General features: G+C 41.9%; 3 protein-coding genes and 1 pseudogene across 3 annotated transcripts; all 4 read right to left on the bottom strand.

Annotated features, from left to right (window-relative positions):
- Window positions 1-855: 855 nt before the first annotated feature.
- Window positions 856-3,749, bottom strand: LOC491803 (melanoma-associated antigen B1). The gene is made up of 2 exons (XM_038586482.1): window positions 3,597-3,749; window positions 856-2,454 (listed from the first exon to the last, which is right to left on the bottom strand). The coding sequence occupies exon 2, from the start codon at window positions 2,403-2,405 to the stop codon at window positions 1,380-1,382; it is 1,026 nt and encodes a 341-aa protein (XP_038442410.1). The 5' UTR covers window positions 2,406-2,454; window positions 3,597-3,749; the 3' UTR covers window positions 856-1,379.
- Window positions 3,750-12,989: 9,240 nt separating this feature from the next.
- LOC111094931 lies at window positions 12,990-15,066 on the bottom strand (annotated as a pseudogene).
- A 4,575-nt stretch (window positions 15,067-19,641) lies between these two features.
- MAGEB3 (MAGE family member B3) lies at window positions 19,642-23,890 on the bottom strand. Its single transcript, XM_038586481.1, is given in 2 exon segments — window positions 19,642-21,694; window positions 23,778-23,890. A coding segment is annotated over 1 exon segment (1,071 nt). The 5' UTR covers window positions 21,487-21,694; window positions 23,778-23,890; the 3' UTR covers window positions 19,642-20,415.
- Window positions 23,891-40,997: 17,107 nt separating this feature from the next.
- MAGEB4 (MAGE family member B4) lies at window positions 40,998-45,013 on the bottom strand. Its single transcript, XM_038586480.1, has 2 exons — window positions 44,804-45,013; window positions 40,998-42,688 (listed from the first exon to the last, which is right to left on the bottom strand). The coding sequence occupies exon 2, from the start codon at window positions 42,632-42,634 to the stop codon at window positions 41,600-41,602; it is 1,035 nt and encodes a 344-aa protein (XP_038442408.1). The 5' UTR covers window positions 42,635-42,688; window positions 44,804-45,013; the 3' UTR covers window positions 40,998-41,599.
- Window positions 45,014-72,089: the final 27,076 nt, after the last annotated feature.

Genomic DNA, 72,089 nt, shown 5'->3' with positions numbered 1-72,089 from the left:
ATTTTCACCTTCCTTATTCCTTTTTAAAGACTTTATTTATTTATTCATGAGAAACAGAGAAGTAGAGACATAGGCAGAGGGAGAAGCAGGCTCCCTGTGGGGAGCCCAATGCAGGACTCCATCCCAGGAGTCACGACCTGAGCCAAAGGCAGACTCTCAAGCACTGAGCCACCCGGGTCCTCCACCTTCCTTCTTTAGACGTGCTTTTAGTACTTTGGCCACAGGGTCCTTCTCTCATTGCCTGAGAGACATCATGGAACAGTGAGAAGAGAAAGTAAGAGACATGAGGTTGACCTCAGGCTGGGAGGAGCGGAACAGCATGGAACCAGACCAGGCTCCATTCCTGGTTCTATCAGTTCACCCGCTAAGTGAACTTGAGAATATTTCAAGCTTTTCATCTGCCAAGTGGATTGGAGAAGTCCTGTTCTGTAGGACTGTTGCAACATATGCAATATTTGTGAAGTACCTGGCATCGTGACTGGCAAATGTTGGGTCTTTAATAAATGTTAGTTATTATTATGCTTAGTCTTATAGCAGAAAAAACTTTCATGTCTGGGATATTTTTTTGTCCAGATGTCAGAGACTGCAGTGCTGTCTTCTTGAATGGCAGCTATGCACTGAGAAGACCCCAAAGTGTCCTGCCTCAGAGAATTTATGCTTCACTGTTCTCATTTGCCCCTGTTCCTCATAGCTTTTTTTTTAACTTGTCTTTTACGTGTTAGAGTTCATCATACCCATCTTCCTTATATAATAATGGCTCTTACACTCTAAAAATCTACGTGTAGGGTCTTTATCCTTAGCATCATCATTATTTACAGCCTCCCAAAGAACAGATGCTCAATTAATAATAAGAATAAATAGGGCACTAGGCAAGGAATGTACTTTATTACTATTTAATTTTATCTGCATTCATGAATAAGGACATTCAGATATATATCCTTGAATTTTACAAAAAGAAAGACAAAATGAATAAGACAATCCAAGATTTAACTACATTTTACTTTGTTTCTATTTTAAAACCACAGCTGTATTTTTGCTGGTTCTTTCATATTTCCAAGAATAATCCCCACTCCAACACCATATTATCTTGTTCTGGAACCCAAAGGAGATGCAAAAATTTTCAAGCTATATTACACAATACCAAAACTCTTACTCTTAAACCTGTTTAACTGCAATGTGTGATCTATGTCATTTATAAACATATTCTGAATCTAAATAAACATTCTAATGAAAGGAACATTTGTAAGCTACCAAGGACAATAGGAAAAATAAAAAGAAGATACATATTATGATCTTGCCAACCCCACCTTAGGCTCTCACTACTTAAAAGGTTGGCAGCCCTCATCAAACACAGAGGGAAGAATCTGCCTCAGCCCTCTCTAGGGAGGAGTGGAGCGGCTGGATGTGGCCCTGGAACGTGCACTGGCCTTGGTAGCAGAGGCAGCCTTAGCCGTGGCTCTGGCCTGGGCTCGCTCTTCCTCATCTCGCAGAGCCTCTTCATAATGGAATGGGAAGGCACTGGGGACAGTATCATGGACCTTTGCCAAAAACTCTAGGACTCTCATCTTGCTGGTCTCGGCATGGGCTCTCGGGCCCCACAGGAACTCGTAGCATGGAGGATCACTACCGGACACCTGGCGGTATTCCAGGTACTTTTCCTGCACCAAATCTTGGGTGATGAGCTTCCTGGGCTCCCCAAAAACTACGTGCTTCCTTCCTTCATAGACGCCCAAGATATTCATGAATTCCCAGATATCCTCTTCAGAGGCTCGGTTGCCACTCAGGAAGATCACACTCAGAAGAGGCATAAGAAGACCATTCTTAGGAGGACCCCAGCCATTGCTCACATCGCCATCACTGGTGATGTCTAGGCTGCTCACGAGGGTATAGGAGTGACCACTGGGCTTGATTTCCTTTAATTCTAGGCCAAAGACCAGCTCCAGGTGCTCAGAGGCTTTCCCGAAGATCTCAGGGAAATCTTCCTTGTACCTTTTGTTGATGATCTTCAGCATCTCTGCCCTTATAATGGGTGCCTTCATTGCATACCTTTCTAGCATGAACTGCATCAATATTCCCACCTTCCTGGTTAGAAGATCATTGCGAGCGCTTTCAGGGGAAGTTGAGGCCTGGGAGGAATGTTTACCTCCGTCAACCCGGCTCTTGGCACCTGCATTAGATCTGCGGCGTGAACCACGTGCAGCAGAAGAGCTAGTGGCTTGGGATCCCTGAGGCTTCTGGGAAGCGCCAGCAGCAGAGGAGCTCGAGGGAGCATCCCCAGAAACAGAAGAGGGGGACTTATTGACCTCTTCTGTAGTGGCCTGAGTATCCCCAAGGCCCTGGCTCTCAACACGGGCCTGGCAGCGTTTCTTACGGGCACGGAGCTTACTCTTTTGGCCCCGAGGCATGACTAGGTCAGGGACAGCAGGCACAAGTGTGGGCAGATGATGCCGGCACCTGGAGCAGGGAATATGAGAGTGTGAGCACCACAGCAGGGAGAGACCACCTTGGCTTTTAAAGAAGGCACCTTTGTAGGTTCTGTGAGGGTATGGCTCTAGGACCCCACAGGGTTCTTGCTCTTGGTCATTCTGTCTCTTGAGAACCCAAGGGAGGAAATCATAGTAGTCCTAGGACTCCCAGCACTAACAACAGGGGTGGTGTCATAAGCTACTCTTTCATTCGGGTATCGAGTGGTCTCCATTTCCTTACTCAGGGTCTTCACCTTGACTCCAAACCCTTCCTGGGGCTCTACTCTCTGCTGCTCTGAGGCCATAACCCTTAGACAAAGGTCCTCATATTTCTGGGACCTGAGTTGACAGCCTCCGTGAGCTGACTGGGGCCTATGCCTGCTAATAGCAGGGGCGAGACTCTTCACCCCCACTGTTCTGGAGTCAGTGGCTCCCTCAGACCCCATTCAGGACTTGACCTTGACTCCAGGTAGGATTTGGGATTCCTTCCATCTCCCTGAGCCTACAAGCCTCAGAGCAAAAGGCCTCACCTCCCTGAGTAGCTAGAAAAGAATTCAGGGTGCTGCCCATCTGAGTACCTCATCTAGGGGCTCCCAGATCTGAGAGCCGGGGTGCTGCTGTGTGCAGCTCCCTATTTTGTGGAGAGGGGTGCTTATTAGCAATGATGGTCCTACCTTTACTCCTTTTAGAGCCCAAACTCGTCCCTCCGCCTATGGTGCTGCCTCCTTTACATAAAGGCCTTTCTTAAAAAAAGAAGAAAAGAAAGAAAAGAAAAGAAAAGAAAAGAAAAGAAAAGAAAAGAAAAGAAAAGAAAAGAAGTCCTTTCTCTACCAAAACCACCCCCTAGGCAAAAATGAGGGGTTATCTCAGCCCGAATTACTCCAGGGCATTCCAGGACTGCCAGCAGGCGTGGGGCAGCTGCCTTTGGACAAAGGCCCTCTCCTCCCTGGGGCCGTGCAGTCCGTAAGGCCCCGAGGCCAAGCGGTAATGAGGCTGCCGGGACCGCTTGGCCTTATAGGCCGCTGGGACCTCCCTGAGCCAAACCGAAGGGTCAGGTTCAGGGACCCAACTTTATTATGGGAGGCCGAGGGGGGAGGAGGAATCTCTTCGGTTCCCCCTCAGAGTTCTTACCTTGAATTCAGATCAGTCCCGGGAATCCGGCTCCCGCCAAGCGCACAAATATGGCGCCCGGCGGTGGAAGCCCCACCCAGAACGGAAGTCGGGTGAACCGCATCCGGTGTTGGCCGCGGTCCAGGGTCTCCAAGGATTGAAAGCAGAGGCGGGGCTCTGTGCGACTTCACTGCTTAGGGCTCCTCACGCAGGTCCTCACCGCGTCTCTCTGGGCCTGGGCTTCTCTCTCTGCTGGCCCGGGCCTGCCAGCGCCCAGAGCCCCCAGCCTCCCCAGTCCTCTTGCTATTCCCCTGGCTACTCCTTCCTGGGCCACAGAAGCCTGGCAAGAGGGGCGGGACTCTGTGAGCCTCCCACTTTCAGGAGAGATTCCTTGACGGGCCATACCTGGACTGTAGTTATGGCCAAGACTTCTTCCCCTGTAGAGCTGGGACCCATCCTGTTAGAGAAGGCCATTCCTTCTCTGAGACTCACCAGGCAGAATGAGGGGACTCCAGTTAGAGCTCTTCTGGGTCCCCCAGGGCTAAGAATGATACAGGATTCTATTTAGTCCCCTTTGCTTTGGGGGTTCCCTCATAACACTCATGGTCTTCACATGAATTCTTATTAGGGCCCAGGTCCCTCCCTCTGCAAAACTGAGGCAGCTTCCATCAAACAGAGGCCCTCACCTTCCCGAGACTTTCCAAGCTAAAACCAGCCTGACATCACTGCCCAGGGCTTCCCAGGGAGGACAGCATAGGGGATGTTGTAGGGCCTCCTTTTATGCTGTGAGTGCTACTCTTAGTCCACATTTGAGGCCTCACCTTGACAGATGACCAATCCTGTAACTTCACTCTGCTTTCCTGTAGCTGCTTATCTTACATGAAGGTCCTCCTTTCCTGAGAATTCCAAGTTGAAAATGAGGCTGATCCTTGTCTGATCACAGTCTTTGGGTGCCTCCAAGAACAGATAGCAGAGATGTGATGCTATAGGACCTCAATGTTCTGGCTGGGTCCTTTCATCATTTCTCATTCATGGTCCTCACCATATCTTTCAGAGCCTGGGACTCCTACTAAGCTTAGGTCACCATCCTTAGGTCTTTGGATGACCCTAATATGTTGGGGGTAGTTGTCTCTTCAGGACTTATTCATGGGGGTCCTCATCTTGGCTTGTCTCTTGATTAAAGGCTTCCTGGGAAATGACATGTACTTGCAAGTGCTTGACCAATTTCTTTACTGCATGTCTTGCAGAAAATGAGTCCGTGTCCCAAGAGTGATGTAAGATTAGGAAAAAGCAGCATACATCTGGGAGCCCAGGACAGGTGTTGTGGTGTCTGAGGAAAAAAATAAAAGCTGATATATTCCTTCTCTTCACCAGCCATACTTGAGGTAGCTCTAAAAGATTTACCTTTAACAGAGAAGGATAGAGCCAGATGATTTTGTGAGTCTCTGATCTTTTGAGAATATCTGATTTTGCACATGGAGATGATCATATTGTCACTGTCTCTTTCTCTCCTTTATTCATATATCTTATTTGTTTTGGTATTCTTATTGCACTGGTTATGTATTCCAATCCAGTGTTTTGGTCACAGAGTTTTCCTTTTCACCATTTGAGATACATTTTGGAGTAGTAGAAGAAAGTGAATTAAGTGAAGCATGCTCAGCCTCAAGCTGAGAGGAGTGGAAAAGTATGAGCTTTGGACAGATTCAGACCAAAGGTCTAATCCCAGCCCCATCACTTACTAGCTCTGTGAACTGGCTGCATTAGCAAGTTCTATGGGCTTCAGGCTCTGCATCTGTGAAATGGGTTTGTTAAACTTGTCTCACAGGGCTGATGGGACATGGTTCATGTACATAAAGCACCTGGAAAGATGCCTGGAATGCACTGAGACTTTACACAATATCTGTTATTACCATGATTATGATTATTTTGACCTCAGAGGATACTACCCACCCTGATGGAATATGTTTTGATCTAGGAGATATCAGAGAATATATGTCACTCTAGAACATGGAACACCAAATCAGTCCAAAGTGCTGCTAACAGAGACTCTCTAAGTAAATTTCTCCCCAATAAATCATACTTCAAGTGTGGGGGTAGTCTTTTCCAGATGAATACAACTCAAATCTTCTAGAATTGGATTCAAAGATCAATTCTTTCTTCTCAGCTGCCCCTTTACCCAAAGCACCCTATCTTCATTAACTTCACCATCACCTAAAATCTATACCTCTCTTAGAGTTGGTAGAATTAGAGCCAAATAAAAAAACAAAACAAAACAAAACAATAACGCTGAATTTGAATGCTCTTTTAATAAAATAGGTCCTGACTCCCCAACTTAGAGCAAAGAGTGCCTGCCCAGTGGTTTCTGAGTTTCCATCCTCAAAAGAATACTGCCCTTATGACTCAGGAACTCCCTGGAGATGATGTGTAATAAAACACCTAGTGTGTGCTCTGTGTTCCCCTGCACTGGGGACAGAAGCACAGGATATGTTCCATCCGTGCCTTGGGTGGAGGTCCTCTCCGATTTACTCATGTCTCAAAGTAACTGTTAAAGGTCGTTTTCCATTCCATACTTCCCAACTTAGAGCAAAGAGTGCCTGCCCAGTGGTTTCTGAGTTTCCATCCTCAAAAGAATACTGCCCTTATGACTCAGGAACTCCCTGGAGATGATGTGTAATAAAACACCTAGTGTGTGCTCTGTGTTCCCCTGCACTGGGGACAGAAGCACAGGATATGTTCCATCCGTGCCTTGGGTGGAGGTCCTCTCTGATTTACTCATGTCTCAAAGTAACTGTTAAAGGTCGTTTTCCATTCCAGACTTTAATCTCTCAACTGGAGACCTGGCTTCTGTTCGCCACTTCCACAGCCACCTTTAGCCCACCATACAGCTAACTTGAAATTACTTCCCATCGCAGAGCTTTCAGCTGCCAAAAGGCCCAAGTTGCCTTGCCCTGGGGAATTTTACACTAGAACTCATCTGGAGACCCCTTCCCTCCTTTTCATCCCTTATTTTTACTCATCCTTTCGTTCTTAGGGAGTATCTTACCACCTACTTTATATGACAGCTGCTCTCAGACTCCACAGTTTTATAGGCAGGGGTTGGGTCTGTTTTTCTTATGACCGCCAGTACTAGGCAGGAGCCCTCCAAAGAGTAGGTGCTAAATTAATATTTGGGCAATTAAAAAGCAAGAGTGCAAGTCAAATTTATTGCGATTTAATTTCATTTTGACTAAGCTAAGCCAATCCGGGTACATATACTTCAATTTTATAAAGGAAGATTAAAAGGAATAAAACAAACCAAGAGCTGACTATATTTCACATTTTTTCTGTATCTTATGATCACACAGACATTACTGTGGAGGAATTCCCTGTTTTCACAAAAACTGCATATTCCACTGTTCTGTTACCTAGTTCTGAATGACAAGAAATGGTTCAAGTGTTTCATTTGTTTTATGAAATACTAAAATTCTTATTTTTAAACTTGATAAACTCCAATAAGTGTATGACTCATGTCATCTATAAACTTGGATTCTGAAGCTAAATAAACCTCTAACTGAAAGGAAAGCCATTGGGGGGAGGCAAGATGGCGGAAGAGTAGGGGGTCCTCGTTTCATCTGGTTCCCCCAGCTTACCTAGATGATTTCCAAACCATCCTGAACACCTACGAATTCAACTTGAGATGTAAAGAGAGACCAGCTGGAAGGCTAGAGAGGGAAGTGATGGCTTCTGACAAGGTAGGAGGGCGGAGAAGAGGGCCGGAAGGGATATACTGGAAGATAAACGGGGGAGGGAGCCGTGGAAAGCCGCTGCAGCACAATCGGGAGCTTTAGAAATCTGCGCTTGAGTCTTCCCTGACTAAAAAGTGCTCAGTGGGGAAACAGGGCAGAGTCGCAGGAGGGGCAGTGGAGTCTCAATATTCCTGGGGACACAGTAAGAATAGGGGCGCCCAAGAGAGAGCTCACCGCAAACGTGGGTGGGCCCCCAGGAGAGCTGGACCGCAGCAACCCTCGCGGGGCTTCCGGGAGAGGCGGGCCGGGCCGTAGGCCAGCGACTGAGCTCAGAGCGCCCCAGCGCAGCAGCGGACACAGGCAGGCTATGCTCGTTCCCTCTGGGAGACGCGGACCCCCAAGGTGCAAGTTCGGAGGCTCAGTGCTCACCCCAGGGCGCTGCAGCGGACAAAGCTGGCTGTTCTCGTGACCTCTGGGAGAGGTGGAACCGGGCCGGGCACAAGATGGCGAACGCTCTCCTGCCGCCTGGCGCTCGTCAGCTTGTACAGGTCAGTGCCCCACGCCTGCCCCCGGAGGGTCTAGGCCAGTGTGCACGGAGAGACTGCGGTTCGGTGCCTGCGGGGAGCTCTTGGCTCCGGGGCTGGAGATGTGGCCGCTGCCACTTTTCCCCCCTCCTCTCACCTGGGAGAGGCATGGCCTCTAGGGCACAAAGGCCTCACAGGGACAAACAGCTTCACACTGAGCTGGGCCACCTGGCAAGGGGCGGGGCATCTCCGCTCAGACACCTGAGAATCAGCACAGCAGGCCCTTCGTCCCCAGAAGAACTGCTGGAAGAACTAGGGAAGAGCAACCCTACTGACCAAGCAGTGCTGGAGAGCGCCAGGACTGAGGGAAAATGGTATATAAAACTGGAGGGTTTTTTCCCTTAAGATTAATTTATCTTTCAGGTTAAAAATTCCCAATATTTTTTCTCTTTTCCTGCCTTAACTACAATATTTTATCGACTCTTTGATTTTAGGGTTTTTCCTTTTTGACTTTCATATTTCTACAATTACATGTCTTAGATATAGTCTTTACTTTTGGATTCCTTTCAACGTATTCAATTTAATTTTTGTAGATATATAAGTTATGGGGTTTTTTTTGTCTTGTTTTGATTTATAATTGTGGAATTTAGTACCTTCTAACATATGGACCAAAATACACTCAGAACCAAGTGGAGCACTATGTTGGTCCATTCTGTGAGATTATATTCTTTCTTCCTTCCCATTCTACCCGCCCCCCCCTTTATCTGGTTTCTGTTTTTGTGGTTGCTGTTGTGTCTTTATATAAGTTTTGCTGGTTTATATAAATTTGGAATTTAGCACCTTCTAATATACAGAACAAAGTACACTCAGAACCAAGAGGATCACCCTCTAGGTCCACTCTAGGTTTCACTCTGTGAAACTATATTCTCTCTCTTCCATCATTTCCCCCCACCTTTTTTTTTTAATATATTATTTTAAAATTTGTTTTCCACTTTCATGGTCTTTTTGTTGTTGTTGTTGTTTTCTTTTTCTTTTATTTTCTGGTCCCTGACCTCCTCGAGAATTGTCTAGGGTGTATTTTACTTAGGTAGTGGCTGATATTTTTGACTCTGCTCACTCATATAGACATTCTGCAATGGACAAAATGACTAGAAGGAAGAATTTACCACAAAAGAAAGAATCCGAAGTAATACTCTCTGCCACAGACTCAATGAATATGGATTTAAGTAGCATGTCAGAGATACAATTCAGAGGTACAATTAAAAAATTACTGGTGGCTCTTGAAAAAAGCATAAAAGACTCGAGAGATACTCTTACTGCAGAATTGAGATCTAATCAGGCCAAAATTAAAAGTACTTAACTGAGATGTAGTCTAACCCTAGCTTTAACTGCTAGGGTTAATGAGGTAGAAAAGAGAGTGAATTACATAGAAAACAAGTTGATTGGTGGAAAGGAAGCAAGGTGAGGAAAAAAGAAAAACAAGAGTCCACAAGGAGAAGCCTTGGGAAATAAATGATAGTTTGAGAGGGAATGATATTCATCTGATTGGGATTCTAGAAGATGTAGAAAGCGAGAGGACCACAAAGTATATTTGAACAAATCATAGCTGAGAACTTCCCTAATCTGGGGAAGGAAACAGGCACTCATATCCAAGACATAGAGAGGACACCCTCCCCCAAATAAACAAAGATGGATCAACACCCAAACATATAATAGTGAAGTTTGCAAATTTCAAAGATAAAGAGAAATTCCTAAAAGCAGTTCGAGACAAAATTTTTAACTTATATGGGGAGAAATATCAGATTAACAGCAGACCTATCCACAGAGACCTGGCAGGCCAGAAAGGGCTGGCAGGATATACTAAATGAGAAAATGAGATATATACTAAATATATACTAGATAGATACTCATTTATATCATTTATATATATTATACTCATTATATATCATTATATATCTCATTTAGGTATATACTAAATGAGAATGAGTACTAAATGAGAAAAACATGCAGCCAATAATACTTTATCAAGCAAAGCTACCATTCAATATAGAAGGAGAGAAAAAGAGGTTCCAGGATAGACAGAAACTAAAAGAATATGTCACCACCAAATCGGCTCTCCAAGAAATATTAAGGGAGACCTTGTAAGCGAAGGAGGGAGCCCAAAGAAACAATCCACAGAAAGAAGAACTGTATAGGTAATACTATGACACTAAGTTCATATCTTTCAATAGTTACTCTGTGATTGGGCTAAATGATTGCATCAAAAGACACAGGTTATTGGACTGGATAAAAAAGCAAGACCCATCTATATGCTGTCTACAAGAGACTCATTTTAGACCTAAGGACATCTCTAGACTGAAAATGAGGGGGTGGAGAATGATTTACCATTCAAATGATCCTCAAAAGAAAGCTGGGGCAGCAAACCTCATATCAGATAAATTATATATATTTTACAATATTTTACTTATTTATTCATGAGCAACACAGAGACACACACAGAGAGGTAGAAACATAGGCAGGGGGATCCCTGGGTGGCTCAGCAGTTTAGCGTCTGCCTTTGGCCCAGGGCGTGATCCTGGAGTCCTGGGATCAGGTCCCACATCAGGCTCCCTTCATGGAGCCTGCTTCTCCCTCTGCCTTGTGTCTCTGTCTCTGTCTCTGTCCCCCCCGCTCTCTGTGTCTCTCATGAATAAATAAATAAATAAAATCTTAAAAAAAAGAAACATAGGCAGACGAGAGAAGCAGGCTCCCCATCAGAAGCCCTACGTGGGACTTGATTGCAGGACCCCGGGATAACACCCTGAGTCAAAAGCAGATGCTCAGCCACTGAACACCCAGGTGCCCCAGATAAATTACATTTTATACGAAAGATTGTAAAAAGAGATGAAGAGGGACACTATATCATGCTTAAAGGGTCTATCCAACAAGAGGACCTAACAACTATGAATATTTATGCCCCTAATGTGGGGGCAGCCAAGTATATCAATCAATTAATAACCAAAGTAAAGATATACATAGATAATAATATATTAATAGTAGGAGACTTCAACATGGCACTCTCAGCAAAGGACAGATTTTCTAAGCAGAATATCACCAAAGAAACAAGGGCCTTGAATGACACACTAAACCAGATGGATTTCACAGATATATACAGAACCTTCCATCCTAATGCAACTGAATATACATTCTTCTCAAGTGCACATGGAACTTTCTCCAGAATAGACCACATATAGGGTGACAAATCAGGTCTTAACCGATATCAAAGATTGGGATTATCCCCTGCATATTTTCAGACCACAATATTTTGAAACTAGAACTCAATCACATGAAGAGATTTGGAAGGAGCTCAAACACTTGGAAGTTAAAGAGCATCATACTAAAAGATGAATTGATCAACTAGGAAATTAGAAATAATAAAAAAGATTCATGGAAACTAACAAAGATGAAAGCACAACTGTTCAAAATGTTTGGGATACAACAAAGGCGGTCCTAAGAGGGAAATACATCACAATACAAGCCTCCCTCAAAAAATTGGAAAAATTTCAAATACACAAGCTAAACTTGCACCTAAAGAAACTGGAAAAAGAACAGCAAGTAAAGCTTAAACCAAGCAGAAGAAGAGAGATAATAAAGATTAGAGGAGAACTCAATGAAATAGAGACTAGAAGACCTGTAGAACAGATCAATGAAACCAGCAGCTGGTTCCACAAAATAATTAATAAGATAGATAAACCCCTAGCCAGACTTATTAAAAAGAAGAGGAAAAGACTCAAAATAATAAAATCATGAACGAAAGAGGAGAGATCACAACCAATACCAAGGAAATACAAATGATTTTAAAAACATATTATGAGCAGCTGTATGTCAGAAAATTAGGCAATATGTAAGAAATGAATGCATTCCTGGAAACCTACAAATTACCAAAACTGAAACAGGAAGAAATAGAAAACCTGAACGGGCCAATAACCAGTGAGGAAATTGAAGCAGTCATCAAAAACTTCCCAAAAAACAAAAGTCCAGGGCCAGATGGCTTCCCAGGGGAATTCTACCAAACATTTAAAGAAGAAATAATACCTATTCTACTAAAGCTGTTTCAAGGAATAGAAAGGGATGGAATACTTCTAAACTCGTTCTGTGAGGCCAGCATTACCTTGATCCCAAAACCAGACAAAGACCCCACCAAAAAGGAGATTATAGACCAATATCCCTGGTGAACACAGATGCAAAAATTCTCACCAACATACTAGCCAATATGATCCAACAGGAAGGAGCCACAATGTCCTTCGACAGATGAATGGATAAGGAAAATGTGGTCTATGTATACAATGGAATATTACTTAGCCATCAGAAAGGATAAATACCTACTATTTGCTTCGATGTGGATAGAACTCAAGGGTATTATGCTGAGTGAAATAAGTCAATCGGAGAAAGACAATCATTTTTTTGTTTCGCTCATATGTGGAATATAAGAAACAGTGAAAGGGACTATAGGGGAAAGGATGGAAACTGAGTAGGGAAAAATTAGACAGGAAGACAAACCATGAGAAACTCCTAACTCTGGGAAACAAAGGGTTGCATAAGGGGAGGTGGGTAGAGGGAAGGGGTAACTGGGTGACTGGCATTAAGGAGAGCATGTGATGAGATGAGCACTGGGTGTTATACTATATGTTGGCAAGTTGAATTGAAATAAAATATTTTAAAAAAGAAAGGAAAGCCATTTAAAATTAGGAAGAGGGAATCCCTGGGTGGCTCAGTGGTTTGGCACCTGCCTTCAGCCCAGGGCATGGTCCTGGGGTCCCGGGATCGAGTGCCGCGTCAGGCTCCTTGCGTGGAGCCTGCTTCTCCCTCTGCCTGTGTCTCTACCTCTCTCTCTCTCACTCCCTCTGTGTGTGTGTGTCTTTCGTGAATAAATAAATAAAATCTTAAAAAAATAAAAATTAGGAAGAAACAGATATATCTTCAATGTATACATATTGTACAGGAACACAAACATGTTACACACTGTGTTCCTGCAAGTGCCACCTGGGCGGAGAGTGACTGACTGTCTTTGTTAACCACAAAGTGAAGAATCTGCCTCAGCCCTCTCTGGGAAGAAGAGCGGCTGAATGTGGCCTGGGACTCTGCACTGGCCATGTAGTAGAGGCAGCCCCTGCTACGGCTCTGGCTCAGGCTCGTGCTCTCTCCTCGTCTTGCAGGCCCTCTTCATAATAGCATGGGAAGTCCACGATCTTGGCAAAAACTCTAGCATTTTCATCTTGGTGGTCTCAGCGTGGGCTCTTGGGTCTGCCAGGAATTCCCAACACGGAGGATCACTGTTGGGCATCTGTCTGTACTCCAGGTACCTTTCCTGCTCCTAATCTTCTGTGATGAGCTCCTGGGGCTCTCCAAAGATTAAATACCTCATCTTGGCACAGATGCCAAGCACATTTTGTCCTCTTCAGTGGTGTAGCTGCCATTCAAAGATCACACCCAGGAGAGGCATGAGAAGCTCATTCTTAGGAAGGCCCCAACCACTGCTCACACTGCCATCACTGGTGAGATCTAGGCTGCTCAAGAGGGTATAGGGATGACCTCCAGGCTTAGTTTCCTTCAGTTTGAGGCTGAAGACCAGCTCCAGGTGCCCAAAGATCCTCCTGAGGATCTCAGGGAAGTGCTCTCTCTACATTTTGTTGACTATCTTCAGCATGTCTGCCTTCATATTGGGCTCCCTCACTGCATGCTTCTCCAGCAGGAAGTGCACCCACTTGCTCACCTTCCTGGCTAGGGAATGTTTCAGTGAGCTCTCAGCAGAGGTTGGGGCTTCAGAGCAACTTGCATTTTCTCATCTTGGCTCTTGACACCTTGTTAAGACCTCGTGCATGAAATAGCTGCAGAAGCAATAATGGTGGATCGGGATCTCTGAGGCTTCTAGCAGTGCCAGCAATAAGGCAATCTGAGGGAACATCTCCAAAAGAGAGGAGGAGAGGGAGTACTCTTGCTGCAGTGGCCTAAGCCCTCTTGAGATCCTGGGCCTTACCTCAGGCCCAGTGGCATTTCTTGTGTTGTTGAACTTACTCTACTGATACTGAGGAATGATGACTCTGTGGTCGTGACATCCCAACAATGGAATACAGGCTTATCTTGTTTTATTGTGCTTTGCTTTACTGCACTTTGCACATATTGCATTTATTATAAATTGAAAGTTTGTGGCAACCCTGCGCCAAGACAGTCTCTTGGTGCCATTTTTCCAAAAGCATGTGCTCACCTTGTGTCTCTATGTTGCATTTTGGTAATTCTCACAATATTTCAAACTTTTGTATTATTATTATATTTGTTATGGTGATCTGTGACCAGTGATCTGTGATGCTACTATTGTAATTGCTTTAGGGCACCACACATTGCACCTACCGAAGACGGTGAACTTAGTTGATAAATGCTGTATGTGGTCTGACTGCTCCACTGACTGGCTATCCCCCCATCTCTCTCTCTCTCTCTCTCTCCTCAGGACTCCCTATTCCATGAGGCACGAAAATGTGGAAATTGGTCCAATTAATAACCCTGCAATGGCCTTTAAGTGTTCAAGTGATAGGAAGAGTCGCATGTCTCTCACTTTAAACCAAAAGCTAGAGATGACTGAGCTTAGTAAGAAAGGCACGTTCAAAACTGAGAAAGTCAAAAGCTAGGCCTTTTGCACAAACAGTTATCCAGGTTGTGAATGCAAAGAAAAGTTCTTGAAGGAAATTCAAAGTGCTCCTCCAGTGAACATACTAATGATAGGAAAGCATAACAGCCTTCTTGCTGATATGGAGAAAGTATTAGTGGTCTGGACAGAAGATGAAATCAGCTATGACATTCCCTTATGCCAAAGCCTACTCCAGAGCCAGGCCCTAACTCTCAATTCTATAAAAGCTGAGAGAGGTGACAAAACTGTGTAAGAAAAGATTGAAGCCAGCAGAGGCTTCGTGAGATTTAAGGAAAAAGTTGTTTCCAGAACAACATACAAGGTGAAGCAGCAAGTGCTGGTGGAGAAGCTGCAGTAAGTTATTGGGAAGATCTAGCTAGAATCATTAGCGAAGGTTGGCTGCACTAAACAGCAGATTTTCAATGTAAATAAAACAGCTTTTACTGGAAGAAGATGCCATCCAGGGCTTTCATAGCTAGATGGGACAAGTCAGTGTCTGGCTTCAGAGCTTCAAAGTACAGGCTGACTCTCTTATTAGCGGCTAATGCAGCTGATGACTTGAAGTTGAAGCCAATGCACATTTCTCATCCCCAAAATCCTAGGGCCCTTAAGATTATGCTAAATCTACTTTGTCTGTGCTCTATAGAAGCAACATCAAAGCTTGTGTGACAGGACATCTGTTTACAACATGGTTTTCTGAATATTTTAAGCCCACTCTTGAGACCTCAGAAGAAAAGATTCCTCTCAAAGTATGACGGCTTATTGACAATGCGCCTGGTCACCCAAGAGCTCTGATGCAGATGTACAATGAGATGAACATTGCTTTCATGCCTGCTAACACAACATCCACTCTCTGGCTCATAAATCAAGGAGTAATTTCGACTTTCAATTCTTATTGCGTGAGAAATATATTTTGTAAAGCTATAGCTACTATAGATAGTGATTTCTTCGATGGGTTTGGGCAAAGCCTTCTTGAAAGGATTCACCATTATAAATGCCACAAAGAACATTCATGATTCATGAGAAGAGATTAAAATATCAGCAGGAATACAAGCTTGAAAAAAGTTGATGCCAAACCCCCCTTGGTGACTTTGAGGGACTCAAACCTTCAGGGGAGGAAGTAATGGCAGATGTGGTAGAAAGAGCAACAGAACTGGAATTAAGAGTGGAGCCTGAAGATGGGATTGCATCACTGCAATCTCATGATAAAACTTTAATGGATCAAGAGTTGCTTCTAATGGATAAACATACATACATACATACATACATACATACATACATAAATGTAGTTTCTTGAGATAAAAACCACTCTTGGTGAAAACACTTTAAAGATAGTTGAAATGACAACCAATGATTTAGAATATTACATGAACCTAGTTGATCAAGCAGCAGCAGAATTTGAGAGGATTGACTCCAACTCGAAAGAAGTTCTGCTGTGGGTATAAACTACCAAACAGCATCACATGCCACAGAGAAATCATTTGTGAGAGGAAGAGCCAATCAATGCAGCACACTTCTGTGTTGCATTGCATCATTTTAAAAAACTGCCCACCACCCCAACCTTCAGCAACACCACCCTGATCAGTAGGCAGCCATCAACATCGAGGTAAGACCCTCCACCAACAAAGAGATTATATGATTCACTGAAAGCTCAGATGGCTAGGACTTTTTTAGCAATAAAGTATTTTTTAAATTAAAGTATGTATGGGACACCTGGGTAGTTCAATCAGATAAGTGTCCAACTCTTGATCTTGGATCAGGTTGTGATCTCAGTGTTGTGAGATCAAACCCTACATCTAGCTCTGCACTGGGCATGGAGCCTGCTTAAGATTCTCTCTCTCCTTCTGCTCCTCTCCTCTCTCCTCCTCCTTTAAAAAATTAAGGTATGTACATTGTTTTTTAGGCATAATACTATAGCATACTTAACAGATTATAGTAGAGTATAAACATAACTTTTATATGTACTGGGAAACCAAAAAAATTCCTTTGACTCACTTTATTGTGATATTCACTTTATTGCTGTGAGCTGGAACCAAACCCGCAGTATGTCTGAGTTATGCCTGTATTGTTTAGTGCTAAAAAGAAATGAGCTAATCAAGCCATGGAAAGGCATAGAGGAACCTTAGATGTGTATTACTAAGTGAAATAAGCCAATCTGAAAAGGCTTATTTCTGTGTGAGTCCAACTATCTGACATTCTGGAAAAGACAAAACTACAGAAAAAGTAAAAAGATCAGTGGTTTCCAGGGGTTGGGGGAGCAGGGAGGAATGAAGGGACAGAACACAGAGGATTTTAGAGCAGTGACATTACTCTGTATACTGTAACGATGGATAGAAATCATCATACGTTTGTCACACCCCACAGAATGTGCAACACCAAGAATAAAGTCTAATGTAACTATGAGCATTGTTGAGCTACTGACGTGTGGATAGAAGTTCATAGATTGTAGTACATGTACAGCTCTGCTGCAGGATGTTGAAAGTGGGAGAGGCTGTATGTATCAGGGAAGAGGGTATATGGGAACTCTGTGATTTCTGCTCAGTTTTCCTGTGAACCTAAGCTTGCTCTAAAAAATGAAGTCAATTAAAAAAAAGTGATGCTGGAGGCCCTAGCCTCATATCCTACCCTGGGGTTTTAAGTCTTGAATGCCAGGGCAGGACCAGACTGTTTTTCCATCTATTCAGGGGTGGGTCATCCTCTTGGTTCTCACTCAGTTTCCTTGATTTGACTCCTGGCAGGGCTTGAGGTTCCTCTCTTTCTTAATCTGAGGACATTTCCCCCAGAAAAAGGCTTATACCTCCCTGAGACCTAATAGAAAGAGATGAGGGTGGCCTTATTTGGCCACACCTGCCATGGTTTCCCACAGGTGACAGCTGTGGCAGGCAGATTGAGGCCCTGTGATGGTGATCCCACTCAGGATTCTAACTCTGCACCCTAAATCTGACTTATGTGAAGCCCCAAGTCTCCTCTCTCTGCTGACCTGGGACCTCCCCACTTTCCGTTACCCCTGAGAAGATATGAAGCCACATATGTCTGACATTTATGGCTAGATTTCTCATGACAGTTTGAAGGGTTTTGTGAGTTTCCACTGATGTGGGTTTGGTGGTCTCTGAACTCTTCAGAGTTCACCTTCCTCTTGGCACACCTTGGAAATTCTACCCCTATTGACCTGATTCAATCAACCTCAGACCAAGAATCTTTACCTTTTTGACCTGTTAAGTGGAAATCAGATACAGCCACATTCTTCCCAGGCTGTTTGGGGGACTCTGGGGGCTGACAGCAGGGTCACACTGTTCTAGGTGGCTGCTTTCTGCTTTCTTCACTCCTTATTCAGAGTCCTCACCTTCATATGTATCAGAGACTGGGGGTCCTCTCTCTACTGACCTGAGGCCAGCCTCCTATGGCAGGATTCGCCTGTTTCCAAAAACCCTGAAGAATAAGTAAGGGGATACTCAGACCTATAACTTTGCCTGGCACGTTGCTCTCCACAGTCCTACTATAAAGGGATCTTCATCATGGCTCCTGTTTCTTGATTGAAGGCTTGCCAGGAAAGGCTATATCCCTGCAAACTCTTGACCATTTTCCCTATTGCAAACCCTTGAGAAACTAGTCCCTGTCCCAGGAGTGATGTGAGATATGGAAGCTGCAACACAAGGCAGAGACCCCAGAACAGATATGCTGCCAAAGGAAAAAAAATGCTTTAACCTATTTCTTCTCTTCAGTAACCAGACTTAGCTTTTAATGTAACTTCTGTTTGAATAGATGTAACTTTCTTTATGGAAGGAGCTAGCCAAGATGATTTTGTAAGCCCCTGATCTTTCGAGGTTGACTTTGGATATATAGATGATCCTATTGTCGCTGGTTATTATCCCTTTCTCTCCTTTATTCACACTTCTCAATTATTTTGAAATGGTAATTGCTCTGGTTATATATTCCAATCCAGTGTTTTGGGCACAGAGTCCTTTTTAGTACCTGAGATAATTTTTGTAGTAGTGAGAACAAAGGGGAATCAAGGAACATGAATTTGGCCTCATGCTGGGAGGAGTAGAAAAGTGTAGAATTCAGACTAATTCAAGCCAGGAGTCTGGTTCCAAACGTGTCACTTAGCAGCCATGGGCAAAGTACCAAACTCTGGGGGCTGTCTTTTCATCTGTGAAATGGGTTTGATAAGCTCTCTCTTGGGGACAAATAGAATGCCCATAACGCATATAAAAATACATGGCACATTGCCTGGCCTGTAGTGAGCTTTAAAAGAGCCAGTTCTTACTTTGATTAATTTGTCCCCCGGAGTTTCAACTCACTACAGTGAGATTTAATTTTTAATGCAGGGGATGTCAGAAACTCTGCAGTGCTCTAGAACAACAACAACCAAAAATTCTATTAGACACAATGGTGCTTAGCAAGGAACAGTAAGTAATATTTCCCAATTAAAGTATGTCATCCAATGTTGGCATAAGGTAGACTTTATTTTTCCCCCCTCATGTTTATCTAATATTTTATTCTTTTATATGTATATTTTTTTATTGGAGTTCAATTTGCCAACATATAGTATAACACCCAGTGCTCATCCTTAGTAGATGCAACACAAAGCTCCGAAAATATATTTCAAGGCCCCAAAACTTACCTTTCTCCCAGCTGCCCTTCTTTCTAAACCACTTTGACATTCATTCATTCAACCACCAACAAAAATTTAGACTTTCCCTGGAGTTTGCCAAATGACATACAAGATAACCTAATTTGGATGATGTTTTAGTGGGCTCTGGCTCCCTCAACCCAGGGCCAAGGGTGCCAGTCCAGAAGGTTCTGGGCATCCACTCCAAGGGAGTACACACTTACTTCTCAGAGACCCTTTGGAGATGATGTAAACAAAACATCTAATTTGCACACTGTTCACCTACACCGAGACAAGAGCACAGGACACATTCCATCCCTGTCCTAGGTGATCTCTCTTGTCTGGTTTTCCCACAATTCCAAAGTAACTTTAAGGGCAGTTTCTGGACTTAGTCTTTCAACTCTGAAGCCCACCATGTGAGGGGCTGGCTCTTGCTCCCTCTGATCACAGCCTCATGGAGCACCCCACCCCCCCCCGCCCCCACCTCCCCCACCCCCGCCCCATGCAGACAGCTTAGAATTACCTCTCACCTAAGGACCTGCAGTCTCCGAGTGCCCAACACTGCCTTGCTTCAGGGGACTGACACTTAACTGCTCTCATCTGGAACCACCTCTCTCCTGTTTTACCCCGTGTTTTCATGTATCCTTTCGGTCTCAGAGTGTCTGTCACCATTCTTCCTTGTGCGATAAATGCTTCTTGACGCTATAATTTTATGGTCAATGTCTCAGTCCTTTCCTCAGCTCTCCCAGTGCTAGCATGAAGCCTTATAAGAGCAGATGCTTAGTCAATGTTTGGGGAACAAATGGCCCTGTGATCATGGGGTCTAATTCATGAAGGTTTAATTCTACATTCTTCAGTTAGTCAAGCACATACTGTTATTTAGAATTTTATAAAACATGGAGTAAAAGAGATTAGGAAGCCAAATACTGACCATCTTATTCTTCCCCCTCTCTATCTTGATTTCATGTGTTTTACTGCCTAAGTTTTTCACATTTTTAAGGGAAATGCATACTCCAATGTGATGTTATGTCATACCACATTACTAAATAAGATAGAATTTTTCCCAATTTGTTTTATAAAACAGCAACACTCTTACTCTAAAATCTGATAAACAATAAGTGAGACCAATGTAATTCATAAATTTAGACTATAGTGCTAGATAAGCCTTCATTTCAAAGTAACATTTGAAAAACAGCAAAAAATAAAGATCTTGATAAATCTCCAAATTACCCATACAGAACAAGAGCACAAAGGTATTATACACTGTGTTCCCGAAGTCACAGCTAGCCCTCACTAATCAGGACACTGACTGCTCTCTTCAGCCACAAGATGAAGACTCTGCCTCAACTTCATCAGATGTCAGAGAAGTTGCTGGAGAGTCCCTGGAAGATTCACTGGCTGTGGCATCCTTCTCAGCCCCGAGGGTAACCGCGGCCTTAACCCGGTCTTCCTCATCTCGCAGAGCCTCTTCATACCAAGAGTGGAAGGCACTGGGGACGGTATGATTAATCTTGGCCCAAAACTCTAGCACTTTCATCTTGCTGGTCTCGGCATGGGCTCTGGGGCCCCACAGGAACTCATAGCATGCAGGATTACTGTTGGGCACTTGGCGGTACTCCAGGTACTTCAGCTTCACCAAATCTTCAGTGATGAGCTTTTTGGGCTCCCCAGAGATGAAGTGCCTCTTTCCTGCATAGACTCTCATCTTATTCAGGAACTCCCAGATCTTCTCCTCAGTGGCACAGTTGCCCTTCATGAAGATCACGCCCAAGAGGTTCATCAGGAGTCCAGTCTTGGGAAATCCTCTGCCACCACTCACAGTCCCATTGTTGGGGAGGTCCATTTTGCGGACAAGGATATAGGAATCCTTGGTAGAATTGCCTTCCTTTAAGTCAACTCCAAAAACCACTTCCAGGTTGAAAGAGGCTCTTCTGAGGATCTCAAGGAAGCGATTTTTGTACTTTTTATTGACAATCTTCAGCATATTAGCTTTCGTAATGAGCTTTTTCCTTCTGTACATTTACATCAGGAACTGTACCAAAGTACCTGTTGTTTTGGTCAGAGGGTCTCCTGGAGACTGCATAATGGGGAGTGGAGCCTGGGAGGAACTTTGCTTCTTCTCAGTTTTGCAGTTGACTCCTTTGTATGGTCTTGTGTGAGAAACCCCTGCAGACTTGGTGGATAGGGCTCTCTGAGACCTCTTGAGAGTGCTACATGATCTAGAAGTGGGCTTTCTGCAAGTAGGAACTCCAGAAGGAGGAGGGGCCAAGGAGGGGAATGCTTGCTCCTTGGCTGCAGTGGCTAGAGCACCGTTTCGATGCTGGGGCCCACCTCGGGCTTGGTGGCATTTCTCACGGGTGCGGAACTTACTCTTCTGTTCCCGAGGCATGATGGCTATGGTCAGGGACAGCAGATATGAGTGTGGGTAGGACAGCAGGTGATCTGGGCATGAGAGAAGAGAGGAGGAGAGGGAGCACCTGTTCAGCAGGCAGAGATCACCTTGGCTTTGACCAAGGCCGCCTCTGCAGGTTTCTGTGAGGGTACTGCTCCAGGAGACCACGAGACTCTCGTTATGATCAGCCTGTACTCTGAGAATCCTGTGGAAATAATTAAAGTGAGCCTCGGACTGCAGCCTGCCAGCCCTGCTTGGTGCTTACTGGGGTTGAGAGCAGCGGTGGGCAGGTCTAGTCCTTGTGGAATCCTCTTAACCCTGGAGTATGAGGATCTTTTTAATTCACATTCGGGACCAACACATCAACTTCTGGCAGGGCCCAGGGGCCCCCTCCTCTGTGCTGCTCTAAATTTACATCTCAAACCCAGGTCCTCCTCTTCTTGGGACCCCTCAAGAGAAACTAAAGGGGCACCTTGGCCCACTACTACTGCCTTGGCCTACTACTGCCACCCACTGCTGACAGTACTGTGGAACTCTCTGTTCTGGGGTTATTAGGGTCCTCAGTCTTTTTTTTTTTTTTTTTTTTTTTTTTTTTTTTAATTTTTATTTATTTATGATAGTCACAGAGAGAGAGAGAGAGAGGCAGAGACACAGGCAGAGGGAGAAGCAGGCTCCATGCACCGGGAGCCTGATGTGGGATTCGATCCTGGGTCTCCAGGATCGCGCCCTGGGCCAAAGGCAGGCGCCAAACCGCTGCGCCACCCAGGGATCCCGGGTCCTCAGTCTTTATTCAGTGTCCTCACCTTGGCTCTAGGCAGGGCCTGAGACAACTTCCTCTGCTGATCTGATGTCTCTTCCCTGAAACAAAGGCTCTCACCAACCTGATGCCTAATGTAGGCATCAAAAATAAAGTAGGGTTCACATACCCCTACTTCCATGTCTGGGCTCCCTAGTGCTGTAAACAAGGGGGGGTTCTCTGTTGGCTCTTCTTTGGGGTGAGTACCATCACTCTTCACTCAGGGTCCTCACTCTGACTCCTTGAAGCCCTGGGTCTCCTCCCTCTGCAGAACTGAGGCCGCTCAATTAGTCCAACAGCCTTACCTCTCTGGGACTTGCCATACAGTAATGAAGGGAGTGCCTCAGCCTAAGCAGCATTGGAGTTTTTCCCAGGGCTGAGTGAAGGGTCAGAATTTATAAGACACACATTTTAAAGTTGGTGCTCCCCTTAGTCCTCATTTAGGTCTCTGACCTTAACTACAGGTAGGACTTAGGCATCCTGCCTCAGAGTATAGTTCTCATTCCCTGAGTTCCTAAAGGGGAAATTAGGGTCCTCCATATGAGTACTCCCACCAAAAGCCTCCAGAAATAAGTGCAAGGTTACTACTTTCCCTAACTGAGGAGAGGTCTCCCATTAGTCTCGGGGACCTCACCTTCACTGCAGTCAGGGCTTAGGTCTCCTCCATCTGTAGGACCCAGGCTACTTCCTTAGACTGAGGCCTTGCCTACCTGAGACTTCCCAGGCAGGAAGTCCTATAGCTCTGCTGGGGCCTCCCAGGGCCAACAGCAGCATCGGGACTTAATGGAATGCCTTTTTATGGTTCTGGATGGTCCCTTCAGTCCCCACTCAATGTCTTCACCTTGACTCCAGACCAGTCCTGAGAATTCACCATCAGGGGGCCAGAGGCCTCACCCCCAGACAAATGTCCTCACTTCCTGGAAACTCTGAATGGGAAGTAAAGATGAGTCATATTTGGCCACAACTGCTCAGAGTCTCTGAGGGCTGAAAGCAGGGGCAGAGCTCTGTGGGACCCCACTGTTCTGGAGTCGGTGGTCCGTAGGTCTTCACTCAAAGTCTTCCTTTTGGTATCTTTCAGAGCCTGGGACTCCTCCCTCCACTAAATTGAGTTCACCAAGCTCCAAACACAACAGCCTTCACTTCCAGGAGCTCTCAGGGAGTGGGGGGTGGCGGTTGTCAGTGACTGCCAAATAAAACTATCCCAGAATAGGGGATATGTAGGGGTCCAGCTTTCTGTCGTTATCTCTACTGGGAAGAGATCCCTTCATTAGCACTCAGGACCCCCCACCCCCTTGACTCTAGCGAGGGCCTATGTTTCCTTCATCTGCAGAATCAGGGCCACTCTCTTAGACCAAGACCTTCCTTCCTGAGACTTCCCAGGCAGAACTCGGCCTAACAGTTGTGCCAGGACTTTCCACTGCCGACCCCAGGGGCGGTACTTTGTGAGGCCACCACGGGGAGTGGTTCTTTCACTTCACATTTACGTCCTCACCTTGACTTCAGAGAAGTCCTCAGATTCCACTCTTTGGCGGAACAAACTCTGCGTCTTTCGGTTGAGGTCTTGATCTCCAAAGCGGAATTTCCGATGAATCATATCCGGCCATGGCTGCCGAACGTTCTGAAGTCTGGCAGCAAAGACAAGGCTCTGTGGAATCACTGTGATCCCACAAACCTGGGACTCCTCCCCCTACTGACGCAGGTCTGCCAGGCCCCAAAGGAAACCCTCACTTTCTCAAGTCCCTAGTAATGAGTCAGGGTGCACTATTTCTGCTTACCTTTGCCTGGGGCCCCAGAGACTTGAGAAGAGGAGCGGAACTCTGTGAGCCTTCCTCTTTTGGGGAAGAGATTCTCTCATTAGCACTGAGGGTGCTCACCGTACTCCGGTTATGGCGAAGACTTCTCCTCCTGCAGAAATGGGGCCCATTCTGTTAGACAAGACCCCACCCTCCCTGAGACTCACCAGGCAGAAATGAGAAGCTTCTCAGGCTTATATCTCTGCCAGAGACCTCCCATGGTTAACAATGGGGGCGGGGGGCGCGTTGGGTTTAGCGTTGTCCTCTTCCTTCACTCAGGGACCTGACCTTGCTCCTGGCCAGAGGAGCTCCTCCTCCTTACTCTGCTCAGATCAAGGGATGCTTTTTCCTGAGACCTCCCAGGTAGAAGAGTGAGCCACATTAGGCCAGGGATATTTGGGTCCTAAGAGGTGGACAGCAGAGTTAGGTCTCTTTGGAACACCACTGTTCTGGAGTTGGTGGTCCTCACATTTATTACCCAGGGACCTCAACTAGATATCTATCCAACCCAGGATCCTCCCTCTACTGAAGTGTGGCCATTCTCCTTAGGATAAGACTTTGGCCTTGCTGAAAACTCTGAAGAGTAAAAGAGGGGATGCCCACTCTGATTGCCCTGCTAGGCATTCTAGGCCTGAGAGCAGGTTTGCCAGGTATCTGAATGACCCCCTATAATGTGAGGTGGTTGTTTTCCCAGTATTAATCATGGGGGGGGGGAGTATTGTCTCTCAGATTAAAGAATTCTTGGCCAACACCACATCCACGCAAACTAGAGCAGTGTCCCTAACGCAAGCTTTGCAGGTTACTATCTCTGACTTGATGTGAGATAGAAAAACCAAAACGTAAGACAGGGGACCCAAGAGAGAGGTAGGCTGTCAAAGAAAAATGATGCTGATCTTTTTTTTTTTTTTTTCAGTAATCAGAGTGAGCCTCAGAAAGGAGTCGTCCAGGATGGTTTTGTGATTCCCCAATCTTGAGGTTAACACTGCATATGTAGATGATCACATTGCCACTGAATATTATGTTTCTTCTCTTTGTTCATGCCTTTGATTTACTGTGGTATTCTTAACTGCTTTTACTATGTATTCCAATCCAGTTCTCTGAACACAGAATCTTATTTTCTCCCCTGAGATACATTTGGACTATTAAGGAACACAAGGTTTGCTTTAGGCAGAGAAGAATGGAATGATCAGCGTGTGTTCTAGAGGAATTCAAACTAGGAAGTTTAGTCCCAGCCTTGTCACTTACTAGCCCTGTGAACTCCAGCATATTACCAAACTCCAAGACAAAGAAATCACAATCAACCACGATGATGTTTAGCGATGCCAATTATGTAATATATCCTCATTATACAGTGTGCATGTGTGTGTGCGTGTGTGTGTGAGAGAGAGAGAGAGAGAGAGAGACTTTCGCAGTTGGATTCAACTCAGTTCTCAGAATTTTTCTCAATGACTGATATTTTCCCTAACTTCCAGCTGCCCATCTATCTAAATCACCATTATTTTCATTCATTTAACCATCAGCAAAAATCTAGACCTTGCCAAATTGCATGCAAGATAAAGTGAGTGTTCCTTCGAAAAAGTGGCCTACGGCTCCCCCAATCCAGGGTAAAGAGCGCCAGTCCAGTGGATTCTGGACACCCTACCTCAAAGAAGAATAACTCTTATTGGTCAGAAACTCCCTGGTGAGGATGTACATAGAACATCTGGTCTATGCACCATGTTCAGTTGCACTGGGCAAGAGCAGAGACACCTACCACTCCTATACTACGTGGAGATTTTCTCTGGTCTAGCCACAATTCCAAATAACTTGTTAAGGACAAGCTTCTATTGAAGGCTTAGTCTTTTATCTCTGAGGCCCACCATCTGAGGGTCTGGCCCCTGCTTACCACTCCCATAAGCCTCATCCAGTCCACCATGCAATCTCACTTGAAATTGCCCCTCACTGAAGGGAGCAGTTTCCTAAAACTCCATGCTGCCTTGCCCCAGACTTGACTGCTTTTAACTCCTGCCTCCTCCCCTCTTCAAACCCCTCCTTGTTCTTTAGGTCACAGAGAATATGTCATCATCTCTTTTGCTATGAGTGCAGAATCCAGACTCTAACATTCGAAGGGCAGGGGCTAGAATGTGTGGTTGCTGTTTTGAGGGTTCTTTCTTTTTAAAGCATCCCAGTACTAGCCTGAAGCCTTCCAAAGAGCTCATTCCCACTTAATTATTGGAAATGAATGAGAGTGAGCATGAGGTCTAACTCCCCAACATTTAATTTCTCTTGCACAGCTGAATAATCTAAGCAAGTCCAGGTGTATAACTTTTACTTTTAGAAGAAACACTAGAAGGAATTAGGCAAACCAATAATTGACAATCTTTTCCTTATTTATACATCCTTTTTTTCCCTCTTAATGATGAAATATTTATAAAGTGCCTACAGTATACTAGATACAGTGCTGAGACACAAGCCCAAATAAGACAAAATATCTGCTTCTTTAGAAAACTACTTTATTGAGGTATGACTGATACCCCAAAAGCTTAGAGATAAGCATACACCTGTGGACCACCATCACAATCAATGCCATAAACATACTCATTACCTCCAAAAATTTTCTCCTGCCCTCTTTATTATTATTTTTAAAAATATTTTATTTACTTATTCATGAGAGACACAGAGAGAGGGGCAGAGACATAGGCAGAGGTAGAGGCAGGCTCCCTGAGGAGAGCCTGATGCAGAACTCGATCCCAGGACCCCGGGATCATGCACTGAGCCAAAGGCAGATGCTCAACCACTGAACCACCCAGGTGCCCCCTCTTTGTTACTTTTTATGAGTACAATAACAACATAATATCTACCCCCTCAGCAAATTTTTAAATATCCAATATGACATTGTTATCTATAGGCTTTATGCTCTACAGTACATTTCTAGGACTTATGCACCTTATAGAACTGAAACTCTGTACTCCTTGACCAATACCTCTTCAATACCCCTCCTCTCAGCACCTGGCAGCCACCATACTGTTCTGCATCTATCAGTTTGACGATTTTAGTTTCCTTATATAACATGTATTTGTCCTTTTGTGTCTGGCTTACTTCACATAGCATAATGTCTTCCAGGTTCACCTCTGTTGTTGCAAATGACAAGTTTCCTTCTTTTTAAAGTTGAATAATACTCCATTGTATGTATATGACATATTTTCTTTATATACTTGTCCGTCAATGAATGTTTAGGTTGCATCCATGTCTTGGCTATTGTGACGAATGCTGCAATGATCTTGGGATGCAGATATCTCTTCAAGATCCTAATTCCAATTTCTTTCGATATAGACCCAGAAATAGAATTGCTGGATCATCTAAGAGCTGTTTTTAAGGAACCCCCTACTGATCCATAGTGGCTGCGCCAATTTATATTCCCATCAATGGTGTAAAATGTAAAAGAGTTGTCTTTCCTGGGGCACTTGGGGGGCTCAATGGTTAAGCATCTGCCTTTGGCTCCAGTCATGATTCTGGGGTCCAGGGATTTAGTCCCACATCAGGCTCCGCATAGGGAGCCTGGTTCTTCCTCTGCCTATGTCTCTGCCCCTCCCTCTCTCTCTCTAATGAATAAATAAATAGAATCTTTTTTTTTTTAAAGAGTTGTCTTTCCCAAATACTTGCCTGTAATCAGCTTACTCTCTACTTTGGGAGAGAGCAAGATAATAAACTTTTTAATTGTAGTTGGGCTAAGAATACCTAATGTGAGAACTACACTCTTAATAAACTTTTAAGTACACAATAAAATATTGTTAAATATAGGCACAATGTTTTCCCCCTAAGCACATTTTTTTCTTTTAAAAATTTTAAAAAAATCAATTAATGAACATATAGTGTATTATTAGTTTCAGAGGTAGAGTTTAGTGATTCATCAGTTAGGCACAATGTTTTACAACAGATCTCTAGAACCTATTCATCGTGCATAACTGAAACTATGCCAGTTCAACAACAACTTCTCATTTCTCCCTGACTCCCAATCCCTGGCCACCACCAGTCTACTCTATGTTTCTGTGTGTTTGACTATTTTGGATGCTTCATATAAATGGAATCATGAATTATTTATCCTTCTGTGACTGGCTAATTTCATTTAGAATAATGTCCCCCAGATTCATCCATGTTGTCTTATGTAAGATTTCCTTCATTTTTAAGGCTAATAATATTCCACTGTGTGTATATAGCACATTTTCTTTATTCATTTATCTACTGGTGGACATTTGGGTTGTTTCTGTATCTTGGCTACTGTGAGTAATGGCATAATTAATGGAGGAGTGCAGATATATCTTTAAGATTCTGCTGAGTGAAGTAAGTCAATTGGAGAAGGACAAACATATGATTTCATTCATACGGGGAATATAAAAAATAGTGAAAGGGATTATAGGGGAAAGGAGGGAAAATGAGTGGGAAATATCAGAGAGGGTGACAAAACATGAGAGACTCCTAACTCTGGGAAACGAACAAGGGATAGTGGAAGGGGAGGTGGGCGGGGATGGGGTGACTGGGTGATGGGCACTGAGGGGGGGCACTTGACAGAATGACCATCATGTGTTATACTATATGTTGGCAAATCAAACTCCAATAAAAAATATACAAAAAAATAAAAGATTCTGATTTCACTTCCTTGGGTATATACTCAGAAGTGGGACTGCTGAATCATGTGGTAGCTCTCATTTTAATTTTCTAAGGAGCCTCCAAACAATTTCTCCATACTGGCTGCACCAATTCACACTCCCATCAATGATGCACAGGGTTCCCTTTTCTTCACACGCTCACCAACACTTGTTACTTCTTGTCTTTTTGATAATAGCCTTCCTACCTAACAAGTTTGAGGTGATATCTTATTGTGGTTTTGATTTGCATTTCCCTGATGAGTGGTGTTGAGCACCTTTCATATACCTATTGAACATTTGGGTGTCTTCTTTGGAAAAATATTTAAGTTCTTTACTCATTTTTTTAAAAATGAGTTGTTTGCTATTGAGTTGTAGGAGTTCCTAATATAATTTGGATATTAGTCCCTTAGATATATTGTTTACTTCTATTTCCTCCCACTCCCACAGATTGCCTTTTTGTTGTTACCATTGTTGTACAGATGCCTTTTAGTTTGATTAAGTCCCACTTGTTTTTGCTTTTTTTGCCTGTATTTCTGTTGTCATATTTAAAAAATCTCTTCCAAGACCAATGTCAAGGAGATCTTTTCCCTAGTGATTTTGTGGTTTTGAGTCTCATTTTTAAGTCTTTAATCTATTTTCCATTAATCTTTGAGTATGACATAAGTAGCATCCAATTTAATTCTTTTGCATATGGATATTCAGTTTCCTAACAGCATTTAATGAAGAGATTATCCTTTCACCATTGTGTATTCTTGGTGGCCTTGTCACAAATTACTTGACCATTTATGCATGGGTTTATTTCTGGGCTTTGTTCTGTTCCATTGATCTATGTCTCTGATTTTATACTAGTATAACACTGTTTTGTTTTGAGAAAGAGAGTACATGAACAGAGGGTAGGGTAGGGACAGAGGGAGTTAGAGGGAGAACATCTTTTTTCAAGATTTTATTTCTTTATTAGAGAGAGAGAGAGAGAGAGAACACGCAAGCAGGGGGAGCGGCAGAGGGAGAGGGAGAGGTAGGCTCCCCACTGAGCAGGGAGCTCCATGCAGAGCTCCATCCCAGGATTATAGGGCTTGACCTCATGACCCTGAGATCATGACCTGAGCCAAAAATCAAGAGTCAGATGCTTAAATGACTGAGCCATCCAGGTGCCCCAACACTGTTTTGATTAATATACTTTTGTAATATAGTTCAAAATAAGTATAATGCCTACATCTATGTTCCTTTTTCTCAACATTACTTTGCTATTCAGGGCCTCTTGTGAATTCATATGAATTTCAGGTTTTTTTTTTATTTCTGTGAAAAAGTCCATTGGAATTATGATAGCTATCGCATTGAATCTGTAGATCACTTTGAGTAGTATGAATATTTTAAAAATGTTGTTTCAATCAGTGCACATGGGATATCTTTCCTTTTATTTGTGTATTCATTTTTTTCCTTCAAGGTGTTATTGTTTTCAGTGTACGAATCTTTTGCCTCCTTGGTTAAATTTATTCCTATTTTATTTTTGACACTTTTAAATAGAACTGTTTTCTTAATTTCTGTTTCAAATATTTTGTTGTCAGTATATGGAAGCACAACTGATTTTTGTGTTTTGATTTTATATCCTGCAACTGAATACGTTTATTAGTTCTAACATATTTTGGGTAAATGGGATGTTCACCTCAATCTCTCCTACATGGGGAGAAGTCATAATCTCTCTCAGGGCCGATCTGTGCCAACTTGAGGGAGGGGATGATGCCAAGGAAGCCTAATTACTGCTCCTACCCATTTCAAGTGTAGTTTATCTCAGTTTAATGCTAACATGTAGTATCACATATTCTTAAATAGATTCTGGACCTTTAATAAAGGTATTTTTCACTTATATTATTGTTAACTTTGTGCTTCTGTGGCAAATAAGGGCTGGAAATTTTTGTTCCATCACCTTGCTGATGCCCCAAACTTTTATTTCTTGATACCAACAATTCTACCACAGGGTTCATTCACATTTGCAAGAAAATCTCCATTCATATGACATATTATTTTGCTCCAGACCACAAAAAGAGATGCAATGTAGGGCACCTGGGTGCCTCAGTCAGTTAAGCATTTGACTTATTTTTTAAAAGATTTTGTTTATTTATTCATGAGAGATAGAGAGAGAGAGAGAGAGAGAGGTAGAGGGAGAAGCAGGCTCCATGCAGGGAGCCTGACGTGGGACTCGATCCCAGGTCTCCAGGATCAGGCCCTGGGCTGAAGGCAGTGCTAAACCGCTGAGCAACCCGGGCTGCCTGCATTCAACTTATTATTTCAGCTCAGGTCTTGATCTTACGGTCCTGAGATCGAGTCCAACCTTGGGCCCTGTGCTGGGTGTGGAGCCTGCTTATATATTGTCTCTCCTTTTCCCCTTACCCCACTCCTCACCTTGGCTCATGCATGCACATGCTCTCTCTCTCTTTCTCTCTCTCTCTCTCTCTCAAAAAGAGGGATGCAAGGATTTTTATTTTTTTGTACAAAATATCAGAATGTTTATACTTATCCTGATCAATAGCAATACATGTGTGATACATATTATTCATAAATACAGATACTGAAGTCATATAAAGCTTCTATTTCAAGGAAGAGTATTTTAAAAATACCAAAAAGAAACCCAAAAATAAAAACAGATAAATCTCCCAGTTAAGTAATGCAAGAAGGGAAAGAAGGCATAAATGTTTTCCTTCCATCCAGCCCACCTAGGTGCTTAACTACTTAGAATGTTCATCTCTCTTTTCACCACAAAATGAAAAATCCCCACCCAGATTTCACTAGACGTGGGAGTTGCTACTGGTCTCGGCCCTGGCACATGCCCTGACCATGGCAGTAGTGCCAGGCCTGGCTGCAACTCTGGCTTCTATTCTCTCTTTCTCACTTCTCAAAGCCTCTTTACACTTCATAGAAAGTATACTTTAGGGATCCTTGGGTGGCGCAGCGGTTTGGCGCTTGCCTTTGGCCCAGGGCGTGATCCTGGAGATCTGGGATCGAATCTCACGTCGGGCTCCCGGTGCATGGAGCCTGCTTCTCCCTCTGCCTATGTCTCTGCCTCTCTCTCTCTTTCTGTGTGACTATCATAAATAAATAAAAATTAAAAAAAAAAGAAAGTATACTTTATAATTCATATGGAATTCAGGATCTCCAAGTTCTGACAGCAGGAACTGGACTCTAGGCCATCAGTGTTGTGGGCGGGTGCTTCCTTCATTCTTTTTAGGGAACTCACATTTATATATGACAACTCCCTCTTTTGATCTGAGACTGCCATCCTTAGACCAAGGCTCTTAAGATCCTGACAACTGTGATGAAAAAGTGAGGAGATTTTCAGCCTGACAACTTTTCCTGGAGGCCTCTAGGTCTGAGAGAAGTAAGGGGCTGCTCTCTCTGTAACACCCAATATTCTGGGATGTTGCTTTCTCTGTTCCCCACTCCTGGTTCATGGGTATCCTCCTAAAAGCTCTTGTCACTTCTATTAAAGGCTTCTTGGGAAATGTCACATCCTTGAAAACTCTTTTGAGCAGTTTCCCTACTCCAAACTTTGCAGAGAATGGGTCCTTGTTCTAGGAGTTATATGAGATGGCATCCACAGCACAAATCAGGGGGCCCAGGTAAGTAGGCTGTAAGAGAAATATATTGGTATATTCCTTCTCTTTCTTGGCCAGAGTTAAGGTCTCATGTAACCTCTAATACATTTATTTATTTATTTATTTATTTATTTATTTATTTATTTAATAAATTAATTTTTTATTGGTGTTCAATTTACCAACATACAGAATAACACCCAGTGCTCATCCGGTCAAGTGTCCCCCTCAAGCCCGTCACCCATTCACCCCCACCCCCCGCCCTCCTCCCCTTCCACCACCCCTAGTTCGTTTCCCAGAGTTAGGAGTCTTTATGTTCTGATATTTCCCACACATTTCTTCAGCCATCCCTTATATTCCCTTTCACTATTATTTATATTCCCCAAATGAATGAGAACATACACTGTTTGTCCTTCTCCGACTGACTTACTTCACTCAACATAAGACCCTCCAGTTCCATACACGTTGAAGCAAATGGTGGGTATTTGTCGTTTCTAATGGCTGAGTAATATTCCATTGTATACATAAACCACATCTTCTTTATCCATTCATCTTTCCATGGACACCGAGGCTCCTTCCACAGTTTGGCTATTGTGGACATTGCTGCTAGAAACATTGGGTGCAGGTGTCCCGGCGTTTCATTGCATCTGTATCTTTGGGGTAAATCCCCAACAGTGCAATTGCTGGGTCGTAGGGCAGGTCTATTTGTAACTCTTTGAGGAACCTCCACACAGTTTTCCAGAGTGGCTGCGCCAGTTCACATTCCCACCAACAGTGTAAGAGGGTTCCCTTTTTTCCGCATCCTCTCCAACATTTGTGGTTTCCTGACTTGTTAATTTTCCCCATTCTCACTGGTGTGAGGTGGGATCTCATTGTGGTTTTGATTTGTATTTCCCTGATGGCAAGTGATGCAGAGCATTTTCTCATGTGCATGTTGGCCATGTCTATGCCTTCCTCTGTGAGATTTCTGTTCATGTCTTTTGCCCATTTCATGATTGGATTGTTTGTTTCTTGGGAGTTGAGTTTAATAAGTTCTTTATAGATCTTGGAAACTAGCCCTTTATCTGATACGTCATTTGCAAATATCTTCTCCCATTCTGTAGGTTGTCTTTTACTTTGTTGACTGTATCCTTTGCTGTGCAAAAGCTTCTTATCTTGATGAAGTCCCAATAGTTCATTTTTGCTTTTGTTTCTTTTGCCTTCGTGGATATATCTTGCAAGAAGTTACTGTGGCTGAGTTCAAAAAGGGTGTTGCCTGTGTTCTCCTCTAGGATTTTGATGGAATCTTGTCTCACATTTAGATCTTTCATCCATTTTGAGTTTATCTTGTCTATGGTGCAAGAAAGTGGTCTAGTTTCATTCTTCTGCAAGTGGATGTCCAATTTTCCCAGCACCAATCATTGAAGAGACTGTCTTTCTTCCAATGGATAGTCTTTCCTCCTTTATCGAATATTAGTTGACCATAAAGTTCAGGGTCTACTTCTGGGTTCTCTATTCTGTTGCATTGATCTATGTTTCTGTTTTTGTGCCAGTACCTCACTGTCCTGATGACCACAGCTTTGTAGTACAACCTGAAATCTGGCATCGTGATGCCCCCAGATATGGTTTTCTTTTTTAAAATTCCCCTGGCCATTCGGGGTCTTTTCTGATTCCACACAAATCTTAAAATAATTTGTTCCAACTCTCTGAAGAAAGTCCATGGTATTTTGATAGGGATTGCATTAAACGTGTAACTTGCCCTGGGTAACATTGACATTTTCACAATATTAATTCTGCCAATCCATGAGCATGGGATATTTTTCCATCTCTTTGTGTCTTCCTCAATTTCTTTCAGAAGTGTTCTATAGTTTTGAGGGTATAGATCCTTTACATCTTTGGTTAGGTTTATTCCTAGGTATCTTATGCTTTTGGGTGCAATTGTAAATGGAATTGACTCCTTAATTTCTCTTTCTTCAGTCTCGTTGTTAGTGTATAGAAATGCCACTGATTTCTGGGCATTGATTTTGTATCCTGCCACGCTACCAAATTGCTGTATGAGTTCTAGCAATCTTGGGGTGAAGGCTTTTGGGTTTTCTATGTAGAGTATCATATCATCAGCGAAGAGGGAGAGTTTGACTTCTTCTTTGCCAATTTGAATGCCTTTAATGTCTTTTTGTTGTCTGATTGCTGAGGCTAGGACTTACAGTACTATGTTGAATAGCAGTGGTGAGAGTGGACATCCCTGTCTTGTTCCTGATCTTAGGGGAAAGGCTCCCAGTGCTTCCCCATTGAGAATGATATTTGCTGTGTGCAAATAACCAAAGTGAAGATGGTTTCGTAGATGGCTTTTAAGATGTCGAGGAAAGTTCCCTCTATCCCTACACTCTGAAGAGTTTTGATCAGGAATGGATGCTGTATTTTGTCAAATGCTTTCTCTGCATCTAATGAGAGGATCATATGGTTCTTGGTTTTTCTCTTGCTTATATGATGAATCACATTGATTGTTTTACGGGTGTTGAACCAGCCTTGTGTCCCGGGGATAAATCCTACTTGGTCATGGTGAATAATTTTCTTAATGTACTGTTGGATCCTATTGGCCAGTATCTTGTTGAGAATTTTTGCATCCATGTTCATCAGGGATATTGGTCTGTAATTCTCCTTTTTGGTGGGGTCTCTGTCTGGTTTTGGAATTAAGGTGATGCTGGCCTCATAGAACGAATTTGGAAGTACTCCATCTCTTTCTATCTTTCCAAACAGAGTTAGTAGTATAGGTATGAATTCTTCTTTAAACGTTTGATAGAATTCCCCTGGGAAGCCATCTGGCCCTGGACTTTTGTGTCTTGGGAGGTTTTTGTTGACTGCTTCAATTTCCTCCCTGGTTATTGGCTTGTTCAGGTTTTCTATTTCTTCCTGTTCCAGTTTTGGTAGTTTGTGGCTTTCCAGGAATGTGTCCATTTCTTCTAGATTGCCTAATTTATTGGCGTATAGCTGTTCATAATATGTTTTTAAAATCGTTTGTATTTCCTTGGTGTTGGTAGTGATCTCTCCTTTCTCATTCATGATTTTATTAATTTGAGTCTTCTCTCTCTTCTTTTTAATAAGGTTGACTAATGGTTTATCTATCTTATTAATTCTTTCAAAGAACCAACTCCTGGTTCTGTTGATCTGTTCCACAGTTCTTCTGGTCTCGATTTCGTTGACTTCTGCTCAAATTTTAATTAACTCTCTTCTTCTGCTGGGTGTAGGGTCCATCTGCTGTTTTTTCTCAAGCTCCTTTATGTGTAAGGTTAGCTTTTGTATTTGAGTTCTTTCCAGTTTTTGAATGGATGCTTGTATTGTGATGTATTTCCCCCTTAGGACTGCTTTTGCTGCATCCCAAAGATTTTGAACGGTTGTGTCTTCATTCTCATTAGTTTCCATGAATCTTTTTAATTCTTCCTTAATTTCCTGGTTGACCCTTTCATCTTTTAGCAGGATGGTCTTAACCTCCACGTGTTTGAGGTCCTTCCAAACTTCTTCTTGTGATTTAGTTCTAATTTCAAGGCATTATGGTCTGAGAATTAGCAGGGGACAATCCCAATCTTTTGGTATCGGTTCAGACCCGATTTGTGACCCAGTATGTGGTCTATTCTGGAGAAAGTTCCATGTGCACTTGAGAAGAATGTGTATTCAGTTGAGTTTGGATGTAATGTTCTGTAGATATCTGTGAAATCCATCTGGTCCAGTGTATCATTTAAAGCTCTCATTTCTTTGGAGATGTTGTGCTTAGAAGACCTATCGAGGGTAGAAAGAGCTAGATTGAAGTCACCAAGTATAAGTGTATTATTATCTAAGTATTTCTTCACTTTGGTTATTAATTGGTTTAAATATTTGGCAGCTCCCACATTCGGGGCATATATATTGAGGATTGTTAAGTCCTCTTGTTGGATAGATCCTTTAAGTATGAGATAGTGTCCCTCTTCATCTCTCACTACAGTCTTCGGGGTAAATTTTAGTTTATCTGATATAAAGATGGCTACCCCTGCTTTCTTTTGAGGACCATTGGAATGGTAAAAGATTCTCCAACCTTTTATTTTCAGGCTGTAGGTGTCCTTCTGTCTAAAATGAGTCTCTTGTAGACAGCAAATAGATGGGTCCTGCTTTTTTATCATCTGAAACCCTGCGCCTTTTGATGGGGTCATTAAGCCCGTTCACGTTCAGAGTTACTATTGACAGATATGAGTTTAGTGTCATCATGATATCTATTCAGTCCTTGTTTTTGTGGATTTTTGCACTGGACTTCTTCTTAAAGGGGAATTTTAAGAGTTCCCCTTAAAATTTCTTGCAGAGCTGGTTTGGAGGTCACATATTCTTTCAGTTCCTGGCTGTCTTGGAAGCTCTTTATCTCTCCTTCCATTTTGAATGAGAGCCTTGCTGGATAAAGTATTCTTGGTTGCATGTTCTTCTCATTTAGGACCCTGAATATATCCTGCCAGCCCTTTCTGGCCTGGTAGGTCTCTGTGGAGAGGTCTGCTGTTACCCTAATACTTCTCCCCATAAAAGTCAGGGATTTCTTGTCTCTTGCTGCTTTGAAGATCTTCTCTTTATCTTTGGAATTTGCAAGCTTCACTATTAAATGTCGAGGTGTTGAACGGTTTTCATTGATTTTAGGGGGGGATCTCTCTATTTCCTGGATCTGAATGCCTGTTTCCCTTCCCAGATTAGGAAAGTTTTCAGCTAGGATTTGTTCAAATACATATTCTGGCCCTCTGTCCCTTTCGATGCCCTCCGGAACCCCAATTAAACGTAGGTTTTTCTTCCTCAGGCTGTCGTTTATTTCCCTTAATCTGTCTTCATGGTCTTTTAATTGTCTTTTTTCCTCAGTTTCCCTCTTTGCCGTCAACTTGTCTTCTATGTCACTCACTCGTTCTTCCACCTCGTTAACCCTCGTCGTTAGGACTTCTAGTTTGGATTGCATCCCATTCAATTGATTTTTAATTTCTGCCTGATTGGATCTAAATTCTGCAGTCATGAAGTCTCTTGAGTCCTTTATGCTTTTTTCTAGAGCCACCAGTAGCTGTATAATAGTGCTTCTGAACTGGCTTTCTGACATTGAATTGTAATCCAGATTTTGTAACTCTGTGGGAGAGAGGACTATTTCTGATTCTTTCTTTTGAGATGAGGTTTTCCTTCTAGTCATTTTGCTCAGTGCAGAGTGGCCAAAAACAAGTTGTATTGGGAAAAGGAGAAAAAGAGAGAGAAAGAAGGAAAAAAAAGAGAAAAAGAAAAAAGAAAAAAGGAAGAAAAAAAGGAAAAAAGAGAAGAAAAAGAGAAAGAAAAAGAAAGAAAGGGGAAAAAAACGGCGGGGGAAGCAATCAGAAATCAAAAAGAAAAAAAAAACCACGTGGGAGTATCTTCTGATTCTGTATACTTTAAGTCCCTTGACTTCCCCTGGAACTTGTCTGTCTAGCTGGTCTTCTGGGGGAGGGCCTGTTGTGCTGATTTTCAGGTGTTAGCACTTGGGGGAGCTTCTCTGCCCCCTGCCTGGTGCAGGGCTCAGAGGGGGTTGTTTACCCCGTTAGGCCCCAGGAGGAACAACTCCAGTGGCGGGGCCAGCTCTGGAGCCCTGGAGTCACCCCCGCAGGAACTCCGGAGCTCTCCTCTGCAGGGGCCTGGAGGCTCCGGGGCAGGGCCGCCGCCCCAGCCCCTCCTATCTGCTCCCGGGTCAATGTGTGCACCCTGCAGCCCTTTAGGGAGCCCGATGCACTCTCCTGGGCGCGCAGGTGTCTGTTAGTGTCCCAGGGAGCCTGAGGGCATCCCCGCCCTCCTGGGGTCCTGCTCTAACTCCCTGCAGGCGCCTTTCTGCCCAGGAAGGTTGGTGCGGCTCCTGCTTCTCCCAGACGGGGCTCTCCTGTCCTGGGGACACTCGCCCCGGCCTTAGCCCGGCTCCTCGCTGGGTCCCTCCCCTTTGGAGGCCTTTTGTTTCTTTATTTCTTTTCCCCCCCCCCGTCTTCCTACCTTGATAGAAGCACGAACTCTTCTCACGGTAGCATTTCAGCTGTTCTCTCTTTAAATCTCAGGCCGAATTCGTAGATTTTCAGGATGATTGGAAGGTTATCTAGGTAATTTGGTGGGGACAGGTGATTTGGGGACCCTACTCTTCCGCCATCTTGCCCCTCCCCCTTCACATTTATTTTTTATAAGGAAGTGGCTGAGTCAGATAATTTTTTTGAGCTCCTGATCTTTTCTGAAATCACATATGTAGATGATCCTATAGCCTGCAAATATTTCTTTTTTCCCTTTATTCATACCTCGTATTTATTATAGTACTATTATTGCTCTGGCATATCATAATATATCTGGAATGGAGTAGTTGGTTGCCTCATCCCTCTTACACGATTCCTTTTTAATTTTTAAAGTTTTTATTTATTAGAGAGAGAGAGGGTATGAGAGAGAGAGAGAGAGAAAGGAGACAGAGAGAGAACATGAGCAGGTGGGGAAGGGCAGAGGGAGAGGAAGGAGCAGGCTCCTTCCTCCGAGCAGGGAGCCCAACTTGAGACTTGATGCCAGGACCCTGGGATCATGACCTGAGTGAAAGGCAGACGCCTAACAGACTGAGCCACCCAGGCTCCCATATTCTTTTTTTGAAAGATGTATTTACTTATTTTAGAGAGAGGATGAGCATGCGAGGTAGGGGAGGGGCTGAAGGAGAGAATCTTCAAGAAGACTCCCCACTGAGCATGGAGCTCAATTCCATGACCATGAGATCATGGCGTGAGCTGAAACCAAGTTGGACTCTTAACCGACTGAGCCATCCAGATGCCCCCTCATATAGGATTCTTACCTTGACACTGTAAGAACTGGGATTCTACTTCTGAACAACCAGCTTGTAAACCAAGGTCCTCATCTCCTTGAGATGCTCCAGGCAGAAGTCGGGGGGCACTTGAGCCTGTCAGCTCTTGCCTGTGCCTCCCAGGCTAAGAGTAGAAAAGGGGTTAGTTGTAGCCCCGTCAGCTGTGGGTTGGGTGATCCCCATGTCAACACACAGTGTCTTTACTTGGAGCCTTCCCTTTTCCTGGGCCTCCACCCTCTCTGCTGATCTGAGGATATAGCCCTCAGACAAAGGCCTCATCTTCCTGGGACCTCAGTTGAAAGTCAGTGTTAGCCACAAGCAGCCAAAAGTCTCTGAACTCACTGAGCTGACTATTGGGACAGGATTTTTATGGGATTGCACTGTCCTGGCTGGGTCATTTCTTCATCCTCTTTCAGGTCTATCTCCATAATTTCTGATAGACTGATACTCTTTTCTCTAGTGACCTGAGAACTCTGCCCTTAGATGAATGCTCTTATGGCAGTGAGAAGCCTTAAGAATAAGTGAGGGTATGCTCATCTTGAAAACTGTGTCTGAGACCCTCCATGTTTAAGAACAGATGGGTTTGAAGCCCCTGGCACCCCCTGTGTTCTGCGGTGTTAGTCTCTCCAATCCTCCTTCTACATGGGGCCCTCACCTTTTTTTTAAATTTTTTTTATTTTTTATTTTTTTTTTTTGTCTCTAGGACTTATGGCTTCCTGGCAAATTCCACAGCTCTGCAAACTCTGGAGCACTTTATGCGTTGCAAACCTTGTAGAGAATGCATCTTTATCCTGGGAGTGATATGAAATGGGGAAGCTGTAGCACAAGGCAGGAATTCCAGGCCAGGTGGTGTGGGGCTGTCAGGGGAAAAAATATATTGATCTATTCCTTCCATTCACAGCCAGGTAAAGATTCTCATGTAACTTCTATTCTGGTAGATTTACTTTCCATGGGTAACAGATTGTCCAGACTGATTTTGTGAGCTCCTAATCTTTTGAGGTTATTTAATAATGCAAATGTAGATGGTCACACTGTCACCTAATCTCATCATTTATTTATACTTTTCAATTATTTTGGTATTCTTTTTGCTCTGGCTATATATTTCAATTCAGGAGTTTGGATACAAAGCCATTCTTTTGATCACCTAAGACAAATCTTGAAGTACTGAAACTAAATCTTAAATAAGAAACACAGGCTGTGTCCAGGGTGGGAATAGTAAAACAGTGTGGGCTCTATAATCATCTAGTCCACCTTCTCATGCCCTAGCCCTATGAATTCTGGCACATTGTCAAACTCTAACTCTATGAGCCTCAGGCTCTTCTCTATGAAGTAGGTTTGATAAGCCCTATCTTGTAGGACTGGTGGAGTGTGTGTAATGTACAGAAAGCATCTGTTGCCGGGCCTGTCTTGTGCTTAGACATTAAGGAATGGCAATTACTGTGATTATTTTGACCTCAGACATTATCATCTATGTAGCTGAGGGTTTTTTTGTTGTTTATTTTTACATCTAAGACATGTTGAAGAATATGCAGTGCTCTGGCCAAGAAAACCTCCCAATCACCCAAAATTCTCCTTAGGAATGAAAACTAAGTAGTATGTTCTCCTCGCCTCCTCTTTACCATGCTTTTCACTTGTTCTTTATGAAGTACTATCTCACCCTCTTCCATAAGGACAGCTGCTCTTAGAATCTATAATTGCATGGGCAGAGTCTGGGTCTTCTTTGACTAAATATCCCCAGTACAAGGATGAAGACTTCCCAAGAACAGATGCTCAATGTCTGTTTAAAATAAGAGACACAAGTAAATAGGTCTGATTCACTATAATTTATATTCTCAAACATTTTTTAAAAAGATTTTATTTATTTATTCGAGAAACAGATAGAGAGAGAGGCAGAGACACAGGCAGAGGGAGAAGCAGGCTCCATGCAGGAAGCCTGACATGGGACTCGAACCCGGGTCTCTAGGATCACGCCCTGGGCTGAAGGCAGTGCTAAACCACTGAGCCACCCAGGGTGCCCTATATTCTCAAACATTCTTGACAAACATAAACAAATTCAGGTATATGTCTTTTAAGTTTACAGAAAGTAAAGCAAACCAAGAATTAACCAATTTTTACTCTATCTATCTATCCATTCATCCATCCATCCATCCATCCATCCATCTTCTGTTCCCAACTATTTTAGTGTGGAACTCTTTCAAATATCTAAGGATATTCCTATCCTAGAGCCATGTTAGCTTATTCTGGATCACAAAAGTGATTTAAGGATTTCCAATCTCTATTTCAAAAAAATAAAACTCTTACTCCTAAACCTGATAAACAGCAATAAATGTGTGATCCATATCCTTCATAAATTTATATTCTGAATCTAAATAAACTTTCTGTTGAAAATAACACTGCTTGAAAAACAAAAACAAAGCTAGCAAGTTATGTGTGTATATCAGGAACACTAGGTAACAGGCCTTTCCAACCACAAAGTGAAGAATCTGACTCAGCCCTCTCTAGGGAGGAGTGGAGTGGCTGGATGTGGCCCTGGAATGTGCACTGGCCTTGGTAGCAGAGGCAGCCTTAGCCGTGGCTCTGGCCTGGGCTCGCTCTTCCTCATCTCGCAGAGCCTCTTCATAATGGGGCAGGAACACACTGGGGACGGTATCATGGACCTTCGCCAAAAACTCTAGGACTTTCATCTTGCTGGTCTCGGCATGGGCTCTCGGGCCCCACAGGAACTCGTAGCGTGGAGGATCACTACCGGACACCTGGCGGTATTCCAGGTACTTTTCCTGCACCAAATCTTGGGTGATGAGCTTCCTTGGCTCCCCAAAGATGAAGTGCCTCTTTCCATCATAGATGCCCAAGATATTCAGGAATTCCCAGATACCTTCTTCAGAAGTGCAGTTGCCATTCAAGAAGATCACACCCAGGAGAGGCATAAGAAGCCCATTCTTAGGAAAGCCCCAGCCATTGCTCACATCGCTATCACTGGTGAGGTTTAGGGTGCTCATGAGGGTATAGGAGTGACCACCAGGCTTGATTTCCTTTAATTCTAGGCCAAAGACCAGCTCCATGCGCTCAGAGGTTCTCTTGAAGATTTCAGGGAAATGCTCCCTGTACCTTTTGTTGATGATCTTCAGCATCTCTGCTTTTTTAATGGGCTCCTTCAATTTATACTTATACAGCATGAACTGCACCAACAACCCCACCTTCCCGGTTAGAGGATCTTTGGGAGCACTCGCAGTGGAAGTTGAGGCCTGGGAGGAATGTTTACCTCCCTCAACCTGGCTCTTGGCACCTGCATTAGATCTGCGGCGTGAACCACCTGCAACAGCCCTGGTGGTGGTTGGGGCTTCCTGAGGCTCCTGGGAAGTGCTAGCAACAGGGGAGCTTGGGGGAACATTCCCTAAAACAGAAGAGGTGGAAGGAGTGGTCTCTTCCTCCTCTGCTGTGGTGGCCTGAGCACTCTGGAGACCTTGGGTCTCATCTCTGTTACGGCGGCGTTTCTCACGAGCACGGAGCTTACTCTTCTGACCACGAGGCATAATGGCTGTGATCAGGGATGGCACGCAAGAGTGTGAGACAGGTGATTTGTGCACCTGCAGGAGGGAGAATAAGATGGTGCTATCACCTTCAACAGGTAGATTCTACTTTGGCTTTATTATTTTTTAAATATTTTATTTACTTAGAGAGAGAGAGAGCAAGAGAGCGTGCGCACAAGCAGGGGGAGGGGCAGGGTAGAGAGAGAAGCAGACTCCCCACTGAGGGGCTCTATCCCAGGACCCCAGGACCATGACCGGAACTGAAGACAGATGTTTAACCAACTGAGCTACCCAGGCACCCCCCCACCACACACACTTTGGCTTTATTAAAGGCCACCTCTGAAGCATCCTTGAGGGTGCTGTTCTAGGACCCTACAAAGGCTCCCATTCTCTTGGTCAGCCTGTCCTCTAAAAATCCCAGAAAGGAACCACAAAACCCTCAAAGTGAGTCTTATTTGCATCCTACTAGCCCTGCCTTGGGTTTACTCAGGTGAGAGCAGGTGTTTGCTGTGAGGCCCCCTGTGTTCTGGCATGCTGGGTCTTCTCAGTTTATCTTTAGTATTATGTCAACTCTTGGCAGAGCTGGGAACTCTCCCCTTTGCTACTATAAAGTTGACACCTCAAAGCTCCCTGGGACCCAGGAGAAGGAACTAAAGGGGTGCCTCGGTCTACCTCCCTGCTAGGGGATATCCAGTACTGTGAACTCAAGAAGGTCCTCTCTGGCCTGACTTCACTGGGATCCTCAGCATCATTTAGGGTCCTCATTGTGGCTCCTTGAAAGGTTTAACACCACTCCCCTCTGTTGACTGGTGGCTGCACCTTCAGACTAATAATACCATTGCCTTTATAACTGATATAAAGAAGTGAGGCAGATGTTCAACCTGACAGCCCTTCCCTCTGAGTTCCTGGGATGAAATCAAAGGGTTAAGATGGGCACTTCGATGTCTCCTCTATTTAGGATAGGATGAACCCTTGATTCCTCACTCAGGTTCCTCAATTTGGCTCCTGGTAGAGAAGCTCCACTTTTTTTTTGAATTAGTGCTAATGTCCTCATAGCAAGAGCCAACTTTCCTAAGTCCCAATAAGAAGAATGAAGACCACCTTATCTAACCAAACATGGTCCCCCAAGGGTAAAAGCTATTGCAGGAAAACTAATGTCCTATGGCAGGTGATCCCCTATAGGATCCCCACTCAAGGTCTAAATCTGACTCATGGTAGGGTCTAAGATTTCTTCCTCTGCTGGCCTAGAACCACTCCCCTTGGCCCAAGACCCTCACTGTCCTGTTACCATGGAATGGGAACTGATGAACACCTCTGCCTGACATCTATCCTTGAGGCTTCCCAGGCCTGATAATAGGCAGGATGCTTTGGGGCTCCAATGATATGGCATGGGACATGCCCAGAGTTCTCAAGGTCCTCACTATGCCACCTGGCATAACCTCAAATCCTATCTCTGCTGGCCTGAGGCTGCCTGCTTTGACCTGGCCCATCACCTCCCGGACATGTTCTGGGAAGAAGTGAGTATAAGGTATCATGTTACCATGCCCAAGTATCCCAGGTATGAAAACAGGACTAGGCCTTTATGTGGCCCCCTTCTTTTTGGGAAGAGTCCTCCATCCTCACTTAGTATCACAACCTTGACTCCTGTTGGGGACTGGGTCCCTTTTGCTGAGTGGGGCTTATTCCACGAGACCAAGGCCCTCCCCTCCCTGAAATCACCTCCAGTGAAAATGAGGAGGCACCTCAGCCTGCCAGTTCTGCCCAGGGCCCGCTTTGCTGAGTTTGGGAGTTGTCTAGTGTAACCCTCAATTCCCTTAGTTGCTAGAAGGGAAATCAGCTCTCTTGACGTCTGTCTACCCTTCTGGGAACCTCCCAGGGCAGAGTGCATGGGGGCTTCCTAGTATGGCCCCTTCTGTTACGTAAAGGTTTACTCATTGTACTCGGGGCCCTAATCTCAATCCAGTCAGGCCCTAGTTCCCCTCCGTGTGTAGAATCGGGGCTACTCCCACAGACCAAGGCCTTGTCTGTGAGCCTTTCTAGGCCAAATTTGGCCTTATAGGCCGCTGGGACCTTCCTGAGCCAAACCAAAGGGTCAGGTTCAGGGACCCAACTTTATTATGGGAGGCCGAGGGGGGAGGAGGAATCTCTTCGGTTCCCCCTCAGAGTTCTTACCTTGAATTCAGATCAGTCCCGGGAATCCGGCTCCCGCCAAGCGCACAAATATGGCGCCCGGCGGTGGAAGCCCCACCCAGAACGGAAGTCGGGTGAACCGCATCCGGTGTTGGCCGCGGTCCAGGGTCTCCAAGGATTGAAAGCAGAGGCGGGGCTCTGTGCGACTTCACTGCTTAGGGCTCCTCACGCAGGTCCTCACCGCGTCTCTCTGGGCCTGGGCTTCTCTCTCTGCTGGCCCGGGCCTGCCAGCGCCCAGAGCCCCCAGCCTCCCCAGTCCTCTTGCTATTCTCCTGGCTACTCCTTCCTGGGCCACAGAAGCCTGAAAGCAGGAGCAGGGCTCTTGGAGGCATTCTGTGGGTTGTTTTTTTTTTTTTTTTTAGCATGAGAGGTGGCGTGGGAAGCGGCAGAGGGAGAGGAAGAGAGAGCATCTTAAGCAGGCTCTGTTCCCAGGGCAGAGCCCCACGCAGGCCTAGATCTCACTACCCTGAGATCATGACAGGAGCTGAGATCTAGAATCTCACGCTTAATGGCCTGAGCGACCCAGGTACCCCCTAGAAGGCCTTTTTTATTTTATTTTATTATTATCATTTTTTAATTTTTATTTATTTATGATAGTCACAGAGAGAGAGAGGCAGAGAGACAGGCAGAGGGAGAAGCAGGCTCCATGAACCTGGAGCCCGATGTGGGATTCGATCCCGGGTCTTCAAGATCGCGCCCAGGGCCAAAGGCAGGCACCAAATCGCTGCGCCACCCAGGGATCCCCTATTTTATTTTATCTTATTTTATTTTATTTATTTATTTTTTAGAAGGCCTTTTTTAAAAAAGGAAGTTGTCCCCTCATCAGCACTCAGGGTCCTCATCTTCAATTAAGGCCAAGACTCTGCCCTTGGCAGAACTGGGGCTTTCCTTTTCAGACCAAGGGCTTTTATACTCCCTGAGATCCCACAGGTGGAGTCAGTGCTAGCTCTTTGGAGGCCCCCTAGGGCTTGGAATACGATGGGGCTCTGTTTGATACCCTCTGCTGGTAGGATGATCCCTACTGAACAATCAGGGTCCTTATTGTGACTCTTCTTAAGGTCTGCAAATCTAGAGCTGTCCCCACCTATGTGAGACACTCCAGCGAGACTGGGGGCAGGTGGGGGTTCTTCTACCTCACGACTCTGTCCTGGGCAGCCCAGAGCCAACAGCACTGGGGGAAATTTGTCTGGATCCTCCATTCTAGGGTGAGAGATTCCCTCATTCTTTTTTTTTTTAAGATTTTATTTATTTATTTATCTATTTATTTATTTACTTGAGAGAGAGAGAGAGAGAGAGGAACAGACACAGGCAGAGGGAGAAGCGGGTTCTATGCAGGGAGCCTGACGCGGAACTCGATCCCGGGTCTCCAGGATCAGGCCCTGGGCCTAAGGCGGCGCTAAACCGCTCAGCCACCCGGGCTGCCCTGATTCCCTCATTCTTATTCAGAGTTCTTGGGACTCCTCTTTCTACTGCCCTGAAGCTGCATCCATCAAATCAAAGTACACAGGGGAACTTTGATTTCTGGGGACCTCTGAATTAGAACTCAGAATTAGCCACGTCCAAAAGAGTATGTCTGTTCTCCTATAGTAGAGGACCCAAATCAGACTTTCTGGAATCCCATTGTTCTGGCTGAGTCCTTCTATAATTCCTTTATATCTATCAGGGGCTGGGACTCCTCCTTCTACTGACCTGACATTGTTCTTTGGCCGAAGCTCTTAAGTCCTTGAGAGGCCTGAAGAATAAATGAGAGCATGCTCAACCTGACAATGCTGTCTGAAGCCCTCTAAGTCTGAAAGCAGGTGGAAGCCTATGTGTGATCGCCTACATTCTGGGATATTGGTCTCCCAAGGCCTCTAACATTGGGCTTTTCATCTAGGTTCCTGACTCTTGGATTAAAGGCTTTCTTGGAGATGGTACATCCTTACCGACACCTGAGCAGTTTACCCTCCGCAAACCTTGATCCCTGTCCTAGGAGTGATGTGAGATGAGGAAGCTAAAGCACAAGGCAGGAGTCCCAGGAAGGTGATGGGTTGTTAGGGGGGAAACGTGCTGATATTTTCCCTTTCTTCATCAGCCAGACTGAGGCTCATGTAAATTCTTTTCTGATAAATTTATACTGTATGGGGAAGGAATTGTCCAGGATGATTTTATGAGTTCCTCATATTTCAAGGTTATCTGACATTTCATGTGTAAATGATCATATTATCACCATGTATTCTTTTCTTTATTCATGCCTCTCACTTATTTTGGTATTCATACTGCTCTAGGAATATATTCCAACCCAGTAGTATGAGCACAGAGTCCTCCTTTTGATTGCCTAAGATACATTTTTAAAGGATTTTATTTATTTGAGAGAGAGAGAGAGAGAATACAAGCAGAGGGAGAGGGAGAAGCAGGCTCTCCACTGAGCAGGGAGCCCAATGCAGGCCTGATCCTAGGACTCTGGGACCATGACCTGAGCCAAAGGCAGACAGTTAATGACTGAGCCACCCAGGCACCCCAATACATTCTTTAGAAGGGTGAAATTGAATTAAGAGACTAAGGTGGGCTCTAGACTAGTCCGGACTAGGGGTCTAGTTTCAACCCTGCCCCTTAATAGCTGTGCAAATTCATACACATTACTAAACTTCGTGAGTATCAGACTCTGCATCTGTGAAGTGGGTTTGGTAAGCTCTGTCTTAAAGGATGGTGGACTGTAGTTAATATGTGTTAAGTGCCTGGCATGATACCTGGCTGATTGACAATTCAACATGGCACTTATCAGTATGATGAATTTGAACCACAGTGATACCATCCAGGATATTTTTTTTTAATCCAGCAACTGTCAGCAAATATGTAGTGCTCTGGAATGAAGAAAATCCAACCAGTCGAAATGCTGATTAGCAAGGAAAACTATATATTTCCCTATTACATGATAAATCATTCAATATAGGCAAAAGGTACAGTTTCCCAGTTAGATGCAACACAAGGCTCCTAAAATTTGTGTCAAGGATCAACAATATCCCACCCTCCCAGGGGCTTGTCCATCTAAACCACCCTTGTTTTCATTAATTTAACCTACACTAAAAAAAACCTTGAATTTGCCTAGAATTTGCCAAACTAACATGGTAACTTCAGTTGAATGCCCTTTTGATGGAGTGGGCTCTGACCATGCCAGCCAGGTACAAAGAGTGCCTGGTAGCTTCTTAACATCTCACTTCAAGGGAGAATCACCTTTATTTCTCAAAAATTCCCTGGAGACAATGTGATTAAAACATCCAATTTGCACACTGTGTTCACTTACACCAGGACAAGAACACAGATATATTCCATCCCTGCCCCAGGGGATTTCTCTCTGGTTTCCCCACAATTCCAAAGTAACTTCAAGGACAGTTTGACATTCCAGGTTTCCCTCAGGGCCCTCACCATGACTCCTGGCAGCACCTCAGACACTCACTCTGCTTACCCGAGGCCATCTCCCTTCATGTCAAGGCCTTTACCTCTCTGAGACTCTTAAGGGGAAGTGAGGGGACATCTCATATGACTATCTTTGTGTGGGTCCTCCTAGAGTTGGCAGCAGGACCCCTCTCTTGGGGGGTGGTTTCCTCACCCCTCATTCTGATTTCTTACCTTGACTCCTCTCAGAGTATGGAATCCCTCCGTCTGCCAGAGTGGAATTGCTCCTTCAGACTAAGGACCTCACCTTCTTAAGTCTCCTGAGGAGAAAATAACACAAGACCTGTTGGTTACAGGACCTGTTGTTTTGTTTTGTTTTGTTTGCTTTTATATACGAGATGCTTGGCAAATGTACTTGAGGGAGAAGTTACTTGAAATTCTGCTTAAGCCTCCCAGATCTCACAGCAGGGGTGGGGTAGGACTCTGAGAGCCCTCTCTTCTGGAGTTATATTATTCTCAGTTCATATAGGCGGTACTCTGCCAAACCACTGCACCCAGAGCAAAGCAAGTTTGAGGGCCTGCAAGGAACCTATTGGGGAGGGAATGACAGCAGTGACGGGTGGAACAGTAGAGTGCACCTGCACGAATCGCAGACATTGTTACAGGGAATCAAATGTACCTCCCCATCAGTGCTGCAATGGTGTTTACAACAGCATTTCCAAAAATAGGGCCTATGAGGTAATATTAGGTGCTACTTTAAAAAAAGGTCAAATCATTTTAGAGTAAGCTGGCTTAGAAAAGGTGAATAGGTTTGATTTTTAAGAGTTTTTATTTTTTAGATTTTATTTAAATTCAACTTGCCAACATATAGTTGAACACCCAGTGCTCATCTCATCATGTTTGAATAGGTTTTTGTTTCTGGTTTTGTTTTTACCATGAGACTTCCCAGAACCCTCAATATACCAGTATGTACTGAGAGACTCCAAGGGGGATAATGGAACATAATGAGTTTTTTTAAACATATTTGACTGTGGGAATCATGTTCTCCTGCCATTTTTTTTTTTCACACTGAGTCTCAGGATTTCAACACAGAGTATTTTAGAGATACTGTCTATAATGTTCCTGGCAGACCCTCAGCTTATCTTCTTGAATGTTTTCGGTGCAAGTTGTTTTTGGTGAAAGTACAGTGGTCCTTGGATGGGACAAGAATACAGGCCAGGGACATTAGCAAAACAAAGTATCTACTTTAATGCCTATAAAGATGATATCTAAAGTGCAATGACATTTCTTTTAGTAAGTGACACAGAATATTAGCTCTTCAGGTATTTTTCCAATACTTCAACTTAGAGTTAATAGGATTCAACCACATTTATACCTTGCTTGAGACACCTGATCAGTAGAGACAGTCTAAGGGTTATGTTAATATAGGTCACCCCTGAATTTCCCAGGAATGAGACTGTATTAAGGCTACTAAAAGGAGACTGGATGCATATTTTCTAAGCCCCCAAGCTCCCAAGGAGGGAAAGAGGCTAGAGCCAGACAACTGTAAGAAACCTAATCAAAAAAGGTATAAGCACAGGGTACATGTTCAGCCTCAGTGGTGAATGGGAATGTCTAGAAAGCAGACAGGAAAACCCTATCTTATGAAATGGCTTTACAGTGTGAATGGAATAGGAATGTAGTAATGTGGAAGCTATACAAGTGTCTAAAACTCATCTAAGTGGTATAGGATACTGCGTATTTCAAAAGACCTAATTCTGGGCCCCTCTGAATATTGGGACTGAGGTTATTGCTATTCTTTCTGCTACTCTGATAATGATTATTTCAGAAACCAGAGCAAGCCATGTTCATGTAGAGGCATACATAGTAGATGTATCTGGGAAAAACAAAGGCAGGGAATGGAGATAGGGGCTTAGAGCTATGACCCAGAGATACCTATAGAAGTCTAGATGGGTACTGCTGAAAACACATAGCCATTTTCCTCTTTACAGTTCCAATAATTTTTAAAACTAAAGCAATTTCCTGGGAAAAACTGGAACACAAACCAGCCTTTATCTTATGATTTGGACTTAATATACACAGGTAATTTAGAAGTGTGTTGATTTGATCATGTTACTTTCTTAAATGCTATATTTCAAAACATTTTCAAGTAAAAGAGATACAAGGTAGTGGCTCAAGATAACTGGCATTTAAAAAACAGCATATGGGTAACATATTTAGAGCTATATTTATGGCTTCTCCTGGGTAATTTTAGTATTCATTAGTGCCTTCATCTCCCAGTGGAACAAAACTCATGAATGTCATTAATATATTGTTTTAGTCATGTACTAGCTAATTAATAAAGATATTAAATATAACCATTTCTGAAACCTGTGCCTCCAGCATATATTTTAGCAATGCCTCATCATTGAGATTTTAGTATTTTAATACTTCCTTCTATAATATTTGGGTAGGTATATGATCTTAAAATATAAAATTCTTCATCAGGGAATTGGGGCAGGGCTTTGTGACTTTACTAAATATCATTTCAGTTGAAAACATATCCTTCGAGTAGCCACTGAGATTGAAAGGCAACTTCAAGTTATATAATTATGTGCTACCACATACCATTCTTTCATTGTAGAGCAAGAAACCCAGAACAAAATAAAAACATCTTAATATTTAAGCAGGTTATCATATTTTCAAAGTCCCAGTTTTGTTTTAGAGAATCATTCTTATGTTTCTCCTAACTGGTTTGGCCATTTTATTATAAAAGTCTATTCAAAAATATTAATGTTTAATCTTCAAAATGATCATTGTAGAGAGGTAGGAAAATAGGAAAAGCACAGGGAAAAACAATAACAACAACAATATGATCTCTACTACTCAGGAACATCTGCTGCTATCAAACTATTTTTTATTTGTTATTAGGCAATTTTGGAGGACTCTGAAAAAAATTTCAGCTTGGCATACACAACCACTTAAGTGAACAACAGAATCCTACCACCTAGTTCTTTTCAGTTTGCAGATGGGTAAAGAAACTCAGCCCCACGAAAAGAATACTGCTCTTTAAATTATTCCTCCCCACTTTTCTTCATCCAATGACTATATACTACTGCTTTGATTACTGCAGGGCTTTGCTTAAGCTGTTGACAATGACTCTTCTTTTAAAAAAGAATCCTATGGAGAAAATTGCATAGGATATTCAGAGAGCAAGAATAAAGGGAAATGAAGATCCTCCATTAGATCTGAACCACCTTTAGGTTTTGTCAGTGATTGCCAGAGAACACTTGAAATAGAATATCATTTTTCTCCAAACTTTAGTCCACTAAACATTCAATGACCAAGTGGCCTACATATGATATATGCTTATTTAATTATTTTGATGTGATGTGGTGTTTGTGACTGAAAGCTAGAGGTCTAGATCAAGTGTCTGTGATCTAGAGAGATGGGGCCTTAAGTTCTGAATTCTATAAAATGAGTTTCCAAGTCCAAATTGGTAGAACTAAGACTCCCCTGGCTTTCAGTTCCTGACTGAAGATGGAAGCCAAAATGGATCCACACTAAGAGTAATCAAGACCATCCTTCTTTAATGACAAAACTCACTAATTATTCAAAATACAGAACAATATCAAATAATCAACAAAAGGTACAAAAGATATCACAATATAAATTAATAACTAAATGTTGCTGAACTTCCAAGAGCTCTGTCTAAATTAGAGGAGATTCGTGTGAAATTTCAAGTCCATTCACACGTCTAGAGTACACAACCATACTGCAGAGAGTCACACAAATGATGCAGGGGAAAAGTGGATTTGTGTATGATAGGAAGGAATGAGATGGGAAATGAGAACACGAAATGGGAAAACATAACTCTAGACCAGGGAAGTGCTGAGTTCTTTCCAGTCTTACAGTATTAGCTGAGATAAAGCAATGGATAAAAGAACTTGGTAGTTCTTAACAAGCATTGGGTTCCATTACCCCTGGTAATAAAAATCACTTTGAGACTTTATGAAGAATACAGATTTCTAGGCCCACTGCAACCCCTGAATCAAGAGGAGCCTTGTAATCCAGATTTTAAAACAAGCCTCAAGTGATTCTGCTGAGAAACCTAATTTGGAACCACACTGTTGTTACCCACACTAATATCTTGTTAGCACTTCATTAACAAGTGTTAAACTCTTGGAAAATAAAGCTTTATCAGAAGATTAAAAAAAAGTGTTTTCCATTTAAATTCAAATATACTAATCAGAAGTCTATCAATACCCTGGAACTTCTATGAAAAGGTTTGGTTATCATTTTCAACTGCTGAGTTCTTCAGTAATGAACAGTTTTTAGCTGGCTGTGGACATTTATTCAAATACAGGCCTCAAACTGTCCAGATTGTGTCAGGATGGATAAAGAACAGCTCAGAATGTTACTTGAAACCTTGTTAAGGCACTATTAATATTTCAATTTTTTTGGTAGGTAAGAATAAAAACAGAGTTTAGGTCACACATAATTTTCTTTTTCCATTCTTTTTAAAGACTTCTCCACATATTTAACTTTTCATTTCTATACTTATAATTTTCTTTATTGCCTTACACTTAAAGTTGAAAGTAGCCTTACTTACAGCTGCAAGTCGTGTCTACAGGTTATGTGTAGAGGTTACATTTCAGTTGTTAATTAATTATCCAATAGGTATTTTTCTTCTCTTTCAAATGAATTTCCAAGAGGAGGAGCACAGATTCTACTTCTTTAATATCCAGAATATTCAAAGTTATTTCTTAAATGTAGTGGACTCTCAATAATGACTTACTCAACAGATTTTTTAAAAAACATTGAATTTTCCTAATTGAAAGAAAGTGTATCTAACTGTGCTGTTCAATACAAAAGCCAACAGCCACACGTGGCTATTTAAATTTAAATCTAAAGGAAACAAACTAAATGAACAATCTAGTTCTTTTGCTCTACTATGCACAATTTCAAGTGTTCAGCAGTCATATGTGGCTCCTACACTGGACACCACAGATACAACACATTTCTGCCAACGTAAAAAATTCTACCAGACAGTGCTGATCTATACAAATTCTTTCTCCTTACTTCCTTTTCTCCAATTATTCACCATTTTATTTTTTAAAAAAATTTAAAAGATTTCATTTATTTATTCATGGGAGAGAGAGAGAGAAAGGCAGGCAGAGACATAGGCAGAGGGAAAAGCAGGCTTTATTCAGGAAGCACAATGTGGGACCCAACCCCGGGGCCCCAGGATCACGCCCTGAGCCAAAGGCAGACGCTCAACCACTGAGCCACCCAGGCATCCCTAATTATTCACCATTTTTAAAAAAGATTTTATTTATTTGGGGGAGAGAGAGTGAGAGCAAGAGAACATGAGTGAGGGGAGGGGCAAAGGGAGAGGGAGAAGCAGACCCCCTGCTGAGCAGGAAGCCCAACTGGACACTGTGCTGGATCCCGGGACCTTAGGGCCATGATCTGAGCTGAAGGCAGGGATGGTTAACTGACTGAGCCATCCAGGGGCCCCTCATCATTCTTTTAATAATCATTATTTTAGACACCTTCTAATGGGCCAGACCATTTATATTAGAGCTCTATTGGTGTCAAGAGCATAATGATTCCTGCTCTTAAGGAGCTGATGGTCTAGCTAATAAGCTATTTAATGTGTACATAATGCAATGACTGCACAGAATATTTTTTATTAGAAAAACTCATCCAGGGGATTCCTGGGTGGCTCCGCGGTTTAGCGCCTGCCTTCAGCCCAGGGAGTGATCCTGGAGACCCGGGATCGAGTCCCATGTCAGGCAGCCTACGTGGAGCCTGCTTCTCTCTCTGCCTGTGTCCCTGTCTCTGCCTCTCTCTCTCTCTCTCTCTCTCTCTCTCTCTCTCTCTGTCCCTTATGAATAAATAAATAATTTTTTTAAAAAAGAAAAACTCATCCAATAAATGCTTTGAATATATGGACAATTCACATATGTTAACTCTTCTAATCTTTTCAATGAACTATCAAATTACATAAATCTCCAGTTTACAGATGGCAATAATACTAAGTTACAGAAAAGTTAGGCCACATTGACTGGTAAATATTCAGAATATCACCCTTAAAGAGGTTCTTGTTTATCCATAAATTTGGAGCACATAGAGTTAGATTTTCTTGTTGTTATTGTTCTTGTTCATTTAAACTTTCATCCAAACACTGATTAAGTTAACATGATTTTAAAATACATGAACATATTTTTAAAAAATCCAAGTCTTGTCACCAAGAAGCTCAAACACTACTGAGGAAATAGAGATACAGATTTTAACAACACAACATAATAAATGCTTCATTGCAATTAAGTGGAAGAACAAATGGAATCACAGAGGTATCCTAGACTGTTCAGAGCAAGTTTCACTGAGGAATTGGCACTTAATCTGGAAAACACCAGAAGAAGGCCCTTCTGAGAGAAGAGGACAGCAAAGGTAGAAAGATAGAAAACACCCTGGCATATTCCGGAACATGCCACAAGTCAAAGATGGATCCTCTCTGCTTGTTAAAGTGAAGGAAATAAGTCGGCTACCAAATCTCCGATCCTGGTTTGCAACTCCAGTGACTATTTTAAGCATGCACCCTCCACCCCCCAATATGGAAACTATTAGGTCTGTCTGTAGTTACTTTAAGTTGAACAGAAAGTATAGAATTCCCATATATTCCATCCCCACAACAGTATACCTTATTGTTAACATCTTGCATTGATGTGCTGCATTTATTACAACAGATGAACTATATTGATATATTTTTAAATTTAAATTTAAATAACATATGCAGTATTATTAGTTTCAGATGCAGAATTCAATGATTCATCAGTTGCATATAACACCCAGTGCTCATCATATCATGTGCCCTCCTTAATGCCATCACCCAGTTACCCCAACTCGTCACCCCCCTTCCTTCCAGCAACCCTCAGTTTGTTTCCTAGAGTTAAGAGTCTCTTATGGTACTGCCTCCCTGTTTTCCTCTTATTTTGTTTTTCCTTGCCTTCCCCTACATTCATCTGTTTTGTTTCTTAAATTCCACATGAGTGAGATCATATGGTCTTTGTCTTTCTCTGACCTATTTCACTTGGCATAATACCCTCTAGTTCCATCCACATCATTGCAAATGGCAAGATTTCATTCTTTTTTGATGGCTGAGTAATATTCCATTGTGTATATATACCACATCTTTTTTTCCTTTCTTTTTCTTTTTTCTTTTTTTTTTTTAACATCTTGTTTATCTGATCATCTGATGATGGACATCTTGGGCTCTTTTCATATTTTGGCTATTGTGGACATTGCTCCTATAAACATTGGGGCACATGTGCCCCTTCAAATGCCCGGTTTAGTACTTATTAAGTAAAGTTCATAGTTTACATTAAGGAACAGTTCTTTGTTGTAGAGTTTCATGGGGCTTGCCAAATGGGTAATGTCATATAGTCACAATTATAGTATCAGACAGCAGATTTTCACTGCTCTAAAAAATCCCCTATGTTCCACCTATTCATCCTTCCTCTTTCCCTTAACCCCTAGCAACCACTGATCTTTTTTTACTGTTTCCATAGTTTTGCCTTTTCCAGAATATCATATAGTTGGAATCATAGAGAATGTAGCCTATTTCAGATTGACTTCTTTCATGTAGCACTATGCATTTAAATTTCCCCAGTGTCTTTTCATGGCTGGTACCCCATGTCTTGCTATGTCTGAATAATATTCCATTGTATGATTAGATCACAATTTGTTTATCCATTCACCTATTGAAAGACATCTTGGTTGCTTCTAAATTTTGACAATTACAAATAAATCTGCTATAAACATCCCTGCTCAGATTTTTGTGTGCACATAAGTTTTCAACTCATCTGAATAAATATCAAGGAGCACAAATGTCACATTGTATGTTAAGACTATGTTTAGTTCTGTAAGAAGCTTGCAACTTCTCTTTCAAAGCAGTCATACAATTTTGCATCACCACCAGCAATGAATGAGAGCTGCTGTTGCTCCACATCCTCACCAGCATTTGGTGGTGTTGGTGTTTTAGATTTTGGCCAATCTAATAGCTGTGCAGTGGTATCTCCTTGTTTTCATTTACAATTCCCTAATGACATATGAAGTGGAGCATCTTTTCTCATGTTTATTTGCCATCTGTATCTTCTTTGGTGGGATATCTGCTCAGATCTTTTGCCAACATCTTCATTGGGTTGTTTGTTTTGTTGTTGTTGAGGTTTAAAGGTTCTTTGTATATTTTGGATAACAACCCTTTAGCAGATGAACAAAACAGTTTTATTCCCATCTTCCCAATCTGTATCAATTTTCTTTCCTTGTATTGTCTTTATTGCATTAGATAGGTGTTCCAGTAAAATTTTGATAGGGAGTTTTGGGAGGGAACATCCTTTCCTTGCTCCCCAACTTAGGGTGAAACCATCTAGTTTCTCACTATTAGGAAGGATGTTAGTTGTAGTATTTTTGTAGATGTTATTTATCAAGTTGAAGAAACTTCCTTTCTATTCCTAGTTTACTAAGAGTTTATTATCAATGAGTGTTGGATCTTGTCAAATGCTTTTTCTCTATTGATATGATCATATGATTATTTTCTTCTTTAGCCTGCTGATATAATGGGTTATGTTAATTGATTGTCATAGTTTGAACTACCCTTGCATACCTGAAATAAATCACATTTGGTTGTATAATCCTTTGTATACATTGTTGGATTTGATTTGCAAATATTTTGCTGAGAATTTTCATATCTAGGGCCCTGACAGATATTGGTTTGTAGTTTTCCTTTCTTGTAATGTCTGCCTATTTGGGTACTAGAGTAATGCTGGCTTCACAGAATGAGTTAGCAGGTATCTATTTTACTCCTACTTTTTGGAACAGACTGTAGAGAATTGGTATCATTTGTTCCTTAGATTCTTGGCAAAAATCACTAATGAAACCATCTGGGCCTGGTGCTTTCTGCTTTAGAAGGTTATAAATTACTGGTCTCAATTTCTTTAACAGTTATAGGCCTACTCATTATTTCTCCCTGTGGGAGTTTTAGTAGATGAATCTTTCAAAAAATAGGCCCATTTCATCTAAGTTATCAACTTTGTGGGTATGCGGTTATTCAAAAATATCCTTTTATTATCCTTTTAGTATCTGTGGCATCTGTGATAGCCCCTCTTTCATGTCTGAAATGATTAATTTGTGTCTTATCTCTTTTTTTCTTGATTAGCCTGACTAGATGTTTTGATATTTTCAGAGTGCCAACTTTTGTTTTCATTGACTTTTTGCTATTGGTTTCCTTTTTTCAATTTCAAAGATTTTTGCTCTTATTTTTACTTTTTTTCTGCTTACCTTGCATTGAATTTGCCCTTATTTTTCTAGTTTTCCTAAGGTAGTGAAAGATATATTATTGATTTTAGATCATTCTTTTCTAATATATGCATTCAATGCTATAAATTTACTTCTAACACTGGGTTTGTCACATCTCATTAATTTTGACAGGTTTTATTTTAATTTTTGTCTAGTTAAAATATTTACATTTTTTCTTGACTTCTTTGATTTACATGTTATTTAGAATTGTATTGTTTAATCTCTAAAGATTTTTTAAAAAGATTTTATTTATTTATTCATGAGAGACACTGAGAGAGAGGCAGAGACACAGGCAGAGGGAGAAGCAGGCTCCATGCAGGGAGCCTGACATGGGATTCGATCCTGGGTGTCCAGGATCAGGCCCTGGGCTGAAGGCGGTGCTAAGCCACTGAGTATCCGGTCTGCCCAACATTTAATTTTAATACAGGTTAGCTTAGGGGGGCACCTGGGTGGCTCAGTGGTTGAGCATCTTCCTTTGGCTCAGGTCGTGATCCCAGGGTCCTGGGATTGAGTCCCACCTCAGGCTCCCCACTGGGAGTCTGCTTCTCCCACTGCCTATGTCTCTGCCTCTCTGTGTCTCTTGTGAATAAGTAAATAAAATCTTTTAAAAAAATAGAGGGTATCTTAGGGATCTGGTCTAACTTAACAGAAGACTAGACTGAGCCAAAGAATTAGAACATTCTCACCTATGACCTAAACATCTAGGATGATCCTATTTCCTCTCTTTAATCAGAGAGATAATTATTGGAAAAACACATGTCTTGATGGAGGAAGATGTTCCTGAAATGGAGATCACTTAAGTTTAGGACGCTTTCAATAATGTCATGAACTTCAGTCATTGTTTGCTTTGCATCAGTTAGCTCTCTTCAGTCAGCCACAAATGGGGTTTTCAAGGACATCTGGATTGTAGAAAACTTTAGCCAATGTATCCTTGACATTTCACTAGAGTAGCGAGGAGGGAAAGATACTAATATGAGAGCTTATTACGTACACTTTGTATTTTACCCCAGGATCACACCTCGGGCTGAAGGCATGGTGCTAAACTGCTGAGCCACCAGGGCTGCCTTAATCTCTAAAGATTTTTGTGATTCCCTTCCCAGCAACCTATTATGATTTCTACTTTAATTCCATGGTGGTCTGAGAGCATAGTTTTATGGTGTCTATTCTTTCATACTTGTTAAAGTGTGTTTTATGGCCCAGAATGTGGTCTACTTTGGTGAATGTTTCATGTGCACTTGAGAATAATGTAAATTCTACCATTGTTGGACCAAGTGTTCTATAAATATCAATTAGATCCAGTTGATTGATGGTACTATTCAACTATGTCCTTACTGATTTTCTGCCTGTTGGGTCTGTCAACTACTGATAGGTGTTGAAGCCTCCAATTATGTAGTGGATTAATCTATTTTCCCTTACATTTTATCAATTTCTCCCTCGTATATTTTGATGCTCTGTTATTAAATACATACACATTATAGATTGTTCTGTTTTATTGGAAAATCAACCCTTTTATCATTATGTAATGCACCTCTTTATCAGTGATAAGTTTCCTTGCTACAAAGGTGCTTTGCCTAAAATTACCATAGCTACTCCCGCTTTCTTTTGATGAGTGCCTGCCAGGTCTATCTTTCTCTATTCCTTTACATTAAATTCATCTGTCTTTATACTTAAAGTGTGTTTCTTGCATACAACATCTAGTGTGGCCTTGTCTTTAATCACTCTTACAGTCTCTTTCAATTAGTGTATTTAGACCACATTGAAGGCGATTACTCATATATTTGGATTAATATCTATATTTGTAGCTGTTTTTTTCATTGCCTTTTTTTCTTTGTTTCTATTTTTGTCTCCCACTCTTTTACTGCCTTCTCTGATTCTAACTGAACATTTTACATGATTCCATTTTTTCTTGTCTTAGCGTATCAGTTATACCTAAAACAAAAACAAAAAACTTTTTAGTTGTTGCCCTCAAGTATGAAATATACATTTGCAACTAATCCAATTCCACATTCAAATAATATTATATGGCTTCACAGGTAGTGCATATGCCTTATAACAGAGTATTCTCACTTCCTTTTTCCATCCCTTATTACATAGCTGTCATTCATGTCACTTATAACTGAAAACACTGTTCTAGTATTATTTTGAACAAATGAGCTGTTAGAGCAATTAAAAATAAGAAAAAAGACTTTATTTTACTTTTATTTATTCCTTTTCTAACATTCCTTCTTTCTTTGTATAAATCCAGGTTTCTGACCCCATTGTGAAGAACTTTTAACATTTCTTGCAAGCAGGTCAACTGGTGACAAATTTCCTCAATTTTTGTTTGTCTGAGAAAGTCTTTATTTCTCCTTCACTTTTGAAGGATTTTTTCTAGATACAGAATTCTAGGTTAGTGGTTTGTTTTTTTCAATACTCTAAATATTTCACTTTGCTTTTTGTTTGCATGGTTTCTGAACAGAAGTCCAATTTAATTCTTATCCTTGATCTTCTATAGATAAGGCATTTTTCCCCCTGGCTTACTTCAGGATTTTCTTTCTTTCTTTCTTTTTTCTTTTCCTTTTTTTTTTTTTTTTTTTTGAGTTTTCTACAGTTTGGATATGCCTAGATGTAGATTTTTGGGTATTTGTCTTGCTTCTGCTCTGTACTTCCTGGACCTGTGGTTTGGTGTCTGTGTTTAATTTTGGAAAACTGTCAGCCATTAAAACTTCACATATTTCTTCTGTTCCTCTTTCCTCTACTGATACTGATATTACATATATACTATACCTTTTGTAATTGTCCCACAGTTCTTGAATATTCTGTTCAGTCTTTTTCATTCTGTTTTTCTCTTTGTATTTCAGTTTTAGAAGTTTCTATTTAAGCTCACTGCTTCTTTCCTTGGCTGGGTACAGTCTATAAATAAATCCGTGAAGGACATTTTTCATTTCTATTGGTGTTTTTGATTTGTAGAATTTTCTTTTGATTCTTTCTTAGAATTTCCATCCTTCTGCTTGCATTACTTTTCCCATCAGAGGCCTTAGCATATTAATCATAATTATTTTAAATTCCCAATCTCATAATACCACACCCTCTGCTATCTATGAGTCTAGTTCTTATGCTAACTTTGTTCATTCAGATTGTCTTACAAGACTTTTTGTGAAAGCTAAACATGATATACCAGGCAAAAGGAACTGAGATAGTGAGAGTTTTAGGTTTATCTTCCTAGGAGTTAGACTGTGGTTGTGTTTACTGCTTGCTATAATTGTGGTCTCAGATGCTGTAATTTCCTTTAGTATCTTTGTTTTTTCTCCCTGATTGCCTTTGGATTTTCCCAGCAATGTTTTAAATAGGGTCTGGGGCGATGGACACCGAGGCTCCTTCCACAGTTTGGCTATTGTGGACATTGTTGCTATAAACATCGGGGTGCAGGTGTCCCGGCGTTTCATTGCATCTGTATCTTTGGGGTAAATCCCCAACAGTGCAATTGCTGGGTCATAGGGCAGGTCTATTTTTAACTCTTTGAGGAACCTCCACACAGTTTTCCAGAGTGGCTGCACCAGTTCATATTCCCACCAACAGTGCAAGAGGGTCCCCCTTTCTCCACATCCACTTCAACATTTCTTGTTTCCTGTCTGGGGCATCTAGTTCTTTTAGCTGTAATCCCCCTTATTATACATAAGCCCTATTGATGTGGTGGTAAGGTGTGGGGGGGAGGGGAAGCATTCTATAGTTTTATGGTTAGATCTTAGCCTTTTAGTGAACCTAAGTGGGTATTTCCTTTCCACCATACGGAAAGCTAGAGAGAGTCGGGTTGAGTATGTCCCTTTCCCCATGTCAGTTGGCTTTGGTAAAACTGTAGTTGATTAAGTTCTGAAAAATAATTTTCCTTGAGGAAAGGCCTTGTTAAGGAGAACAGAGGGCTTTGGGGGAATTTTAGAAGTGTGGCTTCCCCCTCCCTAAAATATGAAGGGATTTTTCTGAGATTTCACTGAGAATTTGGTAGGGCTTCCTGGAGGAAAAGGTGGGGAGGCTCCTGCAAATAGGCCCCCTTGGAGTTTTTAACTCTCAAGCTACTCTACACTGAACCTCCAGAAATCCTTCAATTTCAATGTAATGTTTTCCTACTATTCTGGCTCTAGCTGTGGGCTTCTGCTAACAACCAAGATGTAATGAAGGCCTAAAAGTTCTTGCTTCCATTTGAAGTTGCAGTGTTCTGACCTTGGCATGGAACAGACAATTATTTCCTAGCCTGGTTTTCTCCATCTTATTATATCTCTAAACGGTTAAGCCACATGTCAAGAGGTCCTAACTACAGACTGAACTATGCCTCCCTAAAATTCATATGTTGAAGCCCTAACCCCCATGTGCCTGTATTAGAGATAAACCGTCTAAGGAGGTAATTACAGTCAAATGAGGTCATAAGGGTGGAGCTCTCATCTGATAGAACTGGTGTCCTTATAAAAGATGAAGAAACACCAGAGATCCCTTTCTCTTCACCATGTGAGGACTTAGGAATTCCTGAGATGTCTCAGCATTAACTGAACCCTACTAGAACCTCAATCTTGGACTTTCCAGCCTCTAAAACTGTGAGAAAATACATTTCTGTTATTTAAGTGACCCAATCTTTGGTATTTTGTTATAGCAGCTCTAGCAAATGACAGTCCTTTGTTGAGTAATGTAACATGGTTTATGGAAGAGTTTGAGTTTGGTGGTATCTAAAGTGGCTGCAGTGTTTCCAATCACTGTCTTCTCTCATGCACTGTTGTGTTTCCCTTTTCAGTACAGCAATATGATCTTACGAAAATTCCATAGCCTTGTGGCCATATTTGGTTACTAAAATTTAGTTCAAGTTAAAGCATCGATTTCAAAGTTGTTTTAAATCTCATCTTTTCCCCTTATCCTCAGGTCAGGTTTGAGTGGCAGTCTTGACTGTTGGATTTGAGCTGGGAGGTGCAGGCAGGGTCTGGCTCTGAGACATATCTTTCCTCTCTTTAAAGCTTAGCTTCTCAGAAGTTATCCTTGTTTCTTTAATGTTGACTGGCTGAAGATGCAATGTGTGTGGCAGTGCCCAAATCATTGACTTTTTCATTGGACCACATGCAAATTCTTCATGGATCTCCAAGAAGCCTCTCTATCTCTACTATGCTACTATTCCCTGACAGGACAGGCCCCCATGTAACAGAACATCCTACGGCCTCTTGCTGATGAGGTGTCACCTCCTAGTAGCTAGCCTCCTTGACTGGGCTATTAGCAAAATATTGCTCTAGCCAGGTAATCTTGAAAGTGATTGCTGGAAATTCATCCATTTTTTCCCATGCCAAAAGGAGGGAAGGCAGACTGTTCTACTGCTTCTTTCTCTCTGCAGTCTCTCTGTGTTTAACCCTATTTGTCTTTCTCAGATAAGCACATAGCTGAAATCTTAAACTGTGTTTAAGATTTAATTTATGTTAAAAGAGGAGGTCTTTAGGAATAAAATAGGAATAAAATGGACTCTTTAACACAAGGACAAACTAATGACCTTGTGAATTCATGTTTGGAAATACTATTTTACCCTCTAAATCTTGAACTGTTATTCAACTTCCATGGGATGAATCTTTTACTTAATTAATTCAACAAATATTTACTGAGCACCGAAAGTATACAATGCATATAAATAAAATTGTCCAGAATTCTCCCTGCCCTCAGATATTTCAGGAGAGCTGAAATATATACGTAAATGATTTTAATATCAAGGTAAAAGATGATAGGTGACATATGAGAGTGTTCTGAGAATTCAAAAAGAAGAAATAACTCTATTTTTTTTACTTACCCATGAAAGACTTAGAGAAGAGGACACTTGATCTGGGTAGGATTTATATATCAGAGAAAGAAAAGATATCCTAGATTACAAAATAATAGCACAGAAATGGAAAAACACTTGAAATTGTCGGGGAAAGATATCTTTTTAAGGTATCTGTCCTAAGATGTTAATATTGGAAATAGTTTAGGGAAAAGAAGACAGGAAGGGGTAGTAAGAACTACTTAAGCAGTTGGGTTTTTCCACCTTTAAACAGGTCTGTGTAGTAGTTTGCACAAACTGGATACTGATAAATCTGTTAAATATCAATTATGCTTAAATTTCTCATTCTTTTCTACTAAATTAATAGACATTAAAGAGTTTTGTAAAGCAAATTTATATCTTTATAATTTTTTTAGTTGGTCAATCATTCACTATGTATATCTAGCCACCATGAGAAATACAAAAGTCATAACAATTTCACCCCACAAGAAGCTTAAAATTTATTTTCCTTATTCTGATTTGTTGTTTTTACCCAGATAGGAAAATAACATGCTCAAGAGCCTGATTTGATCATAGTTTATTATTCAGTCTGACCTCCAACATACACTATTACTGTTCTTTCCACTCCTGTCATTAAGAAAATGTAGGAATAACTTCCAACATAATGGAAAGGAGTGAAAATGAGTGGGAACAATTAGAGAGGGTGACAAAACATGAGAGACTCCTAATTCTGGGAAGTAAACAAGGGGTAGTGGAAGGGGAGGCAGGCAGGGGGATGGGGTGACTGGGTGACGGGCACTGAGGAGGGCACTTGACGGGATGAGCACTGGGTGTTATACTATATGTTGGCAAATCGAACTTCAATAAAATATTAAATGTTAACTTAAGCTGTAATAGAATGGTTGTATTTTGGCTTTTTGTCACTGAGCACCAAAAATGATTTTTTGAACTTCTAATTGGCATATTCTTTCTCTGGGACTTCCATAAATTCGCAGTGACTACTTTTTTCAAGTATATATGTATGCCTTACACAGATTTTCCATATGAAGTGCCAGTCAAATTGCTGTTCCCATTTCAAAAATGAAGATAATGTAGGTATAAGAAAATAGGTAAAGCAAAGCCCCTTTATTACAGAGATTTTAATTTTAGCAAGATCTCTTAAATAAGCCGTTCCAGTATGATTGTCTAATCTTTTCTGATTATTATAGGCAAGGTGTATTTGAATGAATATAAAGCAGAGAGGCTTGTTAGAACAGTCCATTCCTCAACTGATCATCACTACATCCTCTTTAACAATATACATGCTACCTGTAGATGTCACTATACCCTTATAATTCTTCTCAGTGACCTAACACTCCACACCACACCCCCACAACTGTCAGTTACAGGAAGGAATATTTGAAGGAATGTTGAATTTCTGTTTTTTAAACAGAGAACTGAAAGGCATGATTTCCTGGAATATAAAATATGAAATTGCAAATCAGTAACACAGAGACCAGTAGGAGTACTTTCAAAGGTAGATAATTATATTTACCACCTTTGTTTCATTAGTCAATTTGATAACCTTTCAGGTTAAAAACAAGATCCAACCAAGAGTGCGGCTGTTACCTCTCTTTTGTTGTATATTTATAAATGATCTGTAAAATGTTAGCCTAAAATAAACAAAATCACATTTCAACTACTGTTTTCTCATAAGATACTAGAGGAGTTCAATAAAATATATTTCTTGTTTAAAAAAAAGTGTGAAAATGTTTCTTTCCTGGATTAATTAATGGCAGAAGATATATAAACAAATATGCCTGGTTTTAAGAATAGGTTTTTGCTTTGGCAGCCTTTTGCCTGAGAACTGGAATTGGCAAAAGCTCAAAAACCAGGCATGAGTGATTTGTTGTCTTCTCTCCACTCAACGGTGTGACATAGCAGTTAACACATAGGATGGGATGCTGTATAAAACATTCATGATAGTAGTATAGGAATTTCAGGCAAGCCAAGCACCCAATTATAACTCATGAAATAGACTATGGATGTTGGTAGAGCAAGAAATCACTGCAGATGGGTGCTAAGGTTTTGGCAGTTGTCCTTCTTGTGCTGGGCTACCAAACACTGGGCCCAGTTTTTTGTTTTTTGGGCAGTCATGTATCTTTCATTAATTGAGGTGTAGGGATTACTTTATCACAGCTTATAGCTCACCAAAGTGTTCCAGGCAGGAAGAGAAGGATACTCAGAAGTGACTTAGGTGTCTTATGAGGCCTAGAAGGTCATACTTAGTCTAAGTAGAAAAGACAGACCTCCCCCAGGGAGAGAAACACAGCCAAAGCTGAAGCAGTAAATGATCTCAGCTTTTCAAAGGCAAAGAGAGTTGGAGAAAAGGAGCTCCAGTTAATTAAACACAGCTTTTCAAGTAGGAAAGTGCATGTCCAGGTTATTCTCTGGTTGATGCTGATTGCCAAAGGGCGGAGTTCACCAAAAACTCCACTGGATCAACAGGATTATGAAGTCATATCCTTCTACACAATAGGCCCTGAAGGGAGAAAAAAATCAGATAAGTCATGTAGTTGGAAGGACCATGAGTGAAAGTGTAAGAAAATAAAAAAGTAAGGTGTGAAGAATGGTAAAATCTGAATAAATCCAAACATGGGTATGAATTTGGGCAAGCGTCGATAATGGCAAGGCTTCACTGAGGCATTCTTAAGCCAGGGGCAGCCACCGCCAATGCTATTAAGGCCTTGCCTATGGCTATTTATAAATTTTCTTCATACTCCTTGTTAGAGAAAAACTTCTTAGAGGGCTAAAACAGAGTCTCATTCATCTTGGTTCCCCCATAGCACCCAGAAAATCATCTGGCACCCAGTGGAGTCTCAAAAATCATTTGTTTATCAAATAAAGTAATGAAAGCAAATGATATACAGTGGGGAAAAAAATAAATGGTTCTTGGGTGCTGTCAATGTAAAAAGAATGGGAGGTCAAAAAACAGTTTGAATATCTCAATTTGGAGAATGAAAAAGTTGGTGCTATGGTTAGACCCAAGGAATGTACAAGGAAGTTTCAATTTGTAAACATGAGATTCAATTCCTTTGAGGATACATGGAGATGGCCTGTATTTAATGAAAAAGTCTATAAAAGCAGGGCTTAAATCTGACTGGTTGGACATATAAGACATTAGGAAAGGAGCTGGAGAGGCAGATTTGGGATTCCTTGGTGGAGAGAACACATTTAAAATTTCAGAATGGATGAACCCCCTGAGAGAATGTGTATAATGTATTACATATAAAAAAAGGTTGAGAACTAAGGATTTTGGGATATCTGGAACTAACGGGGGAGAAGAAAGAGAAGTCAGAGCCTGCTGAAGACAGAATAGTATGTTAGCTGAGAAAAGAAAATTGTGGAAAAAGGCAACCATGCTACTTGTTTAAGAATGAACAACATATAATAATGGAATTCATTTTTTAATATTTTAAAAGATTTTATTTATTTATTTATTTATTTATTTATTTATTTATTTGAGAGAGAGAAAGCAAGCACAAGCAGGGGGAGCAGCAGGTGTAAGGAGAGGGAGAAGCAGGCTCCGCACCGAGCAGAGAATCCCATGCGAGCTCGATCCCAGGACCCTGGGACCATGTCCTGAGCTGAGGGCACACTCAGCTGACTGAGCCACCCAGGTGCCCTAATAAAGGAATTAAGATGGATAAATAAAAATGCAAACAAAAAGATCCCCTATACTATTTTTTTTCCCAAGAGGTCTTTAGGTGCCTAAGAGAACTGCCTTGCTATGACACAGTACACTTATAAGTTAGACTTCTAATAATTCAGGAAGCATTTAGGGGGGCAGTGAGTGGGGTAAGTGGTGACCAAATGGAAGCCACATATATAGGCAGAGTGTGTAAAAGAAGATGTGTTTTAACAGATTGATTATGTAGGCTCAAGGTATATGAAATAATTTTTTTTCACTCTATGGTCCTTTGCGTTCTCTACAGATGCCTGAACTAGAGCCAATGCTAGACTAACATCACACATAGATAGGTGGGAGAAATAAGGAGGATACAGCAGTGAAACATTCATCCATGATTTTTATATTTAGAGACAACAAATATTTATTTAGTTCAAAAGTTTTTATACCTCGATTTTTGGGGTAGAGGGTGTATGGGCTATTCTGAGTCTTTTGAAAGCGATGTCCTCCCCCCAGAGGAAAATCTCATTCACACTGAAAGTTACCTGACGTGATAAGAAGATCTACAAATCACTTCCAAAGATCCCAGCATAAGAAACCCTAATTTAGGGGCGCCTGGGCGGCTCAGTGGCTAAGTGTCTGCCTTCGGCTCAGGTCATGATCCTGGGGTCCTGGGATTGAGTCCTACATGAGGCTCCCCACGGGGAGCCTGCTTCTTCCTCTGCCTGTGTCTCTGCCTCTCTCCGTCTCTCATGAGTAAATTAATAAAATCTTTAAAAAGAAAGAAACCTTAATTTAGTAAGTAGCCTGCAAATTCCTCTCTGAAGAGTCAAGGGAGTCATAGGAGAAGAGCACAGTAGGAATCAGGAGTCCTGAGTCCCAGTTCCACTTCTTATAGTTCAGCTGTGGTGCCATGAAAAGATACTAGGATCTCTTAGAAGACAATTTCCTTCTTTACCAAATGAGGGCATGACTAAATTATCTCTTAGGTCCCTTTTAGTAAACATGTTACGTGTTATGTTTCTACTCAAAAAGATAACAGAGAATATTATCTGTGAGCAACTCATCTCCATTTATATGATTATAGTTCTTGTGAAAAGCAATTGGCTGTTTTACAGATTATAAACTACACATTTCAATATATATGCTTAGCAGACACTTAAAAGACAGGTATTAATTGTATTTCAAACTCCTGTGTGAACACTAGCTGCTCCTACATGACTTTTAGTTTCAGTACAAGAATAGACAGAATAGACAGAATTTCCTTACCGTTATTTATACTAACTTTGGACTCTCTTTTATAGGAGATACCCTAGTAGCTTGGCCACAAGATCACAGCAGGCCACTTTCACCAGGGGAATGATGAAATTTAACTTCTTAAGAATGTTAGACCTGTTTTGAGCATTTTTAAGTTCTTCTGCAAAACAAGAACAAACATTGAAGAAGTCAAACAGGCTTCTTCACAGAAAGCAAGAGCCTAGTAACAGTAAGTGAGGCAGGATCAAATGGAGGTGCCCAAGATTACAGAGAAAGAGAGAAGGGATGAAGGAATGAGAAGTGAAAGGAGGTGATGAGCACTGAGTAATGCACAGGCTTGTTGAATCACTATGTCATACGCCTGAAACTAATGTGCCATTGTATGTCAACTAGAGTAGTCGAAAGTACTAAAAAGGAATTTTAGGAAATTTTAATAACAAAGTGAAAGGAGAATAAGGAAAGGAAAAGTTAGCTGAATTTCTACTCCATGTGCTAGATCCTACCATATGAGTTTATCAGGAGTGGCTTCTTAAGAATGAACTCAAGGCAGGTATGTCTCCAGCTGAGAATATTGAACCTCCACACTTTGGGAACCTACATTCTGACTCTGTTGGAGGACAAGGAAAGGACTGTTACCTGGGTGTTCTCAACCTAAGTGACCCCTTCAGAGTCATTAAGCAAAGTTTCAGGAAAGCATCTGTCTTCCAAACTAACACTTTTCTAGAACCTTGTGAAGAGGCATTTGGGGCAAATATAGTTTATGGAACTTAGCGGGATAGGATGATTATCTGTGTAGCTAACCTCTGTAATGGGAATACTTAGGTTATTAGAGTTAATTCTAACATGCAGCCAGAAATTTTAGTCTGTATTTTCAAAAAAGGGAAAAATATTTGAATACCTAATGGTCGATAGCAGAACACTCCTAATCCTAAATACTTCTTAGCCCATGAGAATCACATAACAATGAATCCAACAATACTAAGGCATGAACTCAAACTGCAGTAGAGAACCAGGAGAATTGCACCCCTGCATGCACTGCTACTTGATTTTAAAACTTGCCATAATTGCTTGCAAAGAGCTGAGGCAGCAACATATAACAGCACTGTAGGGACAGCAAATAATTACCTTCTAGATGATTTTTTAAAAAACCAAACATTACCAGAACTGGATCCAACCAGTGTTTAAAAGCCCAAGTTTTTTTTTTTTCCAAGTTTTTGATATAGGAAATATTCCATTCTTTCTGGTACAACTGAGAAAATTCTTTGGAAGGTATAGCTATTTTCTGATCCTAAGGACTTTTAATTTAGCAAAGGGGATGGAGATGGGTTTGCCAAATTTGCGAGGTCACGAGCTTAGGACCAAAAAACACAATTGGGGCCCATGACATGAGGTGATTTAACTGCACTTAGAGTTTCAGAATTTTAGCTGGACAGTATGTGATCCTTCGTAGTTTAAATATAAATGTATATATAAAGGTTTCAGAGAAATTCTTCCCTCTCTGTTCATTGCTCAGTTTCTTCATTCATTTGGTCAACAAACATTTGTTGACAAGCAACCATATGTGCCCAAAATTAAATTGGACACTTTGTATATAATGACAATTAGGCAAATCCTATATTCAAAAACCACACATCTGAGTCAAGAAGATAGACAAGTAAAGAAATACAGGACTATGTGAGGAATTCTAAGGTAGTCATAAGCAGAAAGAATCAGACACAGCCTGGGTGGGCTGAGCTGAGTCAAGATCAATCATTAGTTTAATAAATTGAACAGAGCATGATGCAAATTCAAGACAAAGTTAGTTGCTGCAAAAGTCTGGTGTTTTTACTCCTCACCTTTGCTTTGTTTGTGGTAACTTCAGTATTATATTAGAATTATTTATTCTCCTGTCTGTCTTCCCTACTAGATTATGATGCCTTAAAGGCAGTTCTGACTTCTTTATCATCTTTTATTCCCAGGACCCACTCCAGTAGTAAGAGCTCAATAAATATTGTAGAATAAAAGAATAAATGACCAACAGAGTAGAAAGAAATTATTATAAGTGATGCTATAAATTATCTACCTACCTACCTACTACCTATCTATGGAAACTTGTTTCTGACTAGAGTCTTGGTTTTTACTTTGAGCATTTTTTAAATTATGCAAGAAATTTCCATCGTGGAACAATTCTTTTCTTCCTATATGTTACCAGGGGTCTCTAATTTTATAATAAAGAATGATGTATAATGGAAAAATCATCACTGGATCTTGTGCAGTATATGCCCAAACTTTAAAAAAATAGATACATTTTATATGAAAATTATGAATTTCAAACACAATTTTTTGAATTCTGGGATGTTTTCTAACAATAGAAATATTCTATTTATAAGACAGCTTCCAACTGTGAAACAGAAGGCATGGGTGACAGATTTTGGTACGCTGAGATATTGATGACGCAACTGCATGCAGAATGGCAGAAACATCAGAAAAGGAGACAGAGCTTTTAAAATTTTAATTAGAAAGGACAAAGGCAATTTCTCTTTCCTGAGTGGAATCGCTAAAGTGGGATGGATATTATGATTTAGGCAGAAGTACTGGGCAGCGAGTCTTCAAATAAAAGATGAGGCAAGTGGCCATCTAGGTGTCTTCGGTTACTAGGGTCGAAGGAAGCCAGATTTATAACCCAGTGTAAGCTACTATAGATCAGAAGAGACAGTGGTTACCATAAAACCAGCCCTAGAGGTTGGAAAGGTGCTGCAGTGGGGCAGGAGGAGTCTCTATGTGTCTCCCTAAGGATTGTGACACTCTCTGGCAATAACTCTAGGCTGTAGCAGCTGCCCTGGCAGCAGCAGCAGAGACGTCAGCCATTAGAGGTTCGTGCAGGGTGTGTCAACATTGTTCCAGGCTGAGACCAGAAGGTACTCTGGTTACTGCCATACGTTAGAGTGCTATTTACTACAGAAAGGGACTTCTGAGGCCAACCTCCCTTGGCACTGAGCCAGGAACACAAACAATACAGCAGTGTAGGGAGCGAGGAATAAAGTCGCTAAAATAGTAGGAGCTCCAGTAGTCAGTAATGGAGACACTGGAAGTCCTGGATGTCAGTGTCTTCTGTCCATCAATAAATTAGCCAGCCATACCTTGGTGCTGTATGATCATGTCTCTTTTTCAAGGAATGGCTTATACATAAATGGTGGCTACTGTTCTCTTATAGGCATTTAGCTCATAAAATCTATTGAACCTGATGATGTGATAAAAAAAAAAAAAACCTGTAGGAGTTCATTAAGGACTGTGAGTCAGACACTACTGGTGCAACCCCTAGGTTCCTCCTCCAGTCCTTGATCTGTGTGCCCCTATGGCCCATTTTCTGTGTGCTTTTGTCTTTAATAGCTTTCATGTGAGATCATCACAGTACTGCCTGTAGACATTTGGAAGTACCTGCATGGTGACATCACATCCCACCCCCTTAGCCAATGACTGACTGGTAGTATGAAAGCCTACCTTCCTCACCTTATGGAGCCACTAACTTGGAGTTATGAAATATGCTCCAGAGTTCCCTGCAGTATCAGCCCCCCTCTCAGGGGGGGCTTCACTTGAAATCGCACCTTTGTTTGGCTTTGTCTATTCTGGTCCCCCTATTGTCCCTCCCAGTTTCTCTCAGGAGCACTTCCTAAGTAAATCAGTTGCACCTTAATCTTTATCTTAGGGTTTGTATTCAGGAAACTTTCCTTAAGACCAAAGACTTACTCAATGGAGAGATAGTTGCCTGTACCCATTTATGATGCTTTTTTCCCTTCCTAAAACTACTTATTTTTTTTCATTTAAAAAAATTCACTGAGTTAACAGTGTTATATCAGTTTCAGGTGTCCAGTTTAGTGATTTAATACTTCCAT

The sequence above is a fragment of the Canis lupus genome, chromosome X (assembly GCF_011100685.1).
Source record: "Canis lupus familiaris isolate Mischka breed German Shepherd chromosome X, alternate assembly UU_Cfam_GSD_1.0, whole genome shotgun sequence".
NCBI classification, from domain to species: domain Eukaryota; kingdom Metazoa; phylum Chordata; class Mammalia; order Carnivora; family Canidae; genus Canis; species Canis lupus.
This window is presented reverse-complemented; position numbering and strand designations above follow the sequence as displayed.

Coding starts and splice junctions, on each gene's coding strand:
- MAGEB4 (XM_038586480.1), bottom strand. CDS start 42,634: ATGCCTCGTGGTCAGAAGAGTAAGCTCCGTGCTCGTGAGAAACGCCGC.
- LOC491803 (XM_038586482.1), bottom strand. CDS start 2,405: ATGCCTCGGGGCCAAAAGAGTAAGCTCCGTGCCCGTAAGAAACGCTGC.